At 41.3% G+C, this 63,943-nt stretch overlaps 1 protein-coding gene across 1 annotated transcript; it reads right to left on the minus strand.

Annotated features, from left to right (window-relative positions):
* Nucleotides 1-28,400: 28,400 nt before the first annotated feature.
* Nucleotides 28,401-51,161, minus strand: LOC132709100 (vomeronasal type-2 receptor 26-like). The gene is made up of 6 exons (XM_087881428.1): nucleotides 51,000-51,161; nucleotides 48,072-48,299; nucleotides 43,156-43,291; nucleotides 42,714-42,835; nucleotides 32,627-32,753; nucleotides 28,401-29,328 (listed from the first exon to the last, which is right to left on the minus strand). Exons 1-6 carry the CDS (start codon nucleotides 51,159-51,161, stop codon nucleotides 28,424-28,426), a joined length of 1,680 nt encoding a protein of 559 aa, XP_087737554.1. The 3' UTR covers nucleotides 28,401-28,423.
* Between the last annotated feature and the right edge of the window lie 12,782 nt (nucleotides 51,162-63,943).

Genomic DNA, 63,943 nt, shown 5'->3' on the forward strand with positions numbered 1-63,943 from the left:
AACATTTGGGTGATAAATCTGGAAACATTTTGGCCAATCTCACTGGAGCCAAATGCCATCTATAAAACATTTTATAAAGATTTTCTTTGCATGCTACCACCATTGTAAATTTGTAATTTCTTTCCCATAATTTATCCCATTTTTCTAATTCTATATTGTGTCTGAAATTTCTAGCCCAACTACTCATCGTTTCTTTTACTGTTTCCTCTTCCATTCTCTATCTTAAAAGAAAATTGTACATTTTTGTAATCATTCCCCCCAGGAATATCAAAGCTGCCTGTTTTTCTGGGTGAGCCTCATAGTATTCTAATACGTTCATAATGTTATTTTTTATGTGTCTGTTGGGCAGAAATCTATTTTGGTCTGATTGTACAATTTCGCTTAATATATTTTTAATTCTGTCTGCTATTATAGCCATAAATATCTTATAATCAGCATTTAACAGCGAGATTGGCCTATAATTTTGGATCTTCTGTTTTTCAGTATTGCTTTTGGGAATGAGTGTTATTAAAGCCTCAGTCCAGGATTTTGGTATTTTAGCATGTTTTAATACTTCATTGTAGTAAATTTTCTAACGGTTTTTGAAATTCCTTATAGAATTCTGCTGGAATTCCATCCGAGCCTGGGGTTTTGTTATTTTTTTGTTTTTGGATTGCCCTCTTCAGTTCTAGCATTGTTATCCTGAGGACACCTTTTCCATTATTATATGGTGGTAGTAGTGGGATATTGAACAATATGGGGGTAACCAGGGAATCAAGAGGTGGTATTTTTTTTAATTCCTCTGACAATCAGCAGAGGTGACACACCAACCACAGATCTTTACTCCCCCCCCCCCGAAACTGACAACAATGGATAGGCCAGGGAGTGCTGGGGCAGTCACACAAATGAGAAGTAACTAAGATATCTATAAGATATAAGATATCAATAAGCCAGCTTTGTATAGAACAACACGGCTTGAGGGAGGGGGGGGGCAAAGCCCTAACAAGCAGGTATATACATAAAGGTATGCAGGCTATTGCTATAATAGTGGTTGTGGGTATTGCCTCCTAAAGACTATGTTGATTGTCCATCCTTGGTTCTGGGGGGAGAAATTGTCCCCCTCAGAACGGGCTCGCAATTTGGGTGTCCTCCTAGACTCACAGCTAAGATTAGAGCAACATCTGACAGCTGTGGCTAGGGGGACCTTTGCACAGGTTCACCTGGTGCACCAATTGCGACCCTACTTGGATCAGGAGGCTCTCCTCACAGTCATTCATGCCCTTGTCACCTCACGGTTGGATTATTGCAACGCACTCTACATGGGGCTAACCTTGAAAAGTGTTCGGAGACTACAGTTGGTCCAGAACGCAGCCGTGCTCTGGACCAACACATTAGTCCAGAGCCGCCCTGTATTGTGAGCCACCCGGAGTCTTTGGAGAGGGACAGCATATAAATTGAATAAATTAAATTAAATTAAATTAAATTAAATTAAATTAAATTAAATTAAATTAAATTAAATTAAATTAAATTAAATTAAATTAAATTAAATAAATTAAATTAAATTAAATTAAATTAAATTAAATTAAATTAAATTAAATTAAATTAAATTAAATTAAATTAAATTAAATTAAATTAAATTAAATTAAATTAAATTAATTAAATTAAATTAAATTAAATTAAATTAAATTAAATTAAATTAAATTAAATTAAATTAAATTAAATTAAATTAAATTAAATTAAATTAAATTAAATTAAATTAAATCATTGTAAGCCGCTCTGAATCTACGGAGAAGGGCGGCATATAAATTGGACTAATAAATAAATAAATAATAAATAAGATATCCATATGCCAGCCCTCTCAGAAACTCACAGGCTATGAAAATGTCTGCTAAAGAAGATTCCTCATTAGAAGGCAGAAAGTCTGTTCAGCACTGCAGTCCAGAGAAGCTGGAACTGGAAGCAAAGAAACAGAAGAAGCCACGAAGAGGATGACTTTGATCTGGAGCTTAAATGAAGGGAGATTGATGAGGAAGAGCACATAAAGAGAGAGAGAGATAATGAACACCAAACCCAAGTAGAACTGTTGAATTGGCGACACCATATTGTCTACACTAACCCGTCTCCTCCCAATACAATCAGACCTTGGGGGAATTGATGACCATGAAGGAGATGAGGTTGAGACCCTCCTAACCAACTTTGGAGGTACCTACCAAGCTGAAAGAAGTCCAAAGCCCAGGACATGTTTCATTTGTCTCCTCTCTTAAAGGGTTGCTTAAGCCAAATATTGGGTAACCTGAATTTTGAGGAAAAAGACTACCAACACTTAAAAAACCCACAAATATTAATTTATGTTATTGTTTGATGATTATCTTAGATTTTAATTTGATTAATGTAACTATTTTTATTTCTCTTCCATTGTAAATAACATCAATTGTCTAACAGAAGCAAATAAAGCATTTAAAGCAATAACAATTGAAATCAATAATTAAATGTTATAACCCTAAGAAACAATTTCATCATCAGGTCCCTACTTTTATCATTAGATGCTCCTTAGTGTTTAGATCTGGCCTCAGGAGGATAATGTAGCACTTGGGGAAAAAGATACAACCCAACAGCCCAGCACCAGAGGCTAAGATGGAGAAGATCTGCACGGCCACCATAGACTTTCCTTTGGTGCTCAGGTACGTGGGCAGGAAGGAGACCCAGACACTGCAGAAGACCAGCATGCTGAAGGTGATCAGCTTGGCTTCATTGAAGGCCCCAGGCAGGTTCCTGGCCAAGAAAGCCACTGTGAAACAAATGGCAGCTAGGAAACCCATGTAGATAAGAACAACATAAAACATGGTGACAGAGCCTTCGTTGCATTGAAGGATGATCACTCCAGGCTCTGAGTACAGATCAGAGTCAAGGAAAGGGGGAGATACTCCCAGCCACATGGCACAGATGAAAATTTGGACAGCAGAACAAGAAAAGATAATGGTGTAAGTCAAGCTCTTCCCCAACCATCTTCCCATCCTGTTCCCTGGTTTTGTGGCCAGGAAGGCCAGCACCACAATGAGAGTTTTGGCCAACACAGAAGACACGGCTACTGAGAAGACAATGCTAAAAACTGTTTGTCGGAGAAGACAGGTGGCTTTCCTTGGTCTGCCAATGAAGAGAAAGGGGGACAAAAAACAAAGGAGGAGGGAGACCAGGAGGATGAAGGAGAGGTCCCGGTTGTTGGCTTTGACAATGGGAGTTTCTAGGTATTGAAGGAATATGATTAAAATGAATCCTGTAGTTAGGAACAGGAGGAGAGCAAAGGAAATGAGGATGATGCTGAGAAGTTCATTATAGGACAGGAAGGTTATTCTTTTGGGCATACATTGGAGTCTCTTCTTGTTTGGATATTGATCATCTGGGCATTTGGTGCATTTTTCAGTATCTGAGAAAAAAACAAAGATTTCATTTATATCTTTCTACATTTCAAGAAAGATTTTTTTTAGCAAATGCAAAAGGTATTACATATGTCTGGCTTCTCATCTTAAAACCCATCTTTGGGCAACTTTAATGTAAAAAAAGAAATCTAATATATACATATATTACTAATTTTCATCACTAATAATGAAAACAAGAACAACATTAAACCCCAGAAGAAATACCTGGCACCCCAACCAACCTTCACTAATGCAACCCACCACATTCTCATCCTACACTATAGCCTCCCACTGACCAGTCCGCTCCCACAGAGAGGGTCTCCTCAGGGTGCCATCGGCCAAGTTATGTCGGCTGGCGGCGCCCAGGGGGAGGGCCTTCTCTGTGGGAGCCCCAGCCCTGTGGAATGAACTGCCCCCGGAAATACGTAAGATCTCCGACCTCCGGGTGTTTCGCTGCGCACTGAAGACCCTGTTGTTCCGCCAGGCCGGGCTATCAACATAATAGTTTTAAATTGGGGTATTTTAAATTTTTGGGGTTTTAATTGAGCCAAATTTATTTAATCATTTTAAATTTTAATTGATGTTTTGTCTTGTGTTTTTAAATAGGCTGTACACCGCCCTGAGTCCTTCGGGAGAAGGGCGGTATAGAAATAAAATTATTATTATTATTATTATTACACTGATGTCGCCTTATCCCAATTCCTGGGAGAAGAGCCAAATATCCAGAAGATTAGGAGGGTGGACTCCTGCCGGATTTCAAGGGGGAAAGTGTTCCATAAGGCAGGAGTTGCAACTCAAATGTCTGGATTCGGAAGACCCACAAAATAGTCTAAGAACTACTTAGACTACTTTGTGTACATGCAAACACACACACCACCTTCCTTCCTTTTCTGTAAAATACTAAGAAAAGGCCTCAGAAAAGACCAAACAGGCAAGCTGCTAAAAGTAAAAGAACATCATCTCAGTTTCTCTTCTTCGCTAAGCCTTCGGATAATAGCCCCCAGGCAAACAGCGTGCTTCAGCTTCAAGAAAAGAGGTTACTGTATTTTTTGGACTATAAGACTCTCGGAAATATAAGACACACCTAGCTTTTGGGGAGGAAAAGAAGAAAAAAATACCTCAAGTTACAAAGAATTCAGATGTTCCTAAGAAAGATAAATATGGACGGACACATTCCAACTGGCAAATAAAAGAGAGATTTTCTACCCAATCCACAACATCCTTCTTCCTACCTCATCCTTCAAGATCTTTTACTTATTCTTGCCATTATGGAAGAAATTGGACACCATGAAAATTAAGAACAAATGAACCAAATTGATATGTGTTCTGATATGCACATTGATCAAAGTGCTCTGGATGAATTCAGAAGGTTTCCTTATGGAGTCACACACCTTCCTGAGTAGAGATGGTCCCCTCTGGACAAGGAACACAGTCGTAGCAGCAAAATGGCTCTCCTTCCCGAGGCTTCTTCACAAATCCTGGCTGACATTTTTCCACACATTTGGACTGAGGCAGAGACTGAGAAGAAAATGAAGAAATGCCAATGGAAATATGTTAGAACTAACCATGGATGTAAAATCGAGGTGGACATGAACATTAGCAAATAGTCTCTTATTTATTTATTTATTTATTTATTTATTTATTTATTTATTTATTTATTTATTTATTTATTTATTTATTTATTTATTTGTCAAGCATGTATAAGATAACAGATATAAGTAGAAACATGATTATGAACACAGGATATGGATACGAATAAATGGGGACAGTAGGACAGGGACGGTAATTACGTTGGTGTGCTTATGCACGTCTCTTGGCTACACATAGGCAAATATGACTATTTGCCTATGAATACTTCCAAATGGCTTAAAGAGATACAATTGCACTTGTACCTCGTTTAGTTCCTCCCTTTTTCTTCTGGCATATCTGATTGCAAAAAAAAAAAAAGTATCTTTCTACTTAATAAAGTCTGGAGGGATGCAATTGAAAAAAAAGATTTAAGCATTAAGTTACAACCTTGTAGTGAAATGAACATGCATTCCTCCATTCCTCAGATTTGCATGATTTTAAAATAAGATATCCACTCATACTAAATTTTAGATTATACTTTATTGTCAAATATTTATTATTTTTTTATTCCAATAGTTCTAAAAATATCCAATGGTTTTATTCTAAAAAAAACCCGTGATAAAGAAAGAAACGTCTGATGAGTAGGGTCTGGAAAAGTTCCCTCAGGAGTACGTAAAACATTGCAAAGCGGTTTCCTTTTGAAAGTAGACCAAAACTATCTCCCAGTTAAGATAGAAAGGAAAATTTCTTTACAAATAAGGGCTGTCAATCTTAAAGGAGATTTCTTTATTTTTATATTTCCCTGTTCTACTTACTGTATAGCAGCATCGTTCAGCAATGCTGCTGAACTACAACTAAAACTGGCTGACTACTTTCTAAAACATTTATGTAAAGCCGCTGGGCGAGATCATCCGTGGTTTTGGGGTGAAGTACCATCAGTACGCGGATGACACCCAGCTGTACATCTCCACCCCGGACCACCCCAACGATGCCCTTGAAGTGATGTCCCAGTGCCTGGAGGCCATACGGATCTGGATGGGGAGGAACAGGCTCAGGCTCAACCCATCCAAGACCGAGTGGCTGTGGTTCCCGACGTCCCGATATAGTCAGCTAATGCCATCGCTGACTATTGGGGGCGAATCATTGGCCCCCACGAATAGGGCTCGCAACTTGGGTGTCCTCCTGGATTCACGGCTGTCGTTAGAAGAGCATGTGACGGCCGTGTCCGGGAGGATTTTTCATCAGGTTCGCCTGATCCGCCAGTTGCGTCCCTATCTAGATCGGGACTCCCTACACACAGTCACTCATGCCCTCGTTACTTCTCGTCTGGATTACTGCAACGCTCTCTACATGGGGCTCCCCTTGAGGTGCACTCGGAGGCTCCAACTGGCGCAGAGTGCGGCCGCGCGGGTGGTGATGGGCGCGACATGGAGTTCCCATGTGACACCTCTCCTGCGCGAGCTGCACTGGCTCCCGGTGGTCTTCCGAGTGCGCTTCAAGGTTCTGGTTATCACCTTCAAAGCGCTCCATGGCTTAGGACCTGGTTATTTACGGGACCGCCTGCTACCACCAATAGCCTCCCACCGGCCAGTACGCTCCCATAGAGAGGGGCTCCTCCGGGTGCCGTCGGCCAAACAATGTCGGCTGTCGGCCCCTAGGGGGAGAGCCTTCTCTGTGGGGGCACCTACGATTTGGAACGAGCTCCCCCCGGAGATACGTAGGATCCCGGATCTGCGCACCTTCCGCCGCGCGCTTAAGACTTTTCTATTTTATCAAGCTGGCCTGGCCTAAATCTTCCCCCTTTTTAAATGTGGAAATTTTAAATTTTTAAATTTTAAATTCGTCTTTTTATAGGGGTATGGGTAAGGCATTTTAAATTGGGGAGCCATTTTAGATTTAATTCTGTTTTAAACATATTTTAATTGTTTATATTGTATGTTTTTAACTTTGGCTGTTCACCGCCCCGAGTCCTTCGGGAGAGGGGGCGGTATAAAAATCTAATAAATAAATAAATAAATAAATAAATAAATAAAACTATAGTGAGGTGAGATGGGGTGATGTCACAAGAATGTCCCCCCCCCAAAAAAAGGAGTGAGTCAGGCATTTTTTGATGCAGCAGCACGTGGGACATGAATGTGAGCCCTGTGTGGGAAAGGGATATTCAACACAAGGTATCCAAAAGAAGGTATTATATGTTAAAATACTACATTTAAATGACAAAAATAACAGGGAAATGCATGGCCATATTTATTATTAGTTTGATTTGGAGCCTCCTTGTCTTAAGGTAGCTAACAATCAAGATCAACAATTACATTCAAGGGATTTTCAGATGAAGTGTACTCTTATTTCTAGGTTCGACCATATCTCACGACCTAAAATGGACACCCAACATCAAAAACGTCATCAAAAAAGCACAACACAGAATGTTTTTTCTGCACCAACTCAGGAAGCTCAAATTGCCCAAGGAGCTGCTGATCCAGTTCTACAGAGGAATTATTGAGTCTGTCATCTGCACCTCTAGAACTGTCTGGTTTGGTTCTGCAACCCAATGAGACAAACACAGACTTCAGAGGATAATTAGAACTGCAGAAAAAACAATAGCTACCAACCTGCCTTCCATTGAGGACCTGTCTACTGCACGAGTCAAAAAGAGGGCTGTGAAAATATTTACAGACCCGTCATATCCTGGACATAAATTGTTTCAACTCCTACCCTCAAAATGACACTATAGAACCCTGCACACGAGAACAACTAGACACAAGAACATTTCTTTCCCGAGCACCATCACTCTGCTAAACAAATAATTCCCTCAACACTGTCAAACTATTTACTAAGTCTGCACTACTATTAATCTTCTCATCATTCCCATCACCCATCTCCTCTCACTTACGACTGTATGTTTCTAACTTTGTTGCTTATATTCTTATGATTTATATTGATTGTTTCCTGATTGCTTATTTGTACCCTATGACTATCATTAAGTGTTGTACCTTATGATTCTTGATAGACATAGCTTTTCTTTTATGTACACTGAGAGCATATGCACCAAGACAAATTCCTGGTGTGTCCAATCACACTTGGCCAATAAAAAATTCTATTCTATTCTATCTATTAAAAGCCAATTTCGAAACCTAAGTAATACTTCCCTTGAAATTGTTCCTTATTACTTCTGATGTCAGGAATTGCTTTTCTTTGCACTGAAATCATGCTTCACTATTTCAGTTTTCAAGCCATTATCAGGGTGAGATGGGCAGAAAATAAATTTAATAAATAAATAAATGAGCTCACATCAGACCAGTCCTTATGATTTCATGTGAACTGAGAACTTTGGACTTCCTTCCTAAATTCCACTGCCCCAGTGGAGCTAAAGAGAGGCATGTATAACTATGATCAGGTCTCGGCTGATTAAAACCATTGCAGGCTATGGACCGGTAATTTGAGGAGATCCTGACTCCAACCAGGACAAGATGAAGCTTATTTTGCCAAGTGGACCAACAGGATCTCCATCCAATCTTGATCCCATTTCATCAGATTCAGTCCAAACCTGAAGTCAGACCCTGGTCAACAGAATTGCCTTCATCTTTGATATTTGAAGATAAGGAACAAATGAACTTGAAGGTATTATCACAAAATTCCTCAGCATGTGAGGTCCTCTCTCATGATAAATTGCAGAAGAGGTATTAAATAACAATGATTTGTGTCCTAAATAATATTCACCCTAAATCTCATTTTGGATATAGTTGAATCAACTTAAAATAGTATTCAGCACTATAGCATCTGAAGGATAACATGGTCAATAGATCATGTCTAAGAAAATTATCGAGATTTTACTCCACACATTCAATTCTCTGTCAAGGTAACACACCTTTTTTGACTAGATTTAGCCCACTTGAAAAGGGTCCGGATTCTTTGGAAAAATGAAGAAAAGACATCAATATTTTCCTCACCTTGTTGAGCAACATTAGCTGTGACAAAGCATCTTGGTTGATTGTAAGTCTCTGTCTTTCAAAATTCCCCAATTCCTTGTTGATGGGATCCTCCTTGGGAAGAAACACTCTACTCAAGATCCCCAAATCTGCTGCTACATCTCCATTTTGATCCAAGTACATTTCAAACAGGGAAAGGTTGTACAATTCCTTCTTCTTTAGAAATCGATAGAACTAGAATGGAAACATTGAGGGATTTTAAAGTTAGAAATCTTGTTTTCTTATCTCACAAAGTCTTTTTACATTTGAATCTTTCTTCTATAGTTGTTTAATGTGCAAATATTGTGAGTTGGGAGAACAAGTGTTGCCACTATCTTCAAAACTCAAGAACAAAGGTTCAGTAATAGTTCTCAACAGTATATTGACAAAAAATATAGTGAGAAGATATGATTGTCAGAAATTGTCAACTAAAGGGAACTTTTTAGAAAAAAGTACAAATCAATTGAAGAAAGCCCCCAAATAACTGGAGTATTCATAAACTCCTTGAAAACAACAGGGTGATTATCATTCCAGGTCCTCTTGTAGGAAGCTTGAGATCTTGAACAACCAAGCTCAGACAGCACCAAAAAACCCTGAAAAAGAATTTAGTTTGATGGATCCTTGTTGGGACCACATACCTTCCACGGTGGCAACCTTGGAGTCCTCAACCTTTCTTCTCCCTCCTTCATTCTTTTCTTGGATTTGGAAGCAGCATTTAAGGCATGGGTCAGAATCTTAATGACACTATAAATATAGCTTCCATTTGGGACCTTCATCCTATTCTTTTTCTCTTGAGTCTCCAATGGTGTTTTCTGGGTGCATCTTCTCCGGCCTTTGGCAGAAAAGATTTGTTTTGAAACAGAACAGTGAAAACACTCATCTTGAAATTCATGTTCCACAAAGAAAAAATCTTTATAGGGCTCATCATTTTGCCAATTCTTTTTCCATTGAAAAATAAAGGTCCAAATACTATGAACATACTTGTAATGGCTGTACATTTTCATTGTATATTCTCCAAGCATTGTCGTGATCCAGACTTTCCCTTCAATGTGTCCTGGCAAACTTTCAAATGTTGAATGGAAAGGATGAATTCTGTTAGCAATAGACTCAAATTCTATGAAGTGAACAAAGATATTGACTTGTTTCCACTTGGAGAGGGCAACCCTGAGGGCTGATGTATGTCCATTTGTTGAGAATTGTTGTGATATAACAACACAAATTCTATTTCTGACAAGCATAGGAGTAAAAGTTCTCATGAAATGCTCTCCCTTCTCTGTCTCTGGAGCAAAGAGACCAATCAAGATCCATCCGAAATGGAGGAGCAGTTGGACAATTGCTGGGTACTGGATCCCTTCTTTGGGAAACATCGGATGGAAAAAAGGGAATTGATTTTTATCACTCAGAGCCTCTGAAGCAAATCTATCATTCACCTGAAAAAGCAACAAAGATTATAATATTTGCTATATTATAATCAGGGTCTTACCAAGTTGAAAATTTTAGCTTTTCATACGTCCAACTTTTCTTGTTGATTAGTCATGAGGCCATATCAAGTTACAGAATATGAAACACAGAATATTAACAAACTATGTAACTATTAACAAATTCTATATAAAAATAGAAGTTAAAAACAAATGCAAGAGAATAAGCATAAAGATTCAAAATAATATTTCTTTATCACCTCCAGAATGTCAATGTTCCGACTGATGAACCCAATCAAGCACTTTTGAGACGATCCAGTCTCTTAAGTCAAAACTTCATTGAGTACATCATTTCAGCACAGAATGAAAGTAAAACCAGCTCTGGGTAATTGTCAGGCAATTCAGTAGAATAGAATGGAATGGAATGGAATGGAATGGAATGGAATGGAATGGAATAGAATAGAATAGAATAGAATAGAATAGAATAGAATAGAATAGAATAGAATAGAATAGAATAGAATAGAATAGAATAACAGAGTTGGAAGGGACCTTGGAGGTCTTCTAGTCCAACCTCCTGCCTAGGCAGGAAACCCTACACCACTTCAGACAAATGGTTATCCAATATCTTCTTAAAAATTTCCAGTGTTGGGGCATTCACAACTTCTACAGGCAAGTTGTTCCACTTATTAATTGTTCTAACTGTCTGGAAATTTCTCCTTAGTTCTAAATTGCTTCTCTTCTTGATTAGTTTCCACCCATTGCTTCGTCTTTTATATATATATATATATATATAAAATGTATATATATATAATATATATATTATTTTTTTAAAAAAACAAAAACATAAAACACATCTTTTCAAAACGAAGCTTTTGTTCCGGTCACATATTAAAGCAAATCATTAACAAATCTTATTTTTCAATTAACACAACTAAATATTTTAAACAAGTATTTCCCTCAAATCTGTCTATATAACTATGCCATTATCCCCCAAAACCCGTTACCTTAAACTAACAAATCCATTTTTCTCTTTCATTTGCCTAGATGGATATATTTTAACAATATAAAGCATACAATTATATTAAACATTCCAAGGATATTTAATTTCAACATACCCATTTTATTTCTAATTATTAGACTCCAAATTTATACTCTTTATTTCTATTATTAAACCTACCTTATTCCTCTTATCTTAACTATCACTTTCAACATACATCTCCTCAATTTAATTATCCCACCTCATATTTTCCTAAAGAAGCCCAGCGTTACTATCTTTAACTTTGTTGTTAAACCAATCATTTTTATTTCTTGACTGTTGAACACAGCATAAACATTTGTTTTAGCTGTTGAACACAGCATATCCTTTTGTTATTTTTTTGGCTATTACACAGCATGCCCTTCCTTATTTGGCTGTTAAACACAGCATATTCATTTTGTTTGGCTGTTCAACACAGCATATTGTAACTTTTTGGCTATTAAACACAGCATATTCATAGTTGGTTTAACTATCAATCTCTATTTATTTATTTATTTATTTATTTATTTATTTATTAAATTTATATACCGCCCTATTCCTGAGGGACTCAGGGCGGTGAACAGCGAACGATAACGATAAAAAAAACCAATTAAAATATACTAAACACTCTGGTCCTAGATAATTCAAGACATCCCAGTTTAAAATAAAATCAAAAGCAATATAAAGGGAAAGTTAGGCCAGGCCGGCCTGCTGAAACAGGAATGTTTTGAGGGCACGGCGGAAAGTGCGCAGATCCGGAATCTTCTGTATCTCTGGGGGGAGCTCGTTCCAGATGGTGGGTGCCCCCACAGAAAAGGCTCTCCCCCTGGGGGCTGCCAGTCGACACTGTTTGGCTGACGGCACCCTGAGAAGCCCCTCTCTATGGGAGCGTACTGGGCGGTGAGAGGCTATTGGTGGCAGAAGGCGGTCTCGTAAGTACCCCGGTCCTAAGCCATGGAGCGCTCTAAAGGTGGTAACTAAGACCTTGAAACGCACCCGGAAGACCACAGGGAGCCAGTGCAGCTCGCGCAGGAGGGGAGCCACATGGGAGCGCCATGCTGCTCCCATAACTACCCGCGCGGCCGCATTCTGGACCAGCTGGAGCCTCCGGGTGCTCCTCAAGGGGAGCCCCATGTAGAGAGCATTACAGTAGTCCAGGCGTGAAGTGACGAGGGCATGAGTGACCGTATTTAACGAGTCCCAATCCAGAAAGGGACGCAACTGGCGAATCAGGCGAACCTGATAAAAAGACCTCCCGGCCACAGCCATCAAGTGTTCTTCTAAAGACAGCCGTGAGTCCAAGAGAACGCCTAAGTTGCGAACCCTCTCTGTGGGGGGCAATGACTCATCCCCAATAGTCAGTGATGGCACCAACTGACTATATTGGGACGTCGGAAACCACAGCCACTCGGTCTTGGATGGGTTGAGCCTGAGTCTGTTCCTCCCCATCCAGATCCGTACAGCCTCCAGGCACTGGGACATCACTTTAAGGGCATCATTGGGGTGGTCCGGGGTGGAGATGTATAGCTGAGTATCATCAGCATACTGATGATACTTCACCCCAAAACCACGGATGATCTCACCCAGCGGCTTCACATAAATGTTGAACAGAAGGGGTGAGAGAACCGACCCCTGTGGCACCCCACATACAAGGGGCCTCGGGGTCGACCTCTGCCCCCCTGTCAACACAGACTGCGACCAATCAGAGAGAAAGGAGGAGAACCACCGCAACACGATGCCCCCCACTCCTAACTCTTCCAACCGGTGCAGCATGATACCATGGTCAATGGTATCAAAAGCTGCTGAGAGGTCTAATAGGACCAGGACAGAGGAGCAACCCCTGTCCTGGGCCCTCCAGAGATCATCTACCAATGCGACCAAAGCCGTTTTCGTGCTGTATCCAGGCCTGAAGCCCGACTGGAACGGATCTAGATAAGCCGATTCATCCAAGTACTGAGGAAGCTGTCGCGCTACCACACTCTCAACGAAGCGAAGGTTGGAGACTGGACGGTAATTAGCCAACACTGCTGGGTCCAGGGAAGGCTTCTTGAGGAGAGGCTTCACCACCGCCTCTTTCAAGGTAGCGGGGAAGGCACCCTCTCTTAAGGAAGCATTTATAATCCCCTGGAGCCAGCCTCGTGTAACCTCCCGAGAGGCCAGCACCAGCCAGGAGGGACACGGGTCCAATAAACATGTGGCCGCGCTCAGTCTGCCCAGTATCTTGTCCACGTCTTCTGGAGTAACAGAATCAAACTCTTCCCAGGTAATATTCTCAAGACTTGCCTCCATCCTCCCTACCGAATCTACCCAGTCAGAGTCCAAATTTTCCCGAATCTGAGCGATTTTGTCATACAGATATTGTACAAAGTCCTCGGCTCTACCCTCCAAGGGGTCCTCCCGCGCTTCCTGGTGGAGCAGGGAGCGGGTCACCCTAAACAGGGCGGCCGGGCGATTATCTGATATATACTTGAACCTTTCTTTGTTGTTTCCATCCATCTATGCATTGCTTTTTTACATAGTCTTATTTTTCTGTTTCCTTTTTCATGACATTCATGACATTTTAACATTGAGACATGGTTTTTGCTTAAAACATATCTTTAACTATATTTATAAATTTCTTTTAACATTTTCAATTAATCATATTTATCCTTATTCTTTTTCCTTAACATTTTAACATTAAAACATAGTTCTTGCATCCATCATAACTTTACATGTATTAATTAATTTCTTTTAACATTAATTTCTATAAAAACCTCCTTTCTATTATTACAATCCATCTTTACTTTATTTTATTTTTAATCACTTTATCTTCATTTCCTTGTCTGCAAACATATATTTCCTTCCATTTTCCAAATTATTAATTTTGTTCTCCGTAAATCAAGTTAATTCTCTTTTCTTATTTTTGTTCCAGATATGATATATCAAATCTTTTTCTTTTAAGGCTACGCTTGATCCTTCAAAATTATTTGCATTTTTTATATTGCACTAAATCAGGGTTCCTCAAACTACGGCCCCTGGGACAGATACATGAAATGAACGTTTCTGTTGCTGCAGAGAGTCTCCCGCTTCGGGGTCTTTTTGTGCGCGTTGGCGGGGGGCAGAAATTCTGAGTTGGGGTCTGCTTCAGCCTCCTGGTGTGGGGCTTTGGGCAAAGACTGGAGGGAAGCACTGCTGGTTGCGAAGAGCCGGAGGGTCTTGTTCCAGTGGGACTGCCTTATGGCCTGGAACTGGCTGACCATCTCAGCTCGCTGAGCCTCCAGGTGCCAGTACCTGCTTTGCACTCCCACAAGCCTTCCCTCTGCTTGGAAAGCCTATGCTTGTAGTCCTCAGTGAGGTGTTTCTGCTGAGCCTCCTTCTCGGTCAGATCCAATTTGAACTGAGCCAGCTGTTTTGCCAACTCTTTCTCATGGTGGCTGCTTCACTCCAACAACTGCTTCCTGTTGGCGCCCTAAGGAGCCCAGGCGGGCAGGTGAGGAGGGGCTGGGAGAGGAGGGGCAAGTAGAAGCCGGTGTAGCACCCCTCGATGTAAGTGACATTACCACCTAGCCACGTCCACCCAGCTGGTCATTAGACATATCATATTAGTGGTCCCTGGGATTTAAAATTATGAATTTAGTGGTCCCTAGAGCCGAAATGCTGGTGACCCCTGCCTCATATAGTCTAGAATCCAGGATCCGTTAGACTTCATAATGTTTTTCACGCCTTACTATTATTGGTCCTGGATCCTCTCTCTCAACTGGCATTAGTCTAGACCCCAGTGCTGGCTTGAGCAAGCTACAGTGGAATACTGGATGCACTTTCCCCAGTGTTCAAGGCAATTTTAATTCTACGGCGATTTGGTTAAACATTTTATTTATTTATTTGTTTGTTTATTTATTTATTTATCAACAAATAAGAAAGCATAGTAGCAAAGTAGACACAAAGAAAGTAGCAAAGTAGACACAGACATGAACACATGAAACATTTTTGCACAAAAAAAGGACATAAATTGGCAGAACATAGCCATAAACACATAGAATGATTACACATCATTGGGAACAGTAGGACAGGCACGCTGGTGTGTTTATGCATGCCCCCTTAGGGACCTCTTAAGAAACATGAAAGGTCCACGGTAGGCAGTTTACAGTGAAAGGTATGGGGATTAGAGAGACTAACAACAGGACTAACAACTTTCACAATAGAGAATGGCGCCAAGTACTTTGGACCTCGCTTCTTACAACATAATCTTAATTTTAGGTACTTTCTGGACAGATACATTTTATCTTCTGTGTGAAACTTCCCTTGTGGTGCTCACCTTTTATCTGCTTGTTTTTTCTGACTCTCTGTTGCCTTAGCTAAAGCCCTTCTTACATTACTGCAAGCATTTTGGAGAGAGTCTACCCACACTGTTAGGGATACTGCTGTGGGAGGATCTCTTGGGTATTCTGGCATGGGCACAAACTCCACCCCTATGGCTACCTTAAAGGGAGTGAGTCCCGTGCTGCTATGGACTGCATTGTTGTATGCAACCTCAGCAAACGGCAGGAGTTCTGCCCAATTGGATTGCTGATAGCTGACATAGCAATGTAGGTACTGTTCCACCAGTGCATTAGCTCATTCCGTGGCTCTGTTCATGCTCAGGTGAAAAGTGGACCTGAGCCCTTGGGACAGGGGTATTAAACTTGGTTTCATTGAGGGCCGCATCAGGTTTGTGTTTGACCTTGGAGGGCTGGTGTGGTGGTGCTGTATGGATGGGCGTCATCATGGTGGGTGTGGCCTGCATGGGTGTGGCCATGGTAGGCATTTGACACCGGCTCAAGATGTATTTTTTTCCCTTCTCTTCTTTCTTTCCACAGTCCTTTACTATAACCATTTTCCTATCTCTCCTACTGTATGTTACAAGTAAACGTTTATTACTTACTCTTCATACTCCACTAAACTTTTTATTTCTAAATTTATACCCCATTGTTTAATAGTGAACTGCTTTTCCAGGCTGAAAAGCTATTTATACTATTGAATTTTTATTATTCAACTAATAATAAAAACACAGTAGCATAAATGCGCACCTTCTGTCACGCGCTTAAGACTTTTTTATTTCATCAAGCTGGCCTGGCCTAAATCTTCTCCCCTTTTTAAATGTAAATTTTAATTTGTTTTTAAATTATGGGGTATTTTAAATTCAGCCAAATTATTTAATTCATTTTTAATTTATTTTAAATTTTTGTATTTATGTGTTTTATCTTGTGGCTGTTCACCGCCCTGAGTCCTTCGGGAGAAGGGCGGTATAGAAATTTAATAAAATAAATAAATAAATAAAATAAATAACATGATAATACAAGATCTAACGGCAGAGGTAAATTTCCAGGATAGTAAATAGATTGTTAATTTAGATTTAATGGACCTACAGTGTGTAAAATCTGGCATTAAACTGTAGTATTAACATAGGATGTTGCTTGATTAGGCACTTATTTGAGGCCACATAATTGTAATCCAGTCCAATCCAGTCCTCCTTCAGCACTCTCCTGGCCAAAAACGGGCTATGAGGAGGCCCAGCACGGTCCGTTTTTGGCTGTCAGAGTGCTGCTGGAGGTCAGGGAAGCCAAAAACGGGCCATTTGGGGGGCCAAGTGCAGCTTCTGCATGGTTGTTTTTTGGCTGGCAGAGGCACCACAGGCCAGTGCTTTGATATTTCTGGGCCAGCCCCGCAGGCCAGATTTAAGCACCCCGCCAGCTGAATCAAACCCGCAGGGCCTTGAGTTTGATACCCCTGCCTTGGGAGAACCCTATCATCTTTATGAATTCCCTCCAGAACCTAGCCATAAATTGCACCCCTCTGTCTGAGATGATGCACTTTGGCACTCCATGTAGTCAATCTTTGACTGAACACAAGAGTCTCTCCTCACCTTCACAAGTGTGCAGCAGAAGCCCTCAAAGCAATGAGATGGTGTCATGTATAGATATTTCTCTTTTGATCCTTCCTCACACTGTTATCTCAATCCCCAGCCATGAAGCCTACGATGGCCATAGTGAAAAGCATAGTGAAAGCAACTGTTGGATTCTATAAAGAAGATACAGTTGGATCTATCATCAAACACTCCCACCCCACTCACTTTGCCAGGTAGGGGAACACAAACACAAACCTGTGAGACTTTGTAGGGAGCAACTAATGTTGACATCTGGATGGCGATGTTCCTGTCAGCTCCATCAACAAGGGCCAAAAGGTTGTCCTTCCTTCCACAGCTGTAGTTGGGAACATTGGCTTCTCCAGTAGAGAGCATGTCCAGCAAGGCCTCTGAAGTTCCAAGTGTGTTATCATAGTTGTCCTGGATGTTGTAGCCAAGTGTGAGATTTTGCAGATGCTGATGATTTTCATTAAAAACTTCAATATTGAAAATCACGCGCAGTATATTTTTCTTGCCATAAGGTAAACTAGTGTAAAACAATGTTCATGTTAATATTATCATCATCAACAGGAACAACAAAATACTTTATCCCTATTTAATCCTCTTTTTCTCCACAACAAGCAAACATCAAGCAAGCTTTAGAGTTGATTTACTGTTCAAGGAGGGGTTATACTCTTATTTTATCCAACCAACGTTCCTCTTTCATTTTTCTTTGTTGTGTTAACTATAAGGTTAAGGTTCTCAAGATTCTCCTTTTTCAAAGGGAGATCCCACTTTAGTAGGGTACCCTAATAAATGGCTTTAAGATGATCTTCCAACCAAGTTCTTTATTGGGAAAGTAAACTAAGGCAGAACCTAGGGTCAGAATAAGACAAAAGAGAGAGGCCATGGAAATCAAAAGGATTCATGAAATTAGTCAGGTCCTGCAATATAAGAGTAACTAGAAGAAGAAGGAGGAGGAGGAGGAGGAGGAGGAGGAGGAGGAGGAGGAGGAGGAGGAGGAGGAGAAGGAGAAGGAGAAGGAGAAGGAGAAGGAGAAGGAGAAGGAGAAGGAGAAGAAGAAGAAGAAGAAGAAGAAGAAGAAGAAGAAGAAGAAGAAGAAGAAGAAGAAGAAGAAGAAGAAGAAGAAGAAGAAGAAGAAGAAGAAGAAGAAGAAGAAGAAGAAGAAGAAGAAGAAGAAGAAGAAGAAGAAGAAGGTGGTTAGACTTGCAAATGGAGGGAATGAAATTCCAACACAGTGAATGATTTACAACCTTATCTGACTAGAAGGAGCCACGTTGAAAGGTAATGTTGTATATGTTATTGCTGATGCAGAGATGACTATGCCAATGAGAAGATCTCCTGGCCTGTAATAGCTCCATGGTTTTTCTCCATCCTGGTGGTCCAAATTCAGGGGACATTTGTTTCTAAGCATCCCAGAGACTGACTGGGGTACAAGCAGCATCAGAAGCAAAAGCAGGAGATCCATAATTCATGGCGCTGAATCACTCTCCTTCCTGTTTCTAAAGAAGAATTAGCAGAATTAAAAGCACTCGCACAGGGTGGAATATCCAAGGGCTTTCCTGATTCAGACCGAGACAAACCAAGATTCACCTAGAAGAGAGACAAAGTACACTTAAGAGCACAGCTCCTGCCTCTTCTGTAACTTGAGCCACAAAGAAATAACCTGTGGTATTTATTCTTTTCTAATGCAAGATTCCTTCTATGCGACTTCAGTATGATGTTTATGTCAAAGGCAATCATTGGAGAAGTAGGAGAAAACGTCTCAAGGCCTGCAAGGTGATAATTACAGTGACAAGTAACTTGTCCTCTTGGGACCCTGAACTTCTTCCATCTAATGAGGGGTAGGTGGAAAAAAGCACATTGGTTGAAAAATATACCCCATGGGGCACTGTTCTGTAGTGATTTTAGCCCTTCCTGTTAGGTCATGTCCAGAAAGTGATGCTGGAGCAAGAGACTTCATCAGCCGGAAAAGTGACTTCTACTGTCCTCCAGTGTGGTCTCTTGCCTCCAGAGACTGATAGGGAAGGTCACACTGAGTCACTCTAGGTTGGTGACACTTAAATCTAGTGCTGTATATGCTCTAACACCATGGAGGCAATCAGTATCCTTGAACTCAGCCTAATGTTAGAATAACAAAATAACAGAGTTGGAAGGGACCTTGAAGGTCTTCTAGCCCAACCCGTTGCTCAAGAAGGAGACCCTATAACATTTCAAACAAGTAGCTATTCAGTCCATCTGTTGGTGATGCTGCCTAGTCTACATTTTTCTAGCTTATCAAGAAGTAGGTTATAGTCTATTTTGTCAAATACCTTACTGAAATCACAGGATACTGTGTCCACAGGATTTTGTTAATCCACTAATTTAATCACTTTGACATTAAGACAAAGAGTAGGACCTGTTTGTGACTTTCTTTTCAATGAGTTCTTCATATATTAATAATAAATTGGAGCTGATTTTATAATTCCTTGTAGCTGAAGTGAAATTTCATTTGCCATCTACTCTAGAAATATCAATTTTTACATAAGAGCTGATTAAGAGACAGGAAAGTGATGACCTATGGTACACATATGGTTGGCTAAGAGAGAGAAGATTTTTTGTTTTAGTTTCCTTAACTAGGAACACTTTCTGCGTTCTCTTTCCATTTATCTAAAGAGGGACAAGGTGCACTCACCCAACCTTGCCCTGTGCCTATGTGTCCAAAAAACTCAATGACATGAAGAGACGGTGGGCCATCTGGGAGAAAGAAGCCTACATGATTTGCTGGGCCCTACTCTCCTGAAGACATTTCCTAGAAAGGGGGGGGGAATGCCTTTTGAGGTCTGGACTGATCATAAAAACCTTGAGACCCTAAAGACCCCCAGGAAACTGTCTCCCAAAAAAGTCCGCTGGGCTCAATACTTCAGGCGCTTCAAATTTGAGCTGAAATACATACCAGCAGGAAAAAACCTGTTGGCAGACGCCCTATCGAGAAAACCTCAATTTGACAGCTGCCGGGATATATCTATATTTGTTTTTGTAGATTTTCACGGGTAGAGTTATACAAGTTTTGGTGTATTCGGGTCTTTTCCTGTAATGCATGATCGGAGCTGCCGTCTCTCTATAAATACTGATGGGGAAGTGTTGGGTGCTGGCTTTGTTGCTGTGAGTGGTTGGTTGCCTGTGTTGTTACATCTTGATTGGTTGATGGAGTTAATGTTTGCAGATTAGTCAGCTGTTTCGTAACATCCTGTGTGGGTGGGATCCTTGATGTGTGCCCATTAGTCTTTTGTGTTTTAATGACCTGGGTAATGGGCTGTGTGTTAACATCCTGAGTTCTAGTGTTGTGATATCCTGAGTTTTTTGATGTAATATCCTGAGCAGATGGCTGTGATGCCACATCCTGGGCTTTGGTTTGGCTCCGAGTTTGAGGTCTTGCCATGTGGTCATGGCATGTGTTAGTTTGCTTTGTGAGGGGATCGGAGGGGGGTGCAGCAGCTGGTGATGCCACCCTAGTCTGGCTTCTGGATGGTGGTTGTATTTCGTCTATGGGATGGGTTTGGGTTTGAATCTGGTGAGGATGATTGGTGGTGGTGTCATGTGTTATCTTGGGTCCAGTGTTAATCTTCGTGACTGGGATTCTTCTGTTGACTAGGGCTAGTTTCCAGATGTCCGGTAGGCGGGATATTCATGTTATGGGGGTGTTTATTTTGATGGCTTCCATGATTATTCTCTTGTTGAAGTGTTCAGTTTTGGAGATTAATTTGGTTCCTTCAAAGTCAATTTCATGTCCTGTTGTTTTAAGGTGCTGGAAAAGGGAGGAAGTTTTTTCTTCTTTTCTGATTGCGTTCTTGTGTTCTGCAATGCATGCATTTATTCACCTATTAGTTTGTCCAATGTATGTGGCTGGGCAGATTTTGCATGGTATTTCATAGACTCCTTGGTTTTCTAGCTGGCTCCTGTCTTTGGGGTTTCTTAAAATGTTGGCTATTTTTTGGTCAGTGCAGAAGGCTGTCTTGATACTCTGTTCGTGGAGAATCTTGCTGATTTTATTTGTGGTGCCTTTGATGTAAGGGAGGAGGGTGATGCTGTTGTCCTGTTCTGTGTCTCGGTTCTTGGGGGGTGTCTTAGGTTGGTAATTGTATTCATTTAATGGAGGTTATTTTCTCCCACTTGCTGGCCAGCCCCAGCCTCCTTCCAGGTGTGTGGAAAGCTTTCCTCCTGGATTCATGAAGGTGGCTCAGGAAGGGAAGCCCATCTGCTGCTACAATTGTCATCCTTGTCCTGAAGGAACCATCTCCACCATGGAAAGTGGGTGACAGCAGGAGAAAGGGACAGACTTTGGGGAGGACCATAAATCCTGAAATTCTCCACGAACATGCATTTTGAAAGTCTTGGCCAGAGTGGGTCCCACCTCTTTGAGTCTTGATCAAGATATACATTTATATCATTGTGAATTATAACAATATGTCATTGTGAATTATAACAATAGTTCTTGGAGATTAATCCAGTATATAGCCTAGGCAAGCAGGGATAGAGATCATGGATAAAGATATGGGATAAGTGAGGGTTGAGTATTGTGAGAGAGATGACATCTCCTGCTCTTTATCTTTTACAACACATCTTCCATGTTTCAAATTACTATTTACTTCATTTCTCTGCGTAGTGAGAGTTTCCAGATTTCAGAATATAATGATGGAACTTTAATTGGATCTTTGGAAGACGATTGACTAAATTCTGGCCATGTCTGGTGGGCGCTTTGGGCAGCCACAGTTTCAAGTTATAGTTACTGGTCTTTACACAAAGGATACATTTCTTTGCTAAAGGAGTCTTACAGAGTGACTTTGCTGTGCTCTTCATACTATCTGCTTGGGCGGGGGGTGGGTGAGAATTGGTAGCTTTATGTAAGAATCCTTTGCCTTTTTTTGGTCAACCTGGGGTGACTCCTGGGTTTATACTTCCTGAGGTTGGCATTGCAGAAATTCTGCTGGAGGCTCTTCTTAAAGTAATTTTCAGAATCATGGCCCATAGAGAGGAGAGGAGAGGAGAGGAGAGGAGAGGAGAGGAGAGGAGAGGAGAGGAGAGGAGAGGAGAGGAGAGGAGAGGAGAGGAGAGGAGAGAAGAGGAGAGGAGAGGAGAGGATGGGAGGGGAGAGGAATCATGAATTGGGGTTGAGCCAAACTTCCTTCTTCATCTTGTTGGTTGAATTCCTCTTTCTGATAATAAAAAAATGAGGAATGCATTTTGATGTCCTCACTCCATATCCAACTCATGTTCAAGGGCCACTCCACCTCACGTTTCTTTCTCCATGGCAAAATCAGTGTTTATCATTTTCAACTAACATAAGGTACATTAAGCAATCCTTCACATGTACTTAATTCCACTGTAGGCTGGATCTCATTGGTGCCTTAATGCATTGACAAAAGGTTGGGCTCCAATTTTCAAGAGTCTCAGCAATAAAAAGGTAAAATGGTGGAACTGCCAACCTTACTTCAGTCCTTTCTTCTTCCCTTCTTCTCTCTCAACAAGTTCATTGATAAAATGGTAACAGTAAAAAAGAAAGAATATTAAGACGTTCTAGCTGGAGGGAAATGAAGAAATATATTGACTTCATCTGCACACAGTCATTCACACCAAAACCAAGTTTACCCACACAATGCATTTGATTAAAGGACATGTTAAAGGGAGACCCTATTCTTGCTCTTTTTCAGATGTAGACAAATGTACCAAATGTCCAGATGATCAACATTCAAACACCAATCAAGTTCACTGTATCCCCAAGATTAAAAGTTATCTTTCTTATAAAGAAAATCTGGGGATTATCCTGACTTCCTCTCTTTAACCACAGGCTTTGGCTTGGGGATCTTCATTAAATTCATGGAAACACCAATTGTCAAAGCCAACAACCGGGACCTCTCCTACATCCTCCTGGTCTCCCTCCTGCTTTCCATTTTGACCTCCTTCCTGTTCATTGGTCGGCCAAGGAAGGTGACCTGCCTCCTCAGACAAACAGCCTTCAGCATTGTCTTCTCACTTGCCATTTCTTCAATCTTGGCCAAAACCATCACAATGGTGTTAGCCTTCTTGGCCACAAAACCAGGGAATAAAATGCAGAGATGGTTGGGGAAGAGCTTGGCCAACTCCATTGTCCTTTCTTGTTCTGGTCTCCAAGCTCTCATCTGCAGCATCTGGTTGAGAACATTCCCCCCATTCCCTGACTCTGACATGCACTCTCAACCTAGAGAGATCATCCTACAATGCGATGAAGGTTCTGTCACCATGTTTTATGTTGCCCTTGGGTACATGGGCTTCCTGTCTGCTGTCTGCTTCACGGTGGCTTTCCTGACCAGGAATCTCCCTGGGGACTTCAACAAAGCCAAGCTGATCTCCTTCAGCATGCTGGTCTTCTGCAGTGTCTGGGTGTCCTTTGTGCCTGCCTACCTGAGCACCAAAGGGAAGTACACGGTGGCTGTTCAGGTCTTCTCCATCTTGGCCTCCAGTGCTGCATTGCTGGGCTTCATCTTCAGCGTCAAGTGCTACATTATTATTTTTAGGCCAGGTCTGAATACCAAAGAACATTTGATGTCAAAATAAAATAGGAAAAAAAAAGACTTTTACAAATCTAATATTTTACAAAAATGTAATTTAATAGGCTTGATTAACAGGTTTTGAACATTTAATTTTATTTATTATTTCTCTGTCTGTCTGTCTGTTTGTTTTGTTAAACTTGAATGTTGCCAATTTTGCTTAAAGATGACCGTAGGCAGCTTACAATCAAGAAAAAAGAAGAAGAGAGATTAAAACAAATAAATAGTACCACTAACATTGTTTTAAAATGGATGGATATGGGATGAAAGAGAGCAAGATGCAGATGGGAAAGTGGCATTCCTCTTATTCCTACAGCTTCTCCTATTTATATGCCTCTATATCCCTAAAGAAATCAATAACAATCAACCAAATCTCATTTTTAGTCACAATCATGGGGGTAAAATCAGTTCCCAGAGGAATGGGACTGTTTGGTAGGCAAATGGAGACATAAGGAATGGGGTTTTATCAAAACATTCCCATAGCAATTCTTGAATCTGAAGAGGAAAATGCTTCTTATAACTAAGAGTATTTTTCTTCGCCACAGAAGGGAAAGACATAACCTGAGATTTCTTGTTATTATTTATGTATTTATTTATTTTATGCAATTTATATGCCGCCCTATCTCCGAGGACTCAGGGCGGCTCACAATGGTAAAATGCATAGTTCCTTATTAAAATGATATAAAATTAAAATCCAATTTAAAACAGTTTAAAATTCATTAAAAAACCCCCATCAGTCCAGTCACAACATCAAAATTCATCAAAATTCCATCCCAATGTGAGGGGGATGTGAGTGTATAATATGAGCATTCCTCTTTGTCTGAAGGAGTCTCTTTCTTTTTTTGGACAAGATCCACTCCCAGCATGTACTGTGTAATAAACACGGCAATGATCCTTGATTGTTTGCTTTGGGTCCTGTGTTTTGATGTCAGGCATGGGATTCACAATTTTGGATCTGTGATCAGGGACAACAGCAGAGTCCCCTATAACTCACCCCTTAACAATTTTCTTGCTGTCAATAAAAATCATGGTTTAGGTGTATGTATCAGGCAACACATTTTTTTAGAAGATGTTGGATAACCATTTGTCTGAAGTGGTGTAGGGTTTTCTGCCTAAGCAGGGGGTTGGACTAGAAGACCTCCAAGGTCCCTCCCAACTCTGTTATTCTATTCTATTCTATTCTATTCTATTCTATTCTATTCTATTCTATTCTATTCTATTCTATTCTATTCTATTCTATTCTATTCATAAATGAATAAGTATTCTGTTTTTGAGCCATTGCTTAATTGGGTTCACTTCATCTAGTTTTAGGATTTGTTTGGAGAACTGATCGGGTTTTAGGTTACATTTATATAGAAACATTGAAAGTTCCAAAGGGTTCAGAAACTTTTAATCACCATGTTGTCCTGCTTTCTTCAGGAGGCAACTGGATTTTTCTTAACTGAGAATCTCGATAGACAATCGCCATGTTACAATAAATCAATCTGAAATGCTCAAGTTTTCCTATTTGGACACATTCTGTGAAGATCCAGCCTCCTGGGGAAGTCCATAATGTTGGAAGAGGTTGAAGGAAAGAGAAAAAGAGGAGGACCACTGCAAAATGAATCAATTCAATTACAAGAAGAGTTAATACCCCCCTGAGGCAATGGTGGGTTCCTCCCGGTTCGGCCCGGTTCTCCCAAGCTGGTAGCGGTGACGATATGATGTCACCGAACCGGTTCTGCCCCCCCCACCCCCACCCGTGGCCCCCACCCCCATGTTATTCTTACCTTTTATTTGGCCCCACCCCCAATCTATTGCTGCCTTCTGAGTCTCAGCTAATGGCTAGAGGGAAAAAACCTGTTTAAACTCTTGCTGCGGGGCTTCAAAGGGCCGCCCTACAGCTGATTAATGTTAAAAGAAAACAAATGAGTAGACCAGTGCCTGCAAAAATAAATGTGTAGATCGGTACAGCTCTGCAAGCAGTTAAAAACCTGGTAGACCAGTACCTCTGCTAAATCCTAAATAATTGTCACATGAACATCAAGCCACGCCCACAAAATAAGCCAAACCCACAGAACCGGTAGTAAACATATTTAGAACCCACCCCTGTCCTGAGGGAACAAAATGGTTACGATAAAGACAGATGATCCTGGAGAAAATCTATATATTTAGCTGCTGATGGTCAAGGCACCTGATCAATCAATCAGCAAACATCTCAGACATATATTACCTCCTTGACCTTTAGAATTTTTCACAGTTTTGATTTAAAGAGTTATTCCCCGAGAGACTTTAATGCAAAGAATTCACTCCACAATTTATCTCCATTAAAACTCAAATCAGTTAAATTTAAATGGAAGGACTTTCCACATATCCACAGATGTAAGTTGGAGATATTGGGTATTGGGATATTTTTGTATGTACCAAGGAGATAGGCATGCTTGGACCTTTCCCCTTTCCCCTTTCATCCATGTCTTGGTATTATCTGCCATATCCCCTTCCTGTATACTGACTAATATTCTAATTCTTCCTAATCCCCTGTTAAACTCTGTATTCCTGTATTCTTCTGCATGGCTTCTTTATCTGAAAGGATCACCACCATGACTGAATGTCATTCCACATTTCATGTAGTTTACATGGTTTCAACCTTTTGCAGATTCTCCTCCATGGATTAAGAGAACCTCCTTCATAGAGTACAACAGGTGTATTGCAAGCAGAGTCTCAGTTGTCCCTTCCATGCCCATCTGTGTGCTGGAGTTCTAATGGACACAGAGGACAAACATGATAGAAGAACCCAAGGATGATTCTTCAGTTGGCCTCTAGATTGTGGGAATTTGGGGGAATAGGAGTCCAATCTGGGCAAACATTAAAGTATCTGATTTTATAACCATAACCGGAAATCAACCTATGAGCCACGGTGGCGCAGTGGTTAGAGTGCAGCACTGCAGCCTATATCTGCTGACTGCTGGCTGCCTTCAATTTGGCAGTTCAAATCTCACTAGGCTCAAGGTTGACTCAGGCTTCCATCCTTCCTAGGTTGGAAAGATGAGGACTCAGATTGTTGGGGGCAATCTGCAGACTCTGTAAAATGCTTAGAGAGGGATGTAAAGCACTGTGAAGCGGTATATAAATCTAAGTGCTAGTGCTAAAAGCTATTGCTATTTAGAGGATATGTGTGAGAGCAATAGGCCAAGCCTTACACCAGTCTCATTATGTCAGACAGCATGGATCCTGTGAGTTAACATGTGGAAAGAGAGATTGAAGATAATGACTTGAGATGAGTTTTCTCTTTGACAAATAGCAAGAAGAGTGATAGACAAAGAGGAAATTCTTCTCTCTCTTTCTCTCTCTCTCTCTCTCTCTCTCTCTCTCTCTCTCTCTCTCTCTCTCTCTCTCTCTCTGTGTGTGTGTGTGTGTGTGTGTGTGTGTGTACACACACACACACACACTCAAACATAAAAGGGCTCCATTGCACTGATGAGTTCATGAGATATTCCATGATAAGATATTTCTGATAACAAAAACGTGCATCAAGTCATCTTTGATTTAGCCAACTTTGAAAGTATTTGGAGAGAGAGATAAATAGACCAAACCTTAGAATCTTTTGGGCTGGCCCAAAAAGGAATGTCATCATGAAGTCTCCTGACACTGACCTGTACATGGTCACCTAACACTCAACAGGGATCAGAATGTTAACTTCCAACCTTTTCCCTTTGATCTGATGTGGCAAAGATAGTTGACCTCTAGGTATCTTCTGGAGAAAATGGTCTCTACTTGAAGCTCCTTACTTAACTCTGAATAAAGAATGCTCTCCTACCATTTTCATTCATAGATTCATTTCCCATTCATGGAACATTGCTGAAAGCTTCCCTTTTGGGGACCAGAGAACCATGTGGATAAGAGACAAATCTGGTCTCAGGATGTTTTCTTCTTTCTTTCCTAAATCAAGACTGCATAGAAGGTGTTGAACCTCACCAATACTTTTTGCAGTGGGGTGTCTCCTTTTGGGACATGTCCAGAAAGAGTGTTGGGAGAGTGATGACTCAACATTGAGGTCATGGAATTCTGAGGTCCCAACAAGGACTTATGATGGCACCTAACACCAGCAGATAAACTAGAAAAGGTCATACAGAGTCCTGTAACTGGGGGTCATCTGAATGTCCTTGAAACCCATGTAGCTGAGGACAACATAAAACATTGTGACAGAGACTTCATTGCACTGCAGGATGATCTCTTCAGCTCTGTTTCCATCCCTTACTTTAGAGAGAAACTCATAGAGAGAAAGAGGACATATTCAAACAGACTTAGATTTCCATATTCATCCCATCCAAGGCCAAAGAATCCTTCCCTTTCTGTTTAGGGAATCTTGTCTCTTCTCTTCAGCCATTTTATCTTAATACAACTATCTTATTTCTTATCCTGTTCTTCCCTGGCTGCATAACAATTTTAATGATTAATTAGTTTACTGTTTGATGATTGTTTGTGTTTTTATTTCATTAATCTTACACTCATATGTTTTATTTGCATTGGTTTTAAATAATCTTAATTCTCAAACAGATGCAAAGGAAGCAAAGAAGTCCAATAATAACCACAATGAAAAATTACATGTTATGAGTCTAAGAAACAATTTTATTATCAGTTCCCTATTTTTATCATCAGATGCTCCTTTGTGTTTAGATCTGGTCTCAGGATGATAATGTAGCACTTGGGGAAGAAGATGCATCCCAGAAGCCCAGCACTGGAGGCCAAGATGGAGAAGACCTGCACGGCCACCATGAATTTTCCTTTAGTGCTCAAGTAGGTGGGCAGGAAAGAGACCCAGACACTACAGAAGACCAGCATGCTGAAGGTGATCATCTTGGCTTCGTTGAAGGCCCCAGGCAGGTTCCTGGCCAGGAAAGCTACTATGAAGCAAATGGCAGCAAGGAAACCCATGTAACTGAGGACAACATAAAACATGGTGACCGAGCCTTCATTGCACTGAAGGATGATCTCTCCAGGCTGGGAGTGCAGGTCAGAATCAGGGAATGGAGGAGAAACTCCCAGCCACATGGCACAGATAAACATCTGGACAGCAGAACAAAAAAGAATGATGGAGTTGGCCAAGCTCTTCCCCAACCATCTCCTCACCCTGTTCCCTGGTTTTGTGGCCAAGAATGCCAGTACCACTGTGATTGTTTTGGCCAACACAGAAGACACAGCTACTGAGAAGACTATGCTGAACATGGTTTGTCGGAGAAGGCAGGTGGCTTTCCTTGGTTGGCCAATAAAGAGAAAAGAAGACAGGAAGCAAAACAGCAGGGATACCAAGAGTATGTAGGAGAGGTCCCGGTTGTTTGCTTTGACAATAGGAGTCTCTATGTATTTAAGGAATATGATTAAAATGAGGCCTGTGGTTAGGAACAAAAGCAGGGCAAAGGAGACCAGGATGATGCCCAGATGTTCTTCGTAAGACAGGAAGGTTATAACTTTGGGGATACACCGGACTCTGTTCTTGGTTGGATATTGTTCATCTGGACACTTGGTGCATTTTTCCACATCTGAGGAAAATAAATTCCAATATTTCTTTAATATTACATCAATTTAGTTTTCATGGAAATACAACTAGGAAATATTTCATAAAAACTATAAAAACAGTTTGTGAAACATCAGCATTTGGATTTGGTCAGAGCATCCATCCTTACTGCAGAATGTGTGGAAATAGAGTCCTGAACTCCAGTTCCCTCTCAGTGGGATTTTTGGTTCAAATGGTGCTGGGCCAAACAGTCCCAGTGTTGGGCTGGACCCACAAACTAACTCCAAGGTGAGATTAGCTGCAACCCTTGAGGCTTTTTTTCAACAGACTTGGGAATCTCCCAGTAACACAGTTCTATATGTTGGTTTTATTGTATGTAACCTCTACAAGTATTCTTTTTTTGCAATGTTTTTTTAAATCTTTTAAAATTTCTGGTAAAGTTGGTTTGGATGAGCAGGAACCATTGACCTGAAACCATTCCGTTGTATGGATGTTTGGGTTGTTTAGGGGTGGGGAATTGTGGTGGGTGGGAGTGTGTTTGGGGATAGTTATGTGTGTTGATCTTTGGCTGTTAAGTGAATTTCGTTGTATGGGTATACTGTGTATACACGTACAATGATAATAAAGTTATTCATTCATTCATTCATTCATTCTTCATTCATTCATTCTTCAGGTTTCAAAGAATTCAGATCAGTGGTGAAATCTGAACCAGTTTGCTACCGGTTCACTGGCCGTGCATGCGCCATGTGTGACAAATGTGCGCTGTATGCATATGTGCAGTGCCCACCAAACACACACTGCACATGCACCCATGTGCAATACGCACCAAAAGGAGGCTTGTGAAGGTAAGTAGAACAGTGAGGGAGGGGAATCAGCTGTGCCATGCAATTTAGATTCAGAAAGCTTTCCTGCTTTCTAGCGATTTTAAATTGCACGGCAGAGCTGATCATTGGAAATATTGGTTCAGACGAACCGGTAGCTTTTTTTTTTTACCAGAACCGGTGCAAACCGATAGCATTTCACCACTGATTCAGATGTTCCAAACAAAGGTAATATTTGAAGGACATTTCAACCTTGCTCAATCTACCATGTCTTTCTATCTTTTCCTACTTCACCCTTCAAGATCTTGTTCTTATTCCTCCCATTATGGAACAAATTGTTGAGAACAAAGAACAACAAAACGATCAAGTTTAGACTTGGGAGTCTCCTAATAACATGGTCCAATGTGCTGGTTTTATCATATGTAACATCTACAAGTATTCTTTTTTTTTTTTGCAATGTTTTTTAAAGCTTTTAAACAATGAAAAATAAAAATAAAAACATTGCAAAAAATAATACTTCTAGGTGTTACATATGATAAAATGCAGAACATGTACTTTGAAAAAAACATGTTTACTCTTGGTTGTAAGTCACCCAGAGCTGCTTTGTGCGAGCTGAATGGACATCTAAATTTGATAAATAATAAATAATTTTATTTAAACAAAGTGATTAATTCCTAATTTAAGAAGAGAAATAGAGTCCTTTATCTGTCTCTGCCAGATATTTCATTTCTAATAGTGAGAAGAAGAAGGAGGAGGAGGAGGAGGAGGAGGAGGAGGAGGAGGAGGAGGAGGAGGAGGAGGAGAAGACATATATTTCTTTGTGTCCCTTTCTGGATCGGGACTCCTTACTCACGGTCACTCATGCCCTCGTCACTTCCCGTCTGGACTACTCCAATGCTCTCTACATTGGGCTCCCCTTGAAGAGCACCTGGAGGCTCCAATGGTCCAGAATGCGGCTGCGCGGGTGATTATGGGAGTGTCATGGTGCTCCCATGTAACACTTCTCCTGCGTGAGCTGCACTGGCTCCTGGTGGTCCTCCGGGTGCGATTCAAGGTGTTGGTGACCACCTTTAGAGCACTCCATGGCTTAGGACCGGGATATTTACGGGATCACCTTCAGCCACCGAGAGCCTCCCACCGGCCAGTACACTCCCACAGAGAGGGGCGCCTCTGGGTGCCGTCGGCCAAACAATGCCAACTGGTGGTCCCCAGGGGGAGAGCTTTCTCTGTGGGAGCACCTGCCCTCTGGAACGAGCTCCCCCCGGAGATATGGATGATTCCGGACTTACATACTTTCCATCGGGCCCTCAAAACCTTTTTATTTCATCAATTCGGGCTGGCGTAATCTCTCCAATTGTGTATTTTAATTTGGATTTTTAATGGGGGATTTTAACTGTCAGGCCAAATTGTTTAATTCATTTTTAAATTGTTTTTATATTTTGTATTTGATGTTTTTTACTTCTGGCTGTTCACCGCCCTGAGTCCTTCGGGAGAAGGGCGGTATATAAATTTAAATATTAAATTATTATATTATTAAATTTCCATTCTAGATATGATAACTGTTTTAAAGAATGAATGTGCTCCACAGTGGTATCAATGGATATAATCTAGATTGGTTTTTTAAAATTAATTCTCTTTTTCCCCTCAATCATGATAGGTTTGATTCCTTCTAATCCCCAACAGTGTGTATAAAGCTTTTTTTTTCCTTTCAGAAACACAACTATATTCCTATTTTGTTCATGTGGTAATTGTATTTTATTAAACAACTGAGAAAATTGGAAAGATTAGAAGAAGTGGGAAGGCCCAACAGCAATCCTTCCAAGGACTCCATGATGGTGGATATGCAGAACCTGGGACTGTAGAACTGGTCTACAAATAATATCAGTGTTTTATCTCTTAAACTATAACATGGAAAATTAGAGCACTGGAGAGGAAAGAGGCATATTTTATTCCAATTTATGGTAAATTTAGTTTACCTGCCTCCTCTCACACTCTTATGCTCTCAATGGATTTTATGCTGAGTCTCCTGTTTGAATTTCTCTTGTCCATTGAACCAATCCTCTCTGCCTCTATGGTCCTTCCATTTTCAGCTTATGTGGCTCTATGATTTTTTTAAAAGACCAATGGCTGATTGGTTGGTTGATTATTGTACCTTTTGACCTTTTGGTTTGGGTGAGAAGGAACCACTGACCTGAAGCCATTCTTCAAATTTCAACAAATCAGTTGTTCCTAAGAAAGCTAATATTTGAAGGACACTTCAAAAGTGACAAGTAGAAGATAGATTTTCTCTGGCAGAAGTAATCTTGCTGAATCTATCATGTTTTTCTATCTCTTCCTACCTCACCCTTCAAGATCTTGTTCTTATTTCTCCCATTATAGAACAAATTGTTGAGAAACAAAGAACAACAATAAAATAGTCAAATTTAAATCTGTCTCTATTAAAAGCATATTGATTGAAATGCTCTGTCTATATCCGATAGCATTACTTCTGGTGTCACCCACCTTCCTGAGTGGAGATGGTCCCCTCTGGACAAGGAACACAGTCATAGCAGCAAACTGGCTCTCCTTCCCGAGCCCGTTTCCCAAATCCAGGATGACAATTTTCCACACATTTGGACTCAGGCAGAGACTAAGAAGAAAAACAAGGAATGCCAAGGAAAATGTGTTTTGGAAAATTGTGGGTCAACCTGAATATTAGACAAGGAGTCTCTGAGCTTCACACAGGAAAGTATGAAATCTCTAACAAGTTTCAAACAGTTGCAGGAAATACAATTATTGACAGATTCTTCATTTAGTTCTTCCCTTTTGTTTCTGGCGTAATATTTCAAGAAAGGACTTTTCTATTTAATGAAGACTGGAGTGATGGAATTGAGAAAAAAATTAAGTTGTACATTGCAACCAGTGGGTTCATCATTATGTCTGTATTAACATCATTCCTCTATTCTTCATATAGCCATGACTTTACGGTATGGTGGTCTATTGGTATTCAGTGTTAGAATAAACTAATACTAAAATTTTTAAATTTTATTCCATTAGACTTTTTAAAATAGATTAAAATTATGATGAAGAAAAAAACCAGTATGTTCTAGAAAGGTTTCTTCTAGACTATATAAAATATTGCAAAGCTATTCCCCTTTGAAAGTAATTCAAAACCATCTCCCAGTTAAGAGAAAAAGGGAAAATTCCTTAAATATTAGCACTGTCTCCAACCCAGACAAGCTGAATCCTGGTGCCAAAACTTATTTCTTACTGGGACCAAAAGATTCCCGTCCACTCTTGATTCATTTTCATTGAATTCAGTCCAAAACTAAACTTGGGCACTAGTCAACAAAATTGCCTTCTTCTTTGCAAATTTGTAGGTAAGAAACAAACGAATCTAAGACTATGGGAACCACAATCTAAAGCACTTGAGGGACTGTATCACCAGTTTTATGGAGATAGCGGATTATTGAGGGGAGACCAAGGGGCCACGATCTGTGTCTTAAAGTAGTCACTCAGCATCCCATGTTGGACATGGCTGAATGAGAATAAAACAGGGTTCCGTATTACAGGATCTGGAAAATATCTTTGGGGATAGTACTGAAGTCTCCCCAGCCATCTAAGAAAAGTGTAAGCCTTCTACACTCTCCATTGCATGCTCAGTGAAGGTCACCCACCTTGGTGACTAGGCTTAGTCAACTTGATATGGGTGCTAAAGCTTTGGAAATAAAGAAAGTTTGGCAATGTTTTACCCACCTTGTTGAGCAACTTTAGCTGTGAAAGCACATCTTCATTGATAATAAGCCTCTGTCTTTCAAAACTCCCCAGTTGTTCTTGGAGGGGATCCTTCTTGGTGAAAACCACCCAATTTATAATGTTCAGGTCTGCTGCTACATCTCCATTTTGATCCAAGTACATATTCTTTTGAGAAAAATTACAAAACCCATTCCTCTCTAGAAAGGGATGGAACTAGAATGGAAACATCCATGAGTTTTAACAGTAGAAATCTTGATTACTTATCGCACATAATCTTTTCACATTTGAATCTTTCTTCTCCATCTTTCTAACTTGCAAACATCTTAGTTGAGATAATATTGCTACTATCTTTAAAAGAGTAAAACAAAGGTTTGGCAATATTTGTAATTATATATATATTAACCAAATAAATAATTGAGAAAATTTATCAATTTATAGGGAACATTCTACAGCATTTAAGAGATAAATTGAACAAAAAACAAAACATAAACCCTAATAAAGGAATTTTTCACTCACTCAAATTACCAGGGTGATTACCAGAAAGCACTGGTTGTCCAAAGGAGATGAACTAATCCTATTTTACTGTAAGGCTACATTAACAAAATCTTCCAATTCTGAAAATACAAATCTCTTTACAACCTGAAAATTTAGGGAGGATCCTTTCTCAGTTTCTTTCTCTGCCCTTTATGCAGGATCATTCCATAGGAAGCATCTCTGCCTGATCAGCCAAGCTCATTCCCACAAGTTGTTACACTTCCTTTATAGATTGCGGGAATGCTAGTAATATAACTTGATTTCAGCAAAGTATTAAACATTTTTCTGAACTGTTGATTAGTAATCCAGTTAAATTAGGGATGGATGATATGATAATTAAATGGATAAAAGCTATCTTAAAAATTGTACTCAAATAATTTTCAATGGTTCTCATAAAACTTTTGAACAACTACTTTGCTATCTCTTCTTCAATATTTTCATTAAAAAAGATTTAAAAAGATAAATCATGATTATGTTATGCAAGATTTATACCAACTGTTAGAATAAACTGGCTTGATCTCTTCTTTTTTTAAAAAAAAATACCAATTTTCCAGAAAAAATATTTATGAATTCTGAGAAAGAAATAAGTAAAATCCAGACAATCCATACCTGACTTTTGATAAGAATCATATAATTAATTTGATGATAATGTCATTAATGATGCACAGGGAGAAGGGTGAAGGATAGCAAATTTGATAATATTTGTGAAAATGATGTCAAGATAGTAGTTCATTGCCAATGGAATATAAATCAGCAGTCTAATGCTCATGGAAAACAAGAAATGCATCCATAAGAATCTCAGTTTTTTATCTGAGCATTCCCTAGGAAGCCTCTCTCCCCCATCCCACAATCTTCTACTTAAAAACCATCCTAAAAGAAGGGGAAGTTTCAGAACTGAGCCAGGAAACCAGAAAAGTTCAGTCTCTATTCACTGATTATCTTTATACAAAGACAGAGCAGATCTCCATCAGAGAAGATTTAGATGGGATTTCTGCAGAGAGGAAGTGTTGGGCTAGATGGTCTCAGGGTCTCCTTCAAATTTATGAATTTCAAATTCTATGATGTTAATCACAAACCAATATACACATGAATTGATTTAAAAATGCACACATCCCTTTTACAATTAGCAGTTTGTTCATATCAAAATATATCTGTCATGGTGCCTACTATATGAATCATTATCTCCTTAAAGATTAAATTGTCTAATCCTGTTAGCCTTTTGTAGCACGGGAAGGTTCAGCTGCTTCACTTCCTTCTCCTTGAGATTCCTTCTCCAAAGGAACTAAGTTTCATGGACCCCTTACCTGCCATGGCTGTAGCCTTGTAGTCCCCAACATCTCTTTGTCCTCCTTCCTTCTCCTCCTGGATCTGGAGGAATATGCAGCATTCAAGGCATGAGCCAGAGTCTTAATGACACTGTGAAGAAAGATTTGATTTGGGATCTGGATCCCATTTCTTTTGTCTTGGGTCGCCAGTGGTGCTTTCTCAGTGCATCTTCTCCGGCCTTTGACAGAAAAAACATTATTTGAAAAAGAACAGTGAAAAGACTGATGTATAAATTGGCGTCCTACAAAGAGATCTGGTTCAAAGGAATTATCTTTTGGGCTTTTTTCCTCCTGAAAATTAAAGTTCCAAATACTATGGACATACTTGTAAAATCTGCCAAGTCTAATCACTGACAATATCCCCAAGGTTGTGGTGATCCAGACTTTCCCTTCAGTGGGTCCTGGCAAACCTTCAAGTGCTGAATGGAAAAGAAGAATTCTGTCCAAAAGGGAAGTATATTCTGTGAGGTGAATAAAAACATTGACTTGCCTCCACTTAGAGATGGCATTCCTGAGGGATTCTGTATGTTCAGTTGTAGATAATAGTTGTGATACAACGACACAAATTCCATTCTTGACAAGCTTTGGAGTAAAAGTTCTAATAAAATTCTCTCCCTTCTCTGTGTCCAAAACAAAAAGTCCAATCAAGGTCCATCTGAAATGGAGGAGCAGTTGGAGAATTGCTGGGTACTGGATCCCTTCTTTGGGGAGCATCCAGTGGAAAAAAGGGAATTGCCTTTTATCACTCAGAGCCTCTGAAACAATTCCATAGGTCATCTGAAAATGTAACTATTTCAATGTTATGATTGATGTTCTATCAAGTCCAAAATATTAGCTTTTAATGAATCCAATTTGGTTGTTATGATCATTTTAGAATAGTTTATTGTTATTACATATGCCATATCAAGATAAAGGAGACAAAATGTGGAACATTAACATGGCTGAACATAATCATTGAGTTAAAAATATATTAAGTAAAAAAAAATAAGAATAGACAAATCATATTTCTGCATCACCCCTACAATTTATTGATATCAGACCCAGATATGCAGGTCTGAACTGATATAGGAAATATGCTGTTTTACCATATGGGTCTCAACAGGACATTGCTATAATGTTTGGTCCTAAATACTGATCTCACTCTCTTTCTTATACAACTGACTTTCAAATAATAGATTTGATGTGTCGTCTATGTTCATTGTAAGGGCTTAGGTTTAATCTTCCGTATTTAACTATTGTATCAAGCTGCTCAAATCTTGCTTAAGTAAAAACCACCCTGAAATGTTTATTCATTTTTGTGTTGAAATTATTGGCAATTTGGAAGATCTCTTTGTAGCGGCTCATCCATTTCAATGTGCCAAACTTACTGAGGATTTATATATATTTGTCTGCTTTGATATCCCAGATTCTTTGTGAAGCAATCTTTCCCGCTTAATCTCCAGTTGTACAAGAGACAGGGAGACCACAATTCCTTACGTACTTTATTACTTGTATAATCCAAGAGGTCTTTAACTGAAGTTTTGCATGTTGTAAGAGACACAATGTTTGGAGCCCGCCAGTTTTGATAGCTTTAAGTTTACATCATGAATTAGACAAAGATCAAATTGTATAAATTACAAATTCATCCCTTAGAGCAAAAGCTGAAGTCTTTTTATCTACTCTCAAGATACGTCTCAGATGCTGTGATTTTATTTATTCTAGAAGTGGCATCTGATAATCCAAATGTCAGCTCCATGTTTGTGTGTGTGTGTGGGTGGGTGGGTGGGGGTAATCTTGGCTTGTATAATTTAGTAATTAGGGTTAAGGAAGCTGAATTATCAATAGTAGTGTCACTCTTCCTAAAGCCTGTTTTTATTTTTTTCAAGGAAGGACTTTGACATGTTGGCTAAAATGATTGTCATTGTTTAATAAAGTGGCCAATTAATGCTAGTGGTCACGATGGGTATATGGGACATACTGTGCATGTTTTGTCAACAGGGGGTAAGAGAATTCATTGACTCTTCTGACAAATCTGGGATTTGTTCACTGTTTAAAATGTTATTGTTTCAGATAAGATCATGTATAAAATATTAGCTTCCCATCACTGCCTCACTTTCCCATTGTACAGAAGGCTCTTTTACCGGTCACAGAGGCATTCCTCACCTCCACAACTGTGCTTCAGAAGCCATCAAAGCCATAGAAATCAGAGGATATGGCTGCTTTGATCCTACTCCCTTCCCCACTGTATATCTCAGTCCCCAACCATGACACTTACAATGGCCATAGTGAAAAGCAGCTCTTGATTTCTATAGAGAAGATATGGTTCGATCTATTGTTCACCCACTACCACCCTTTTCATGCTACCAGTTAGAGAAACACACATAGAAACCTGTGGGACTTTGTAGGTGCCTACTAATGTTGACATCTGGATGGAGAAGTCCCTGTGAGCTGCATCAAGAACAGCCAAAATCTGGTCCTTCCTTCCACAGCTGTAGTTGGGGACGTTGGCTTCTCCAGTAGAGAGAATGTCCATCAGTGCATCTGAAGTGCCAGTTGGGTCCAGATGGTTGTCATGGATGTTGTAGCCGAGTGTGAGATTTTGCAGGAGCTGGGGATTCTTGTTCATGATTTGAATGGCAAAAATGAAGTGTAGGAGTCTACCCATATCAGCATTTCCCCTAGTGTAAAAAACACATGCAAGCCATCATCGTTACCATCAACAAGAAGAGCCTTGGTAGTACAGTGGTCTAAAGCACCCTGTTATTAAGACCAGCTGCCTGCAATTACTGCAGGTTCGAATCTCGCCAGGCTCAAGGTTGACTCAGCCTTCCATCCTTTCTAAGGTAGGTAAACTGAGGACCCAGTTTGTGGGGGCAATAAGCTGACTTTGTATAAATATACAAAAGTATGAAGGCTATTGCTTAACGCATTGTAAGCCGCCCTGACTCGCCGGAGAAGGGCGGCATATAAATCAATTTTTTAAAAAAAACAATTCAAAAAAACATTTCTGTTTTTCTACACTATTCTATTGAGTCTTATGACTATTCATTCAAAACCAGAGATAAATTACAGTCACCCATTAATATTTAATTTTAATGACTGTTGGAAATATGGGATGGGGATATTCTCCACGAGGGTAAGAATCACAAATATGTCATTATTTGTAGCAGTACTCATTTTCATCAGAACCATCATACAACGACAAGGATACTACATAATGGAACATAAAAAGGCCATTCTAAAAACAAGTCATCCTCTGTTCGTATGAAGACTCCAATACCAATGAGCGGTTATAAAAATATGGAAATGAGCTGGGCAGGGGGATCTACAACCATCACTACTTTAAATCAAAGTCAGTAAATAAAAGTCATGAATTCAGAATTGGACAGGGTGAGGAAAAATAATGTGGACTTTTTTTCAGGTTTATACTTTCTGTCCCGTCTTTGGATTTGAGCCTCTTCCACAAGATATTATAAGACAAAAAAGAGAAGCCATGGAAATCAAAATGCTTCAAGAAATTAGTCAGTTCCTGACTAATATATAGATATAGAGCAACTTAAATATGAAGGAAAGAAGAAGAGTGTTAGAACTACAAATGGAAGGAATGAAACTCCATAACTTTGAATGACTTACCAGTAAGTCTGACTATAAGGAGCTGTGTTGAAAGGAAATGTTCTATTGACTATTTCTGTTACAGAGGTGATTATACTAATGAAATGGTCTCCTGGCTTGTAAAAGCTTCTTGGTTTCTTTCCATTGTGATGCTCCAAACTCAGGGGGCACCTCGTTCTATGACTCCCAGAGACCGGCTGCACCACCAGCAGCATCAGAAGTAGGAGATACATAAATCATAGGGCTGAATCAATCTTCTTCCTGTTTCTAAACAAGAACAACAAAAACAATTAGAAGGAAAAAGGGGCACTTTCACAAGAAGGAAGCATGAGTGGCTTTCCTGATTGAGACAGAGACAAACTGAGGTATTCCTGGAAAGGTGAGAAAGGTACATTCAAGAGAATATCCCTTGCCTGTTCCAAAACTTGTGCCAAATGCAAGGCATTTATCCTTTCCAGATGCAAGATCCTTTGCATATCGCTCCAGTCTGATGTGTACATCAAAGGCAGTCAATGGAGAAGTAGCAAAAGAGGCCTCAAAGAAACATGATGGAGATAATTACAGTGAGAAGCAACTTCTCTCGGGGATCCTGATGTTTTTCTGGGGTTCCATGTGCACAGGTGTAGCTGGGGAAAAAAAACACATGGTTTTGGAAACCACAGACACACCACTGAGGGCACTCTTCTGTAGTGATTGTAGTCCTTGTCAGACATGTCCCAAAAGGGATGCTGGAGGAAGATAGTTCAACATCAAGGAAACTGATGTTTGGTATCAGGTTGCCATCACTTTAGCATGGTCTCTTGTCTCCAGAGACTGCTGGGGAAGGTCACCTTGGGCTATCGAGTTTGATACAACTCTAGGTTTTTGACACTTAGACGTTACTTCTTCCTGTCTCCTATATCCAAGAAAGGAATCAGTATATTTAAACACTATCTAATGTTAAGTGTAGAGCAGAAATTTAAAGTGACAAAACCCAAAAAGAAAATTGACTTTTGGATAAAAATATTTGGAGAACTTTAAAAATTAGAAGAAATAAAAACCCATAATTGGTGTGAAGAGGATTAGAAGGAAAGTAAAAAGATTTTTCTTGAAGGCTGGAGAAAAAACAAAGAGGAACTTAAAATTTCTTTTAACACTGATCAGCTGTAGGACAGCCCTTTGAAGCCCTGAGGCAAGAGTTTAAACAGGTTTTTTTCCCTCTAGCTATCAGCTGGGACTCAGGAGGCAGCAATATTTATTTATTTATTTATTTATTTATTTATTTATTTATTTATTTATTTATTTATTTATTTATTTGTTTGTTTGTTTATTTATTTATTTATTTATTTATTTATTATTGTAATTTATATGCCGCCTTTCTCCCGAGGGACTCAAGGCGGCTTACAAAATGACAATTTCCAATACAAATCACAATAACATAAAATTAAAATCAACACCCCAATTAAAACAGTTTAAAATTATAACAGTGTAACCCAACGGATCAGTTGAGTTAACGGAAGAGCCACGTCTTCAGCTCATGATGGAAGGAAAGGAGGTCGGGGGCTGTCCTGAGCTCGGTGGGCAATCCATTCCAGAGGGTCGGGGCTCCCACAGAGAACACTCTCCTCCTGGGGGCCCTCAGCCAACATTGTTTGGCTGACGGCACCCTGAGGAGGCCCACTCTGTGAAACCGCACGGGATGATGGGAAAGCGTCAGGAGATGGTCCTGCAAGTACCCCGGGCCTAAGCCATGAAGGGCTTTATAGGTAAGCACCAGCACCTTGAAATGAATCCGGAATGCCACCGGCAGCCAGTGCAGCTCACACAGGAGAGGTGTTACACGGGAGTATCGAGAAGCCCCCGTAATTACCTGTGTGGCTGCGTTCTGGACTAGTTGGAGCCTCTGGACACATCCCAAGGGCAGCCCCATGTAGAGGGTGTTACAGTAGTTCAACCAAGAGGTAATGAGGGCGTGAGTGACCATGACAAGGGCATCCCGGTCTAGAAAAGGGCGCAACTGGTGCACAAGACACACCTGTGCGAAGGCCCCCCTGGTTACTGCCATCAGATGATCATCCAAGGACAGCCGAGAATCCAGGAGGACACCCAAGTTGTGAACACTATCAGAGGGAGTAAGGGTCTCTCCCCCGATCACTAAAGATGGAACCTCCAGATCCCGGGATGCCGGGATCCACAGCCACTCAGTCTTGGAAGGATTGAGTCTGAGTCTGTTCCTCCCCATCCAAACCTGCACCACTTTCAGGCAGTGGGACATCACGGAAAGGGCATCCCTAGGGTGGTCAGGGGTGGAGATGTAAAGCTGGGTATCATCAGCATATTGATGATACCTCACGCCAAAACCATGAATAATCTCACCCAGCGGTTTCATGTAGATGTTAAAGGGCAGAGGGGAGAGAACCAATCCCTGAGGCACCCCACAAGTGAGAGGCCTCTGGGAGGATCCCTGACCCCCCACCCAAACAGCCTGCAAGCGACCAGAGAGGTAGGAGGAGAACCACTGTAAAACAGTGCCTCCTATCCCTATCCCCCTGAGCCACTGCAGCAAGATACCATGGGCGATGGTATCAAAAGCCGCTCAGAGGTCAAGAAGGACCAGGATGGAGGAACAAACCCCATCCCTGGCCCACCAGAGATCATTTACTAGGGTGACCAATGCCGTTTTCGTGCTGTGACCATGCCTGAAACCAGATTTGTAAGGATCGAGGTAGTCTGTTTCCTCCAGGAATTGAGGGAATTGCTACGCCACCATGGACTCAACAACCTTTGCTAAAAAGCAAAGGTTGGAGACTGGATGATAGTTGTTAAGAACATCAGGATCCAGGCTAGGCTTCTTAAGGAGGGGTTGAACCACCACCTCTTTGAGTGCAGTGGGGAAGACCCCTTTCTTTAATGAAGCGTTGACAACAGCCTGGATCCAGTCTCTAGTCACCTCTCTGGCTGCAGAAACTAGCCAGGAGGGACAAGGGTCCAATAAACATGCGGAGGACCCCAGCCTACCCATAATCCTGTCCACGTCATCCAACTATCTCAACTCAAACTCAACCCAGATGTCCCCATCAAGACTAGCCCCAGTCTCCCCAGCAGACTTTGTCCAGTTAGAGTCCAACCTGGTCCGAATCTGAGTGATTTTATCTTGCAGAAACTGCAAAATCTTCAGCTTGGCCCTGCAAGGGGTCCTCCCTCACTCCCTGATTAAGGAGGGAGCAGGTCACTCTAAACAGGGCTGCTGGGCGGTTTTCTACAGATGCAATGAGAGTGGCAAAATAATTATGTTTCACCACTTCCATTGCCACAACATAAGACCTAATATAGGTTCTTAGTTGTGTTCAGTCGGACTTGGATCGGGAGGACCTCCAACCACCCTCCAGGCATCTTTTCCAATGCTTCATTTCCCTGAGCTCCACGGTGAACCATGGAGCTGCCCAGGATCTGCGTCGAATCAGAGGCCGCAAGGGCACGATTCGATCCAGGGCCCCCACTGCAGCCTGTTCCCAGGCTGCCACAAGGGCCTCAGATGAATCGTGGGCTAAGGAGGCGGGAAATGACCCAAGCTCCCTCAGGAACCTTTCGGATTCCATCAGGCGCCTGGGGCGGAACCATCTTACTGGTTCCATACCCTGTGGCAGGGGATGGCGGTGGGAAAGTCCAGCCTGAGGAGGGAATGATCGATCCATGACAGAGGGTCGATAGATAAAGTCCCCTCCCCACGGTCATTTATCCACTGTCCAGAGAGAAAAATCAGATCGAGTGTGTGTCCTCCAATATGAGTTGGGCCCTGTACAATCTGAGTTAGGTCCATGGCCATCATGGAGGCCATGAACTCCTGCACCGACTCAGATGTCTCACCAGCCGACAGCAGGTTGAAGTCTCCCACAACCACAAGGTTGGGGAGTTCCACCGCAAATTCGGCCAGGACATCTAGTAGCGTGGGCAGGGCTGAGGCCACGCAGCTGGGGGAGAGGTACGTGACCAACAGCCCTGACTGAACTCCAGGGTCCCATTTCAAAAGAAGGGATTCACACCCGCCTATCTGAGGAACAGTGACCTCCCTAGGACTAAGATAGATTGGGGGTGGGGCCAAATAAAAGGTAAGAATAACATGGGGGGGTGGGGGGCATGGGGGGTGGAGGGACGCAGGGGAGATGGGGGGCAGAACCAGTTTGGTGATGTCATATCGTCACTGTTACTGGCTCGGGAGAACCGGGCCGAACCGGGAGGAACCCACCACTGCACTGGACCCAAAGCAGCCAATCAGGACTGACTGCAGTGTTTATTACACAGCACATACTGGGAGTGGATCTTGTCCAAAAAGTAGAAACTCCTTCAAACAAAGGAATACACTCACATCATACACTCACAGCCTACTCATACTGGTATGGGATTTTAATGAGTTTTTTATATTGTGAATGTTAAAGTTGTAAGCTGCTCAGTGGAATCTATAGGTGAATGTGGCAGGCTTATACATTTGTTTAATAAGCATATATAAATATTTATACATTGGAGAAAAGGGGGCGAAATGATGCAAAACAGGAGGAGAAAATGGGGTAGGCATACATGAATAATAATATAAGAAATCTCAGATTACTTCTTGCCCTTCTGTATCTGCAAAGAAAAATGTTCTTCTTAGTTATAAGAAACATTTTCATCTTCAGATTCAGGAATTGCTATGGGAATATTCTGATAAAACTTCCCACGGTCACTAGGAGCTGCAAGGCCCCATTCCTTAATGGGAGGCTTCTTAAATGTGTGTGGCCCCCATTTGCTTACTGGAAAGTCTCATTTATATTCATTTTACCCACATTACCATGACTAAAAATAAGATTTGGTGTTTTGTTATTGGTTTGTTTAGAAATACGGAAGAATAGGAACAGGAGTAGCTTTAGCTATAGGAGGGATATCTTTAACAGTGTTGGAAGGGACCTTGGAGGTCATCTAGTCTAACTCCCTGCTCACTCAGGAGATCTATACTAGGGATTCGAACCGCCAAACTGCTGACATTTCTGATCGACAACCTTAGTGTCTTAGCCATGCACCCCTCCCGTCTTTATCAATTTTTTTTAAAAAAATTAGTGATAGTATTTATTCTCTGAATGTTTTGATGTTTCATCCTGTGTTTATTGATTGTAAACTGCCAAGAGTCATCCTTATGCAAAACGGGAAGCACCTAAGTTCAATAAATAAATATTTAAATGGTCAAAACCTGTTAATTGAGACTACTAAATGCCATTTCTGAAAAATAATGACTTTCTAAGAGTCATTTTTTTTAAAAAAGTATCTTTTTAAATTAAATATTTTATTAGTTTTAAAAATAAAACAATGGACAATGCTCAACGCCTCTGGTTTCTAACATTTGCCTCAAATTCAAGTTAATAAGTAATATATTCCTTAATCTATATACAAATTTACATATCTCCTATTTCATTATATATCAAGTATGCAGTATTTTACTTCCTAAACAGCTATACATATATTTAGTAAACCTATATTACATTCACAAATTCAATATACTTTGATATATTGATATACATTGATATATACATTTCCAGACATTCATTATCCCTTGTTTTTGGCACTCTTCCTCTTATGTAACCTATTATAAAATTTATTCCAGACTTCATAGTATGTTGATTCACTTCTGTCTTTGAGTTCTAAAGGAAGTCTGTCCATCTCTGGACAGCTGCAGATTTTGTGTATCACTTCTTCTTCTGAGGGTATTTCTTTACACTTCCATTTTTGAGCAAATCCTAGTCTTGCCACTGTAAGTATATGCAGTATTAAATAGGTTACATTTTTGTCATATTTGCCATCTATCATGCCCAGTAAGAAAAATTCTGGCTTTATTTTGACATCAGATGTTCTTTGATATTCAGATCTGGCCTAAAAATAATAATATAGCATTTAGGGATGAAAATGCAGCCCAGCAATGCAGCACTGGAGGCCAAGATGGAGAAGACCTGAACAGCCACCGTGTACTTCCCTTTGGTGCTCAGGTAGGCAGGCACAAAGGACACCCAGACACTGCAGAAGACCAGCATGCTGAAGGAGATCAGCTTGGCTTCGTTGAAGGCCCCAGGGAGATTCCTGGCCAGAAAAGCCACCGTGAAGCAGACAGCAGACAGGAAGCCCATGTACCCAAGGGCAACATAAAACATGGCGACAGAACCTTCATTGCATTGTAGGATGATTTCTCTAAGTTGGGAGTTCTTGTCAGAGTCAGGGAATGGGGGGAAAGTGCTCAACCAGATGCTGCAGATGAGAGCTTGGAGACCAGAACAAGAAAGGACAATGGAGTTGGCCAAGCTCTTCCCCAACCATCTCTGCACTTTATTCCCTGGTCTTGTGGCCAAGAAGGCTAACACCACTGTGATGGTTTTGGCCAAGATTGAAGAAATGGCAAGTGAGAAGACAATGCTGAAGGCTGTTTGTCTGAGGAGGCAGGTCACCTTCCTTGGCCGGCCAATGAACAGGAAGGAAGTCAAAATGGAAAGCAGGAGGGAGACCAGGAGGATGTAGGAGAGGTCCCGGTTGTTGGCTTTGACAATTGGTGTTTCCATGAATTTAATGAAGACCCCCAAGCCAAAGCCTGTGGTTAAAGAGAGGAATAATGCAGTGGAAGTCAGGATGATTCCTAGATTTTCCTTATAAGAAAGATAATTTTCAATCCTGGGGATACAGTGAACTCGATTGATGTTTGGATGTTGATCTTCTGGACATTTGGTACATTCTTCTGCATCTGAAAAAGAGCAAAAGTAGGATCTCCCTTTAACATGTCTTTGTCAGAATAGTCATGTCTGGGAAGAGGTCAGCCAATGAATAGGCATAGCAACTAAGACAGCCAATGGGAGCTGAAACTGTTTGGAGGCTGGGCGTGGCTGATAGTCATTTAATCAAATGCATTGTTTGTATAAACTTATTTTTGGTGTGAATGATTGTGTGTAGCTGAAATCAATATATTTCTTCATTTCTCTCCAGCTAGAACATCCTAATATTTCTTTTTCTTTTTTATTGTTATCATTTTATCGATGAACTTGTTGAGAGAGAAGAAGGAAGAAGAAAGGAAGAAAGGAAGCAGTTCCATCTTTTTATCTTTTCACTGCTAAATCTCTTGAAAACTGAAGCCCAACCTTTTGTCAATGCTTTAAGGCACCAATACGATCCAGCCTATAGTGGAATTAAGTAAATATAATTGCTTAATGTAGCTTATGCTAGCTGAAATGAATAAATGCTACTTTTCCCATGGAGAAACCAACATCAGGTTTAGTGGCCCTTGAAGATGAGATGGATGTGGAGTGAGGACATCAAAATCTATTCCTCATTTTTTTTATTATCAGAAAGAAGAACATCTTCCAATAACATCAAGAAGGAAGTTTGGCTCAATCCCAATTCATGATTCCTCCCCTCCCCTCCCCTCCTCTACTCTCCTTTCCCCTCCTCTTCATGGAGCATGATTCTAAAATTACTTTAAGAAGAGCCTCCAGCAGAATTTCTGCAATGTCAGACTCAGGAAGTATAAACCCAGGAGTCACCTGAGGCTGACCAAAAGAAGGCACCACCTGAACAGATGGAGCAGTCAAAGGATTATGACATAAGGCTACCAACTCTCTCTCTCTCCCCCTCCCCAACAGCAAGTAGAATGAAGCACACATCAACGACATTCTGTGAGACTTCTTTAGCATCCTTTGATTAAAGGCAGGTGGCTGCAACCTGAAACTCTGTCTGCCCAAAATACCCATCAGACATGGACACATGCAAGAATCTGATCAATCCTCCTACAAAAATCCAATCAAAGTTCAAATATTATATTCTGGAATCTGAAAACTCTCACTATTCAGGGCAATGAAGTAAATAGAAATTTTAAATGTGGAAGATGTGTTGTAAAAGATAAAGAGCAAGAGATGTCACTATACTCAACCTTCACTAATCCTGTATCTTTATCCATGATCTCTATCCCTGTTTGCTTGCCATATATACAAGATTAATCTCCAAGATCTATTCTTATAATTCACTATGACATAAATGTATATCTTGATCAAGATTGAAAGAGTTGGGATCCACTCCCATCAAGCCTTTCAAAATGCATGTTGATAGAGAATCTCAGGATCCTCCCCAAAATTTTCCCCTTTCTCTTGCTGTCACCCACCTTCCATGGTGGAGATGGATCCTTCTGCACAAGGACGACAATTGTAGCAGCAGATGGGCTTCCCTTCCTGAGCCACCTTCATGAATCCAGGAGGACAGCTTTCCACACACCTGGAAGGAGGCAGGGGCTGGCCAGCAAGAGGGGAAAAATAACATCCACAACATGGATTATTTTATTTCCTAAAATAGATAAAAGAAAAAGTTTTGGGATCTCTAATTCTAGGTTTAGCTTTGCTAAATTCAAAGCCTCAAGATACTTAGAGCTCTTCAAACTGATGTGGTTGCTTGCTACTTGCCTATTTATCTTCTCTTCTAATTTCTCTCCCACCACAATTTTATTTTAAATTCTCAATGTATCCACTGAAAAGAAAGTTGAATGGATTTCTGCTTTGACAAAATCAATCACTTTGTCCCATGATATAAATCCAGCTTCCTGGTAGAAGTTTGATAAACAGTTAACTGGAATAGTTAAGGATATTTTTCTCATAGACACCTGAACATCTAACGGGAAGATGTTTCCTTTCTGAGAAAACTGAGATGACATCCCAAGTCTGTCCCTGCTCCAATTCTGCAATCATCTTGGAAAGACCTTCATAAAGAGCCTAATAAAGTCTTTTCCTCACCTTGTTCAGCATTTCCATGTTTGAAATAGCATTCTGGTTCATCATCAACTTGAAATCCAAGGATCCCACTCTTTCTAGACTCCCAACTGCCACTTTGTTAACAGAGAAATTGGAGTAAATCACCGTGTTCACAATGTCCAGATCTGCTACCAACTTTCCATTCTCATCCAAATATACCCCATTGATGGAATTATTATGAAACTGAGAGGTTCGAAGGAAAGAATGAAGCTGGAATGGAAGAGAAAACAGGCAATGTTAAACAGGACATTTATTTATTTTTATTTATTTATCTAGTTTGTCAAACATGTATAAACAGGTACTGTATAAGTATAAATGTGCACGTGAATATAGGAAATCAGTACAAATAAATGGGGACAGTAGGACAGGGACGGTAGGCACATTGGTGTGCTCAGGCCTCCTCTTAGGAATGGGGTGAGGTCCACAGTAGACAGTTTAAGGTTAAAGTTTTGGGGGTTTGAGGATGTAACAACGGAATCAGGTAGAGCATTCCAGGCATTGATCACTCTGTTGCTGAAGTTGTATTTTCTGCAATCAAGTTTGGAGTTGTTTACCTTGTGTTTGTATCTATTGTTTGCCCCGTGTATTATTGCAGTTGAAGCTGAAGTAGTCGTTGACAGGTAGGATGTTGTAGCAGACAATTTTTTGTACTATGCTTAGGTCAGACAGTAGGCTGCATAGTTCAAGGTTATCCAAGCCCAAAATTTTAAGCCTGGTGGCATAAGGTATTCTGTTGTGAGTAGAGGAGTGGAGTACTCTTCTCGTAAAATACCTCTGGACTCATTCAATTGTATTAATGTCCAATATATAGTGTGGATTCCAGGCAGATGAACTGTATTCGAGGATTGGTCTGGCAAAGGTTTTGTATGTCCAAGTTTGCAGTATAGTGTTACCGGAGAAGAAGCTTCACAAAATTAGGTTAACAACTCTTAATGTCTATTTGGCTATGCTGTTACAGTGACCTCTGGGGCTTAGATCATTTAAGATGAGTACTCCTAAGTCCTTGACAGAGTGAGGGTCATCTACGAAGTCATATCCACCCAGCTTGTATTTGGTGTTCTGATATTTCTTGCCAATGTATAAGACAGTGAATTTGTTAGTTGAGATTTGGAGTTGCCAACTGTTCAACCATTCTGACACATAGACAAGGTCGCTTTGTAGGGCAGCAAGTATTGTCGGTGAGGTTAAATAGTTTTATGTCATCAGCAAAGAGGATGCAGCTATTTATAATATGATCGCAAAGGTCATTTATGTAAAGCAGAAAGAGTATGAGTCCTAAAACACTGCCTTGGGGGACACCACTGTCAACTGGGGCAAGGTTTGATAGAGAGCTCCATATTTTGACTACTTGTTGCCTGTTTGACAGGAACATGGCTATCCACTTGTGAAAGGATCCGGAAATGCCATAAGAGGTTAGTTTTAACAGTAATTTGTCGTGTACCACTGAATCAAAGGCTTTGCAGAAGTCTATGTAAATTGCGTCTATTGCTTTAACCTGGTCGAGTTGTGTGGTCCAAATGTTTCTGCAGTGTAGGAGTTGCAGATTACAGGACAATTTTTTTCCTGAAAACAAACTGCTTGTTAGAAAGCAGGTTGTTTGTCTCTAAGTGGAGGGTGATGGATTGGTTTATAATTGATTCCATGACTTTACAGGTGATGCAACACAATGAGATTGGTCTGTAATTTTCAACTAGGCTGAGGTCTCCCTTTTTGAAGATAGGCTTGACCATGGCTAATGATCATAGATCAGTAATAATTAATAATGACATAGAAATAATTAATAATTAATTAATAATGACATAGAAAGCTCTTTGCGAAAATTCCTCCATCTGAGCTGACATGAAGGATCTGTATGAGGAATCTAGAATAAAAATCTTGCTAGAAGGATCATGAATGATGTGGGAAATGAGAGTGAAGGATGTTCTTTATATCTTCCATTCCTAGTTGTCACTGCAAAGTTTGGAAAACCAATGGGAAGTAACCAAAGCAAAGGAAACATCCAGTGTGAACTAATGAGGCCCAAAGTTAAAACCTTAAAGGAAATGGATGTTGTATGCAAGAACACAGAAGGAATTCTACCAATGAGGCCAAAATGAAATCAAATGCCCCACACAGAAACAATGCCATAAACAGCCAGTTTACAGGTCAATGGACAGATAGGAAGAGAAAAATCTTTGCTCGCTTTAAGGATGAGTAAGGAGGCCTTTGCTTCACTAGTAGGTTGTGCTTAGGAAACTCTGCATTGAGGTGAAGATGGGTCACTTGGTGTGGAGAAGAGACCCCCAGATCTTCCCTTTGAAATATGATATCTTGTACCAGTTGAGGTCATCTCCTTCCAATTTTATGGAACATCTATGGACTATTTTATGGAACGTTCTTCATTCTTGTGACTTTTTCTCAGTCCAACTCTTCATCTTCTCACTGGAGGTTGCTTAGCTTCTTAACCCAAAGAGGGTTCTCCATATGCTGCTGCTTGATGAGATCTTTTGTTATCTGTGATTCTACAGAGAGTTTTGAGCCAGAGAAGAAAATCAAAAGGATTCTTAGCCAACGAATAAGATCCACTCTGGGTAAAGGCTACCCTGGAGCAAAAGGGCAGCCCAGGAAATGAGAGTGTCAGAGTTGTTGGACAGTTCAACATACACAGCACACTTTTTTAGACTTTGGGTCAAATGATAATGATCCTCATTGTAAGAAAAAGTATCCAAGAAGAAAGAGGTGGAAGAAAAAAGAAATTGGAAAAGAATTGAATAGGGTGAAATGAATTGCAGAAAAGACAGCAACGGAAAATTGGAATTTAATTTAATTATTTTTTCACAATACAATAAAATAAAACTATTGTCAGAATAGTTACAATTGTAACATTGATGCCCAAGTGCTGTGGAGAGCTATGCAATAGAAAATAAGTACCTGCCATGCCTTCAGCTTCGGAATTTTCACGTTTTTACCACCTTTAAATGTCCTCCTAGATCTGGATGAATACCCTGCGTTTAAGGCCCTTGCCACAGCCCAGATTGTGTTGTAGATGAAATAGTCATCCTCAGTCAGGATTACATCCATCTCATCTTCCATGAGAGCTTCCAGATCTTCTCTCTGCCTGCACCATCTCCAGACTTTCACTGAAAAGGCGTCATTGTTGTAGGAACAAAGAAAGGAGGTCTCTAAAAAGTGTCTCATAAAAGAATGAAGGTTCAAACGCCAAGCATACTTTGGAATTTGGTTTTTCATCATAGGAAAGTAAAATATGCTATGGATGTATCGAACAGGAAAGTTTTTTGGGGAAAAATAAATAATAAAGTTCCAGCGGATTGTGATGATCAGGATTTTTCCTCTAGGAGGCTCCATAAGACTCGCAAATACCTGACCCAAAAGTGTAACACCTGCACTGAATGAAGTCAAGTCTGCACCATAAATAAAGACATTCATCTTTCTCCAGCTGCGGTATAAAGGCCAGTCTATATTCACAATCCAAGAAACTGGCGAAAAGGTTTGTGATAAAACTGGGCAGATGCCATTCCTGATCAGCAGGGAAGTCAACCTCCTCATGAACCTTTGTCCGTTCTCAGTGTCTGGAGCAAGGAGACCCACCAAGGTCCACCTGAAATGGAGGACCAGCTTCACCATCCCTGGGTACTGGGCTCCTTCAGCAGGGAGCATTGGGTAGAAGAAAGGATTTTCATCACTCACAACCTGGGAATCAAAACCGTGACTGATCCGAAAAGGGAAAAAAAGTTAACTTTATTTTTGAGACCATTAAAACAATATCCAATTCTAATGGAGGAATTGTTCCACTCCTTGCAATGAAGAACCTTTTATAGGGAGTCTCTGGTTATTCTGCTCTTACATTACTTTTCTTTTCATTTCAGTGTAGCATTTGGCTGTTGCAAATATCCAGCAGAGATGCACAATCTGCATTACGAGTATACCAGAGAGAGGATGGTCTTCTCGGATCCTTCTCTGCCATTTGATAGAACCTTCATCCTTTCTTCATGCAATTCCAACAATAGAACTTTGCTCTTCCTTTACAAAAGAGGATGTCTGGCTGTAAGTTGCATGTCTAAAAATGGTTTTCCCAACAAAGACACACCTGTGGAATTTTGTAGGTTCCCAACGTGGTCAAAATCTGGAAGGAGATGTCAGTATCAGCCCCTTTGAGGACAGCTACTGTGTTTCTCTGCCTTACACAGCTGTAGTTGGGAATATTGGCCTCCCCCTCCGAAAGCAGGTCCAGCAAAGCCTCCGAGGTCATTTGTGGTCTGAAATAATTGTCATAGATGTTGTATCCCAGGGTGACATTGAACAAAATGTTGGGATTCTTGTTGATCGCTTGGATTGCAAAAAGGAAGGATAGAATTTTCCAGTACTCTGTTAATGCTTTCCTGAAAGTATGAATGTATAAGGACATAATCAATGGAAGCAACATGTTATTAACTGTTTTTTTCAACAATTGTATTTTTAATCCATCTAAAGATGAGAGGTTTGGAGGCATTTGCAAATCTCCAAAAAAACAATGAAATATTAATCAAAAAAGGAAAGAAAAAAATAGAGAAAGGAAGAAAAGTTCCAAGATTTTTTTAAAAAACAAATTTTTGATTTTCTTTTTAACAGACAATTTTTTATTTATGCAAAATCTACATTTTCTAGTAGTCTAGTCCTCCACTGTGAGAATTCCATGATTTTTCCATCATTGTGTATTCAATAGTCTTGCTACAGTTATAATATCCACTATGAATCTTTTCCAATTCATTGCTCAGAAGTCCCAATAAAAAGGAATTCTGGTTTCTTCACAATTTTTAACCTTTCGAATTCTTTGCATTATTGTGTCAATTTGCATCTACAATTTCCTACTCATCCTATGCAGGGTGAACTTGTGAATTTCTCACAAATTCACCCTGCATGATAAAAATGTTTCCCCCATGCTTTTCACAATTCCTGCATTGGTTTGAGATATATTTCCACATTTTTGATACTTTATCTGGTGTCATATCATTTTGTTTTAAAATATCCTAAATTATAACAGCATGTAAACTAAATCTCTATTAACAAGTTAATAGAATAATAAAATTTAACCTGCTTATCTTCTGTTTCAAATCCTTAAAATTTTATACATTTTTCTTATTACATGTTTATCATTTATATATAATTCAGTTACAAATTCAGTTTTGGATTACTCATCATATTGTCCTTATTATTGCTGTTGTATTAAGATTTCAGACTAACTTTCAATCTCTTTCTATCCATTTGCCTATTTAATCTTCCCAATAATTAATAATTGGAAGTGTGACCTATAATTTCACATATAAGGTTATATGAAATATATAATCTTTAAAGGACACATACAGACACAGGCACTCCCAATGACACATAAAATGAGCTATGACTGTTAACAAATGCAGTAAGCGCTCAATTTTTGGAAGTGTTTCTATGGCTCAAATGTCCATAGTAGAGACTGAATTGACATCTAACTCATTGTATGATTAAGATTCTGGCATTTACTCAAGTGGGATTCACACATGTAAGAAACGTCAATTCTGACTGGGATCCATTCATTTAATTGGTGGTACAGAATGAAATTGTCAAGCTTATCTCATTTCTACTGCAAAGAAAATTTCAACATTTCTCCATTTTTCTACCCATGAGATTGACCTTATTGGGCATGAGAGTGTTAGAAGAGAAGAACCATCTTCTCTTCTTCATCCACAGTCCAGCTCTGCTGAGACAATCTCAAGAAAAGCAGATGCTTCTTCTTCAAAGTTAAGAAAATTGGAAGATCTCTGCTGATTATTTATTTGAGAATTTCAAATCAAGTTCATCAGCTGAAAAGGATGAGCCAAGGATGAAATGAAACAGAAAGAGAGAAGAACTAGTAGATCAAAGGGATCATTTATTGTAAGAGAGGTGACTGGAACTTTAGAACTTAGGGTGGAATGGAAAGGCTCTAATTCTGTGCAGGAACTTTGACATACTGAGAAATTTGAGTCAAAGGAGATTTGTTGAAGTTTAATGGTAGAAGCGCCATCCTTGTTCCAGAGATGATGCCACCAATGAGAAACTCTCCTGGCTTGTAATAGTTCTCTGGATGCACCTTGTCCCTCTTCAGAGTCAGGATGCATTTGGCTCTGAGACTTGCCAGAACTTTGTGAGGCAGCAGAAGCAGCAGAAGCAGCAACATGACTTCTGCTCCTGATGGAGTCTCTAATCTTTGAAGAAACAATTAAAGAAGAGCTGGAAGAATCCAAAGTCTTCTTCCAAGACAAAAGCTCCAAAGGTTTCCTAATCAAGACAGAGTCCAGCCAAACCTTCAAATCTAAAGGGGAAGGGAGCAAATGCAGCCTTGCCTGTCATAAAAGCCTTCAAGGTTTTCTCTTTCTCCAGAGTCCCCAAGATTTTTCAGTGCAAAGACATTAGCTAAAAAGGCTTTGATGTGATATCAAAATGGAAGCATGTTATGGCTGTGTTTGTGTGATATCTGAAAGCAATCCAAAATGTCTTTTGAGATTTATCACCAAGAGAATAAATACATCACTATGGTTTGGATAATGGCCACAAGGAGAGACATCATCTCTCTCTAAACTCTGAGTGAGTCAACAAGCAGGTGCCTAATGGGAGGAGTCACAAATGGGGTGAAACTCTGAAGATAAGACAAGGAGACAGGAGAACTTTCTCCCAAACATCCCTTAGAAAATCTCTTGATGCATTCAACTCTCCAGAAAGAATTTTGAGATGAATCTGAAATGTCAATCCTCAATATGGACATAGTTGATCCTGTTTGTGGTGGACAAACTTCAATGTAAACATCAGACTCAAGCAACATGGACGGGAACTTTCATCAGAAAAGTATAAACACTTCAGGTCATGCTCGATAGGATACAAGTTTTGAGACCAGCAGCGGCTATGTTCTCAAACCTACATTTCCCTCTCCCAGTCTGGAGTGATCATCCTGCAATGCAATGAAGGCTCTGTTTTCATGTTCTACATCACCCTCAGCTACTTGGGATTTCTGGCTTCCATCTGCTTCTCAGTGGCTTTCCTGGCCAGGAATCTCCCTGGGGCCTTCAATGAAGCCAAACTGATCACCTTCATCATGTTGGTCTTCTGCAGTGTCTGGGTGACTTTTGTGTCCACTTACCTGAGCACCAAAGGAAAATACATGGTGGCTGTTCAGGTCTTCTCCATCTTGGCCTCCAGTGCTGGTCTGCTGGGCTGCATCTTCATCCCTAAGTGCTACATTATCATCCTGAAGCCAGACCTGAATACAAAAGAGCAACTTACCACAAGGAGAAATGTAGATATGTGAGACAGAAGAATTTGAAGTCTTAACATTTTCCAACATCCACATCAAGAAAATGGTCCAAACTGCTCTCCATGCATCAGTATACATATTGCTTGAAGTATTTAAAGGGTGTTTAAAATACATTGTCCCCAACCTTGTACAGCAAAATTACCTAATGTCCATTGAGCTTTTTTGGATGCTTAAGGCACCATGTCTATCCAGTACCCTTAGCCTTCCTGAGGCCTGAGATGCCACATCCAGTATTTTTAAACATGACTTGTGCAATGGGAATCTTGTTGATATGCCAGAAATATATAGTTGGTCAGGATCTCTAAAAATTCTATTATTTTAAATATGGCTTTTAGGGACAAGATTCTTTCAATCTCTTCCTGGGAGAGAGTCCAAGTCATCTTTCTGCAGCCATCTTCTCCAGTCTTCCTCTGAAAATTAGTTTTTGGAATTAGAAAAGTTAAATGTTTCATCTACAAACTGTTTTTTAAAAGCAGGAACGTCACTGAATTTTTTTTCTTCCAAAAAAGAGGATGGAAATATGTCATTAATAGCATGCAATAGTGTGAGCTGCCTATTTCACAGAAAAAGAAAATTATTATAAAGATGGTAGTCGTTAGGAAGAAGCAAGCAATTTCCCCTCTTGCAGATGAAAACTTGAGCCCAGGAAATGCTTCTCTTCTCTTTATTTACTGTCATTCCCCTCTTCCTACTGACACCTACAACATGGGAAGTATGCTGTAGAATAATATGGACATACCTGGGAGATTCTGCAGGTGGCCAACATGATGGCAGTCTGAGAAGAGATCTCAGTCTCAGTCCCTTCAAGAACATTGAAAAGGTCCTTCTTCCTTCCACGACTGTAGTTAGGAACATTGACCTTCCCAACTGAGAGCAGGTCCAGCACAGCATCCCAAGTCATTCTTAGGTTCAAATATTTGTCACTGAGATTGAAACCCAGGTGAATGTTGGGAAAAGTTGGAGAACCTGGTTGATCTAAGATGGCCTAAAGAAATGAGAGAACTTTCCAATAGTAGGTGGATTCTCTTCTGGAAATGTAGGAGCATCGTGCATTCCTCCTTCCTTTAATTCATATAACACATTTCATTTCTACTGATACTTTTATTCTAAGAGGTAGTCCTTTGGGTTTGAAGAAGAAATGTTGTCCACTTTATCTGTGGATATCAAGTTGGCTGTACAGTCCCAGCCTGGAAGTTCAGAGTCTAGCACAAGAGGAGTGGGCACTGAAAGTCCATCGTTATATTAGCTGTGAGTGTTGTTCTGTGATGCCATACGTGATTTTCTATCAGTTTTGCGGGGTGCTTGTCTGCAAAGCTGGTGGAGACTGCATAGCACAGGGCTTTCCAAAGGTTCTGTTAGTGGCTGCAGCTTCTGGTTCCCTTAGCTGGATGTCACAGTGGCTTAGGGTTTCTTTCACAGAGTCTTTCTAGCTCTTGAATGGTGGACCTTGAGGTGTCTACTCAGATTCCAGTATATAACAGAGCAACTGGCAAAGCATAAGGTGACCCTCCATTCTTATAACATGTCCTCCCATCTCATTTGGGCTCTGATAACCTAATAATGAGCTGATTGGAACATGATCCTTGAAGAGATACTTTTACCTTTGCTAAGTGGCTTCTTTGCCCACCCAAAAATACAAATCACCAGGTAATTCAAGCAAAGCAAAAAGCATTTCTTAAAGGGGGAGGAGGGAGTCAAGTCTTTTTATAGGGTATAGAAAAACATGATAGAAACATTTGCAATATAGCAAGTGATCAAACAATAAAAGACACTGATTACATTTGAGACTTCAACAATGGAAAACATTGATTCCATAGTACAGAACATTCTCCAAGTGGCAGATTTATGGGTTACAATACTCTTTCCAAGCATGGTTTGCAGGTAACTTAAAACTCGCAAGTGTATTCAGGTGGGTTCAAGTCTATTTATGGGGTACAGAAACAAATGTTACATGCAGTACACTTGGTATATGTAATACATCAGAAAGCAAGTGATCAAACTATAAAACTCAACTTTATTGGTATTTTTTCTTTTAATGTTGCATATTGATCTAGTTTTTTTCTTGATTGTAAGCCACCTAGAGTCACCTCTTGTCAAGGTGGACAGTGTATGAATAAATAAATAAAACATCATGTAATTTTTTCTTCTTTTTTGGGGTAAAATATTTTTTTTTGGAGGTGTCAAAAAACCCCGTTCATCCAAGCCAACACTGTCAGTCAAATTAGACTGGTGAGACTGTTCTGGTCAAAGTCACCATCCCAGGAGGGGAATCAAAGATAAAGTTTCCTGGCTCCAACCTCTGATGCCAGAAGAGGGAAGGTAAGAAGGTATATCATCAATACAGGTAGCCCTCCTCTGTCCCCAGCACTGAGGAACTCACCATGATGGAAGCTGTTCAGGAGCTACAGACAGAAAGGCTTGTTAAGAAAGTGGTGGAGCTGAAGGCCCTGCATGTCCTCCATCCTCCAAAGAATAACATTTCTAAAGGTTTACACTCAAAAACTTCATTTTGGTCTTTGGGAATCCCTGCCATATAACTTCACACAAGCATATGGACTGACTTTTGATCAAGGGTTTCCCCGTCTCAATCCAAGAGAAAGTTCTCTTGTCTCTTAAACCCTTAAGTCAGTCCTCATAAAGTCCTCTGAAGGCTGACAGCATAATGTGATCATAATGTATTGTGGTATTTATAAGATTTTATGTTGTTATTTTTAAAGTTATAAGCCATCCAAAGTCACATGTGTGGGGTGTCCATATAAATTTGTTTATTAAATAAATATATAACTAGGTATACATTTCAGAAAGGAGGGGAAACGACGCAAAAGGGGGGGAAATGATCAGGAGTGAAATCCTACCTAGCGAACCGCTAGGGATTATGGGCATCAGTTTGCCGAACAAGTAGTAATTACCCCTCCTTGGGCCCATCCACGCCCAGACGGTCGCCATTCATCTCTTCTGGCCGCTCGATATTCCACAGAATTCAATGTTAAATGCAGCAGAGAGAATGCTAACTTTTCTCCCTCCATTCAGAACGGAGCTGCTGCAGGCTGTTCCTTTTAAGGTAGCCCCCAGGAGGGTGGGGGATGGGGAGGGAAGAAGCTGGAATGGAGTCATTTTCATGAAAGGTAGGAAAATGGGGAAGGGGATTTTCCTGCCTGTCATCCATTCGTCAATCTCAGCACAGACTGAGGGAAGGATGGTAGGCAGGAATAATCCCCTCCCCATTTTCCTGTCATTCGCAACAAGGAGTGGCTGGGAGGGGAGGGGCCAGTGAGGAGCCCCTCAATGTGAGTGATGTCGAGTTGGCCACGCCCACCCAGTCACATGACCTCCCCCCAACAAGCCACACCCACAGAACCGGTAGGGGAATTTTTAAAATTTCATCACTGGAAATGATCCATCTGTCCATACTTATAAATAATAGCGATGAATCACCTACTAAGAAACAAGATATCCCCAATTTGGGAGGGAGGGATAATTGAGAGGAATGTAACTGTACAAAGATGTCAGTTTGAAATAAGGGAAATGTAAGAACACCTACTCAAATTAAATAGGAAGTTGCAAGGTTTGGCAAGATGAAGATAAGCAGCAGAAGCCACAACTGGGGACGAAAGGAGAGGTGGAGTTTAAGCAAGAGAGGACTTTACAGGGGCAAAACAACATGTATGCTCAAACAAGGCAGAACTCCACAGACAAATGGACACGTTGATTAAAAGCAAGATAGAACTCCGAGAAAGGTAATAGCTTTGTGAAACTTCAATTCTCTCTTTTTTTAGAAATCAACTGCATAAAAGATCGTACTATGCTGTTGTTCAGGATCTCAGTTATCTAAGTGGCTTTATTTTATATAAATAAAAGTTTTGGGAAAGTTCCTCACTCGTATGTGGCTCTAATTGGCTTTGGCACCAGCTGAGACATTTTGGGGCCACCAATAGCATAATAAACCTCAGGTTGCTTCTCGCCTTCCCTTTATCTGCAAAGAAAGATGGTCTTAGATATAAGAAACATTTGCATCTTCCGATTCAGGGGTTGCTATAGGGACGTGATGATGAAACTTCCCACAGGTCACTCTGAGCTGCAAGGCCACATTCCTTATGGCTCCATTTCCCTATCAAACAGTCCCATTCATCCGGAATCTGATTTTACCCACAGTATTGTCAGTCAAAGTGAGACTTGGTGTATTGTTATTGGTTTCTTTAAGAATATACAGGAAAATAAATATGGGTAGTTTTAGAGATAAGAGAAATATCTCCTCCCCATGTGCATCTTGCTCAGGGGTGAAATTTAATTTTTTTCCCTACCGGTTCTGTGGACATGGCTCGGTGGGCATGGCAGGGAAGGATACTGCCAAATCTCCATTCCCTCCTGGGGGAAGGATACTGCCAAATCTCCATTCCCACTCCAGTCTGGGGCCAACCAGAGGTGGTATTTGCCGGTTCTCCGAACTACTCAAAATTTCCACTACAGGTTCTCAAGAACCTGTCAGAACGTGCTGGATTTCACCCTTGATCTTGCTCCCTCCCTCCCTCCCTCCCACACCTGTCAAACTTAAACCAATGTTAGTGCTACTATTTATTATTTTAATCTTTTATTTTCTTTTGACTTGAATATAACTTGCCTAGAGTCACCCCTAGCCAAGATGGGCAGTGTGTAAATTAAACAAGCAAACAAACAAACAAGGGGTCAAGGAGGGGGTTAGAGCTTGTGTTGTGGATGGACATTACATCAGTACTGTGGGTGGGAGGGGCAGATATGGCGGGAGCAGGGGGCCACATCAGGTTGTGGGAGCGCGCGCCCGCTGGCTCCAAGCGGTGGTGTGCTCCGGCCTCCAATGGTCCCCTCGTTCCCCAGGTTGCACAGACCCTCAGGCCCTGGGCCTTCGGCTGATGCTGTGCAATGCGCGGTCCGTGGTAAATAAAGCCCCCCTCATTTGTGATCTTGTTCAGGAGGGGGGAGCGGACCTGGCGGGTATTACGGAGATCTGGTTGGGCCAGGAGAGGGGGGGTCCCCCTCGTTGAGATGTGCCCACCCGGTTTCCGCGCATTCCATCAGCTGAGGACACAGGGAAGGGGCGGGGGGGTGGCAGTTGTCATTAGAGAAGGTCTTGGTCCGAGGGAGCCCGAGCTGCTCAACGTTATAGCCGCGGTGGCGGTTGACACCCCCAGGCTTATGGTCATGGGGGATTTTAACCTGCCATCCGTCTGTGAGGCGTCTGAGGTGGCTCGGGAGTTCATGGCTTCCATGACGGCCATGGACCTGACCCAGTTAGTTCATGGCCCTACTCAGACGGGGGGAAACACGCTAGACCTGGTTTTTGTCTCTGGTCAGTGGTTGAGTGATGTTGAGATAGGGGATATAGTGATCGAGCCCTTGTCATGGTCAGATCACTCCCTCCTTCGCTTTGACCTTCGAACCGCCGCACCCCGCCACAGGGAGGCAGAACCATTGAGGTGGTACCGCCCCAGGTGCCTGATGGATCCTGATAGGTTCCAGACGGAGCTTGGGCCATTTCCTGAGGCTCTGGCACACGGCTCAACTGAGGAGCTGGTGGCCGCCTGGGATAGGGCAGCCGCTGGAGCTTTGGATCGGGTCGTGCCTTTGCGGCCTCTGACCCGGCGTCGATCTCGCCTGGCTCCTTTGTTCACCGAGGAGCTGAGGGAGATGAACCGCCGGAAAAGACGCCTGGAGAGTGGTTGGAGGGCCAGCCATTCTGAATCTGACCGAACACTGGTAAGGTCTCATATTAAGACCTACCTGGTGGCGATAAAAGTGGCGAAGTATAACTATTCTGCCACTCTTATTGTGTCATCAGATAATCACCCGGCCGCCCTGTTTAGGGTGACCCGCTCCCTGCTCCACCAGGAAGCACAGGAGGACCCCTTGGAGGGTAGAGCCGAGGATTTTGTACAGTATCTGCATGACAAAATCGCTCAGATTCGGGAACATCTGGACTCTGACTGGGTAGATTCAGCAGGGAGGACAGAGGCAGGTCTTGTGAGTATTATCTGGGAAGAGTTTGATTCTGTGACGCCCGAAGAAGTGGACAGGATACTGGGCAGACTGAGCGCAGCCACATGTTTACTGGATCCGTGTCCCTCCTGGTTGGTGCTGGCCTCTCGGTAGGTTATATGAGGCTGGCTCCAGGGGATTATAAATGCTTCCTTGAGTGAGGGTGTCTTCCCTGCCGCCTTGAAAGAGGCGGTGGTGAGGCCTCTCCTCAAGAAACCTTCCCTGGACCCGGCAGTGTTGGCAAATTTTCGTCCCAGCTCCAACCTTCGCTTCGTTGCGAAGGTTGTTGAGAGTGTGGTAGCGCGACAGCTCCCCCAGTACCTGGATGAATTGCCGTATCTGGATCCGTTCCAGTCGGGCTTCAGGCCTGGGTACAGCATGGAAACGGCATTGGTCGCGTTGGTTGATGATCTCTGGAGGGCTCGGGACAGGGGCTGTTCCTCTGTCCTGGTCCTATTAGACCTCTCAGCGGGTTTGATACCATCGACCATGGTATCATGCTGCACCGGCTAGAGGAGTTAGGGGTGGGGGGCACCGTCCTACGGTGGTTCTCCTCCTTTCTCTCTGACCAGTCGCAGTCCGTGTTGACAGGGGGGCAGAAGTCGACCCCGAGGCCCCTTGTATGTGGGGTGCCACAAGGGTCGGTCCTCTCGCCCCTTCTGTTCAACATTTATGTGAAGCCGCTGGGTGAGATCATCCGTGGTTTCGGGGTGAAGTACCATCAGTACGCTGATGATACTCAGCTGTACATCTCCACCCCGGACCACCCCAATGATGCCCTTGAAGTGATGTCTCGGTGCCTGGAGGCCATGCGGATCTGGATGGGGAGAAACAGACTCAGGCTCAACCCATCCAAGACTGAGTGGCTGTGGTTTCTGACATCCCAATATAGTCAGTTGGTGCCATCACTGACTATTGGGGGCGAGTCATTGGCCCCCATGGAGAGGGTTCGCAACTTGGGTGTCCTCCTGGACTGACGGCTGTCTTTAGAAGAGCACATGACGGCCGTGGCCAGGGGGACTTTTTATCAGGTCCGCCTGATTCGCCAGTTGCGTCCCTTTCTGGATACGGTCACTCATGCTCTCGTTACTTCCCACTTGGACTACTGCAATGCTCTCTACATGGGGCTCCCCTTGAGGAGCACCCGGAGGGTCCAGCTGGTCCAGAATGCGGCTGCACGGGTGGTTATGGGAGCGACGTGGCGCTCCCATGTGACCCCCCTCCTGCGCGAGCTGCACTGGCTCCCGGTGGTCTTCCGGGTGTCCTTCAAGGTTTTGGTTACCATCTTTAGAGCGCTCCATGGCATCGGACCGGGGTATTTACGAGACCGCCTTCTGCTACCAATAGCCTCTCACCAACCAGTACGCTCCCATAGAGCGGGGCTCCTCAGGGTGCCGTCGGCCAAACAGTGTCGACTGGTGGCCCCCAGGGGGAGAGCCTTCTCTGTGGGGGCACCTACCATCTGGAATGAGCTCCCCCCAGAGATATGGAGGATCCCAGACCTGCGCATGTTTCGCCGTGCTCTCAAAACTTTTCTATTTCAGCAGGCTGGCCTGGCCTAACTCTCCTCTTTTAAATTTTTTAATTCGTGGTTTTATAAATTGGGTGTTTTAATCTGTGTTTCGGCCAAAATATTTAATAATTTTAAGGGATTTTTAATATTTGTATTATCTGTATTTTATCTTGGCTGTTCACCGCCCTGAGTCCTTCGGGAGTAGGGCGGTATAGAAATTTGATTAATAAATAAATAAATAAATAAAAACAAACATTAAATTATCAAAACCTGTTAAACAAGCCTACTAAATGACATATTTGAAAAATAATAGATTTGTAAAAGTCATTTTTTGTATTTTATTTTGACATCAGATGTTCTTTGATATTCAGATCTGGCCTAAAAATAATAATGTAGCATTTAGGGATGAAAATGCAGCCCAGCAGTCCAGCACTGGAGGCCAAGATGGAGAAGACCTGAACAGCCACCGTGTACTTCCCTTTGGTGCTCAGGTAGGCAGGCACAAAGGACACCCAGACACTGCAGAAGACCAGCATGCTGAAGGAGATCAGCTTGGCTTCGTTGAAGGCCCCAGGGAGATTCCTGGCCAGAAAAGCCACCGTGAAGCAGACAGCAGACAGGAAGCCCATGTACCCAAGGGCAACATAAAACATGGCAACAGAACCCTCATTGCATTGTAGGATGATTTCTCTAAGTTGGGAGTTCATGTCAGAGTCAGGGAATGGGGGGAAAGTGCTCAACCAGATGCTGCAGATGACAACTTGAAGGCCAGAACAAGAAAGGACAATGGAGTTGGCCAAGCTCTTCCCCAACCATCTCTGCACTTTATTCCTTGGTCTTGTGGCCAAGAAGGCTAACACCACTGTGATGGTTTTGGCCAAGATTGAAGAAATGGCAAGTGAGAAGACAATGCTGAAGGCTGTTTGTCTGAGGAGGCAGGTCACCTTCCTTGGCCGGCCAATGAACAGGAAGGAAGTCAAGATGGAAAGCAGGAGGGAGACCAGGAGCATGTAGGAGAGGTCCCGGTTG

Source organism: Pantherophis guttatus, unplaced genomic scaffold (assembly GCF_059756535.1).
Source record: "Pantherophis guttatus breed Tessera unplaced genomic scaffold, ASM5975653v1 scaffold_20, whole genome shotgun sequence".
In the NCBI taxonomy this organism is placed as follows: domain Eukaryota; kingdom Metazoa; phylum Chordata; class Lepidosauria; order Squamata; family Colubridae; genus Pantherophis; species Pantherophis guttatus.

Bases quoted from the DNA above. Each gene is read 5' to 3' on its own strand.
- LOC132709100 (XM_087881428.1), bottom strand. From the start codon at position 51,161: ATGGAAGATGAGATGGATGTAATCCTGACTGAGGATGACTATTTCATC. The intron at 48,300-50,999 runs GTACTTATTTTC...CTTCCATTCCAG, and splicing joins CGAAGCTGAAGGCATGGCAG to CTTCATTCTTTCCTTCGAAC. The intron at 29,329-32,626 runs GTGGGTGACACC...TATTTTCCTCAG, and splicing joins GACCATCTCCACTCAGGAAG to ATGTGGAAAAATGCACCAAG.